Genomic DNA, 72,089 nt, shown 5'->3' on the forward strand with positions numbered 1-72,089 from the left:
GTTATTGTTATCCCTTCCTGTGTGTCATGGTCCCTTGACACACTTGTGTGCATGTTGTGCAAGTGCGACATGTTGTGTCATACCTTTGGTGTGGTAGTTGTTGTTATCTAGAATAGTTTCAAATTTATTTTTACATGTTTTCTTAGTGCGTTCAATGAGATGTGATTCCTAAATGGACCTGAATATCATTAAAACAACTCGAAAAACACAAAATAATGAAACACTCAAGATAGGACCAAAAGGAGGTCAAACCATAACGAAATTGAGTGCAAAGAAAATATGTTGATCTCCTCAATGCAACAATTTGATCAATGATGTTAGATTCAACGTGTGCTTATAATTTTGGTAGCATAAGGTTGCTCAAAGATTCAAGATGCATTTAGTTGTGATTATGTGTGAATGGGAGAAAAATGACTAAGTGTCATGTTTGAATGAGGGGAGATGAAATGGGGGGATAAGATTGAATGCACTAGATCAATGGTGGAGGATCACTTGGTCTTCACAATGTATGAGAGGTTGCCAAGTGACAATCTAGGAGAGGAGGTGAGGAAAGGTTGTTGGAAAATGGTAACCTTGGAGTATGACAAGATCTTGTCATAAAGGCATTTCTTGTCCTCGTACTCCAAGTACATGGGGAATGAGAACAAAGGAATTTTTAATTCTTTGAATGTGACATGTGGGGAAGGGACCCATATGGGTACGTTCCAAAAAGTGGGTAGCCTATAAGGCTAATTGGCCAACTTGGGAGGCCATTTATGACAGTTCGACCCCCTCCATAATCCAAGGGATTAGAAATGCACAACCGATTAGGGGGCTAATTGGGTAGATTAGAAAGGTACTAAAATGCAAGTGAGAGAGTAGGAGGATTTGACATTCATAGAGAGAAAGGGGGAGGAATTGAAAAACAATTTTAATTTAATGTGGAGGAAAAAGGTGATAAGTGAATTAAATTAAATAAATGTGAGGATTTATTTAATTTAATAGATGAAGGGCTAAAGAGGTATAGTCAAATAAGTAAATTAATCAAATTAATTACTTAAGAGGGTAGGCTAGAAAAATGGAAGAATAATTGATAATTTTTGTTTGGCAAGAATAATAAAAAAATAATTAAATAATTATGAGCTATTTAATTAATGAGAGCAGTTGGGATAGGTGAATAAGAGGGATACATTGACCAAATTTGAATGGTCAATTTTGGGTGTCTACACTTGGCTTGTTTCCTCTAGGGTTCCTTGACAGGGCATTACAACAAACATCTTTATAATTTTATCCACTTAAGACTAAATAAATTTGAATGCAATCTCCATGTATATAACATTATCATTTTGCCTTTATGGTCTCATGAAAGCTAAAGACAAACAAGAATAGATTTAATTTTACAACTTAAATCTAAATTTTTATCACTTAAAACCGACCTCAAACTCTTTCCACTCTCTTACTCCCAAAACCTAAAAAAACATTAATATAATTAACCTATCTAAATCTAATACATAGTGATATATTTACATTTTTTTAATATTAAATTCTTCATTATGAGCTAACACTTTGTGATATTTTCTAATAACATTCCTAGGGGTACCTAACTTTGCACCTTTCACCTTAATCAAACCCTTGGATCAATTCAATGTTTTTAATACGACTGAAGTGACTTTGAGCAACAATGTGAATGTCTAATCTATTTTAAGTGATGCTCATGTTAATACTATGCTCATGTAAGAATGATGAAGTTGAGTTCTTATTAATTGAATATTAGATTATTCAAATTAATTAAAGTTTATTTTTTATACAATACCTTAGCATACAATTTACACATTTTATGATCAAGTTAGAAAGTAATGGTTAGTATGAAGGGGTCAATTTGATCTTATTATTAAACTTGATTTAGAAGTTCAAAGATAAATCCATAGTTGAAAATCTAAACTTTCTTCAAATCCACATATGAAACTAAGATAAGATAAGAAAAGATAAAACTAGATTAAAACTAGATTAAGTTCAAAACTTCGTAACATGTAGAACTAATATTAATCAAAATTTCTATTATTTTATAACTTTTGATTTACAAATAAATCACTCATACACTAATTTTACATATAAGAAAAACAAATAAATTTAAATTCAAAACTTAAAAAAAAAAACCACGATTCCCCTTACAACAATTAATTTTTTTTTTTCTATAAAACACTATTTGCAAAAAATAAAATGAAAATAAAATTAAGATTTTTTAGGCCAGAGGAGGACACGCTGATATAAGGCAAAGCGATTGTTTTACATTCTTTAATTCACTTGAGAAGATCGAATCGAGCAGGAGGTGAGAAGATCGAATTGCAGGTGCAAAATGAGCGGAAAAGGGAAGAGTATTGCAGAGAAAGCCGCGAAGACGATCGACTGGGATGGCATGGCGAAGTTTCTCGTGACTGACGCCGCACGCAAGGAGTTCAAAAATCTTCGTAACACTTACGAAGAGGTTAAGCGCACTCTCGACACAAAGTTCAATCAGGTTTTGCATGTTACACCCCGCTTTAATGATTTTTGTGTGTTTGCCTCTGCTTAATTTTGCACCTTCTGGCATTTTCAACGAAACCCTAGTTTTTCCCCCTTTTTTCCGATTCCTTTATTCAAATGAATGCCAATGGGAACTTACATTTAAAAAAAGAAGTTATACAGGGTTTCACATTTTCTAACATGGTTATTAGATTTTCATTCAGCAGTCTGCAGGAGATCTTGTTTTTGTAAAACTAGTCCCTAAGTACATTGAGTGAAGATAGATAATAAATGCCTATCACTTTGGCATGTGAAAGCACACGAAACAAACTCAGGTTTGCCATTTTATGGTAATGGCACTTGACACTATAAACAAATAAGGTTGCCTACACCTTATATCAGACATTTGGTAAGGTTGCGATTTAGTAATTGTGATAAAAAATCAAGAATAAAAAGGGTTAGCCCAAATGCTAAGGCTAAATGGGTACATTCATTATTGACTCAGGCTTAACTGGGCACGTCCAAATGCAGCCCAAACATAAAAGAATGCGGCTCAAGCTCGTATGAAATAAAATCACATTCAAAAACTATGGATTTGGCTTAATCTTGTATTAAACAAATTACACTAAAATCATAAGAATGTGACCACAGATCCTAAGATCAGATCGAGATGTATAATAAATTCTAAATTGTTTTGAATTTAGGAGCACTTGAATCGGTCCAACAACTTATTTTGGCTTCCAATGACCCATAATCTTTTAACTGATTTGTGAAAAGTATTATTACTCATATAGTTGATTTCATTTACTTAGGTAAATACTAAATATAGTTTGTTTCTTTTTATTACTTAGATAGACTTGGGATAATTGATACATGCCATTCTCTTGTTTTTTGGGATTTTCCCTTACTCTCTTTGGATTGAGAAACTTGGAGTTTATATATTGTTATTCTTTCCTTTCATCCAACATACTGATCTAATTGAATACAAATATTGAAATCTTGTTATTCTTGTCTGTTAGCATTTGAATCAGTGTCATCCTTTTGTCATTATTCCTAGGGTGATTTAATTTTGCATAATATTTAGTAAATGTAACATGGTATCAGAGTAAGGCATATTAGTTGGCATTCAATTTTAGATTTGAGGTAGTTTCTTTTGTTAGGTTTATATTCTTGGATGCATGATTTTTTCACTGCCCAATGTAGGAGGTCTTCAGGGAAGAAACAGATTGTTCAATTGCATTTGAAAAGGTCAAATTGGTTAGGATAGACTTTAGTTTCATTCAAATCACACACTGTGAAATCAAGTAACAAAAAATGTTCTAGGGTTTGATCGAAGATTTTGCAGGTTGCATACTTTTTGTGGTGGTTTGGAGCCAATTGAACAGTATGATTACATCTAGAACTATTGAAAACCTAGAGTTCTATTGTCCATTCACTTAAATCTGAGAAATTGTAGTCAAGGGAATTTCCCTCTTCCCCAAGCATGTAGGTTGAGGCCACATGACTTACCATTCAGGCAGATCCAAGTTGAAAATAATATTAAAAAGTTTGTTGGGCACTTTATTAAAATTTGTTGGTTTTGAAAAGTTAAAATGATTTTTTTTCAAAGCTTTCATGTATGAGGTATCATAAAAACACATGGAAGCCTTTTTAAAGCATTTAAACAGGCTTGCATAGAATTGCATTAGCGTGCACCTCTGCCTGTGTCCCCTTTGCATGTATTACTATGATTTTATAGAAGACTCCTCCAGCATTAGTAAATTGGCTCTAAATTTGGTGGTTCACTACCCATTTTAAAGCATTTTACATGAAAATGGGTATAACCTTTGCCCACATTGTTGAAATTTCAACCTTTATAGTGGTCAAAAAGCTCTTTCCAAGCTCTATACTCTAATGTAATTCGTTCCATCTGATCTTGATTAGATTGATTGAGTTTCTCACTCGAGTCTCCTTCTTGCTTGCATTGTAAAAGCACACTAAAATAAACTACCACCTTTTGTGTTGGGCTGTTTTTGATTGAGCTCATTGTGGGGGTGCTGCTATGCTTGGTTCTATCTCCTAACTCCATATATTTATACAACTTTGAAAACGTTAGTATGGAATTACCCAAGGGGAAAAGGTTGCATTAGATATGTAAATGAATCAATTCCTTAACCTACTTGTGCTAAACAAAACAACTGGGAAAGATGTTGATGTATAGCTAGGTCAGAGCCTTCTAGGGGCCGACCTAGCACGTTTGATGGCTAAGTGGCTTGTCGGCCTTAGCCATAATGATGATTTAATTTAATATGTAATCATTGGCGGCAGCATGTAACTTGTGTAACTTGTAAAGCAATTAGGTCTGGCCCTAAATGGGTGAACCCCTTGTGCAATAATGTAACTTGTCAACATGTATTGGTCTGGCCCTAATTGGGCATCATATGTAACTTGTAATTAGGGCCGACCTATATGTAACTTGTAATTAAAGGTCTGATCCTATTCTTGGTGCCAAAATTATGCAAGGCCGACTAGAGACCTATAGAAGGCATTGACACCTATATATGCAAGGTGATTTGAGGTCAAATCACAATCAGATCAACGAATCATCTATCTCTCTAATGTGCGACTTACCTCTGCACCAGCGAGCTATCTACTATTAGCGAATCATCTTCAGCGAGTTATATCTGCTATTCAGGCTAGCAATCTGCCCTCTGCTGTCTAATCAGCAAACATTGCAAGCGAATTGATATCTCCAGTCAAGCAAATTCTGTCTAAGGCTGGCGATCCATCTTCCAGGCTGGGCAAAGATCATATATGACTACACAATCATCATTCAAAGACAGCGAACTCCATTCTGGGCTGTCAAAGTGATTCACAGTGATAGTGATCAGAACTTCAAGGCAGATTTGTGTATCTCATATAAGTAGTGTTTTATTTTGGATTGTGCCTTAACAAGGAACATTGTAAATCTGCTACTGTGGTTGATCTAATACAATTTGAGATGTTCTTTGCTGGGTTTTTCACCTCCACGAGGGAGGTTTTCCCAGGGTACTGCTGTGTTGTGTATTGCTTTTTATTGTTTTCTGTTCTTTGTTATCAGTCTTATCACAAAATTAACAAAAGAGACTGTTGAAAGCTTTTGGTTTCATATGCTTATAAGTGATTTTTGATCTCTAATTTCATCTTGACTAATGTTCAACACCTAAGGAGGCATGGGACACTTTTGCTAAATTGTATGGTAATATTGATAAAGTCAGAGGGCATCAAGTTGATATCGACTTGATGACTAACTAGATCTCCAACAGTTTTGATTGCATCGAGGATCACATCTCAAAGATAAAATGATTAGGAATGTAGCTAACAGTTTGTAAGATTGATAAAGAAGATCAACAATCAATTCTAAATATGTTTTTTTAGCTTGGTTCTAAGTATTCTTTTTTGTTTGTAGCTTTCATACGCTTCAGACATATATGGAATCTGCATATGCTTCACCTGCTTTTGATGCATTTTCTGATCTATTAATTCAACAACAAAAAAAAAATTCAAATAGGTGTGATGAAGTCTTCTTATGCTTCCATCACAGGACATATTTTCTTCATTTGGAACTTGTTCCATGCCATATATTTTGATGGGTGATAACACATCTATGAGTGTATGTGGAAGAGGGTCTATTGACATGGGTGAAGGTTCATTCAATGATGTTATTTGTGTACCTTACCTAAAACTGGGTGATTATAAACAGCAAAAGACTAACACTAAAATCAGTAACTAACTCCTAAAAGTCAGCAACTAAAAATAAGGAGCTAAAACTGGGTGATCATAAACAGCAAAAGACTAACACTAAAATCAGTAACTAACTTATAAAATTCAGCAACTAAACCATTAACAAAATCCTAAAAATATCTTTGTAAAAGAGTCTTCAACTGCTGTAAAAAATTGTGCTCCAAATCTGGAATAATATCTCCTAAAATTAGCTGTGCCCAAACTGCTAATTTCCTTTTAACTGTGGATTGCCTCAAGGCGACTTTAGCAGCAGTGCAACTTTGTTAGTATCACTTATCCAACATGTCTGAGCAATATTTGATGGTTTTTATTTGTTGTTAAACTAAATTAAGGTTGTTGAGTCATTTCTAAATTAATGATACCGATTTTGTTTAATGTTGTTATACACAATGGAAGATTGTTCTTCATTTGTCAAAAATGAAAGTCTTTTTACAGTGGTAATGCAAGCGGGCAAATGGTTTTCTAGCTGGGAACAAGCAATAGTCACACAGCTGTTCACTTTCTATTGCTTTAGAATGGGGAAACTTTAGCAAAGGAAGAGATTGGGTTCCATTCTTAAATTTAGAGGATGGATTTTGGAAGAAAGTTGTTTGATAGAATATGAAACCATCTCATGTAGGGTTATAATTAGAAAGTAAATGATGTAGGCAAGCAATCAGAAGTTCCATTATTTAAAAATATAGTTTTTGGCTCATTTACATATATTTTTTTGAATCTAAACCTTGTTCCATTCCCTTTAATTTGCAGGAACCACAACCAATTGATTGGGAATACTACAGGAAGGGGCTAGGTTCAAATATAGTTGACATGTACAAACAAGTTTATGACAGTAAGTTATATCTTTTGAAATAAAAATGAGATATTGACAGACATAAGCCATTGATGCCATTTATTGACTTGCAGGTCTGTTTATGTTGGTTCAAATGCCATGTACCAGTACAGATTTTAAAAACTATCATATGTATACTTATCAATTTTTGAAATAGCCGTGTAAAATTTGTAACTAGGTTCATATATTTTCCTCAAATGCAATTAGTTTGTATATTTTTTGAGTATCTTTTCAGACATTACATTGCATCCTTGTGTTTGTTTTCTTTTAAAATTGCATGTACAATTATGGACAATTACTAATTGTACAATTACTATACTGTTAAGGTTTTGGATTTTTAATTATTTCTGTTTGTTCTTAGATACATAGGAAAGTAAAATAATAGGAACAAAAGGGTGGGATGTGAGCTTGACAAGCAAAAGCAATGTAGGACAAACATCTCAAACATAGAAATTAAATGAATTGACTACTTAATACCTATGTTACTGGGTTCACCTCTTTTGGTCCACACACTCGAACTGGGTTTGCCTGCAGGTTCACCTTGGGTATGTACCTGTTGTGACCATTTCACACATCGCCCCATTAAAATGGGGACCCCCTCTTTTTGCTCGGTTTTGCCTTTTTCTCTCTCTGCTTTTAGGGTTTTGGGTTAGTGAGTCAGTCGTCTGGATTGGGGTTAAGCCTTAGGGTTTCCGTTTTGATGTTTTCAAGCCGGTGTCTAGTCCAAATTTTGAAGATTGTTGAGCTTCCTCTCGTAGGATGCAATTTTGAAATAAGGTGAATCTGTCAGGGGGTCAAATGAGTTTGTCTAGGTTCAGTCAGATTTTTGAATGCAAGTCCAAATTTTGCCTAAGTGTTAATGATGGAATTGTGAATTTTGTCCGGGTGATTTTTGGCTAATTTTTGAGAATTTTGATAATTGAGCCCGAGCATTGGAAATGGCCTAATTTTGCCTTGTGAAGTGACTGAAGTCTTAAAATCTTGGTATTTTGGCCTATGGAAGTAAAATCGCTCCTGTCCCTCAGTCAGGGACCAGGGTGAAAATGATATTTTATGCATCTTGGTTATTAATTTATTTCATTTGTCTTGCGCAGGGTCGCCAGGAGATGCAATAATTGAAGATTTTGAAAGATTTTTGAGACTCAAAATGGCAATTTTTTTGAAGTTTAAGGCCAAATCGCTCCTGTCCCTCAGTCAGGGACTAGGGCGAAATGACTTACTTAGACCATTTTGACCTCATTTTGATCAAATTGAAGCGTCAAGGACGCAATGGAAGGTGAAATCAACATGATGGAACGCCAGGATTGAGTCGTTTGCAATAAAAGTTGAACTTTTGCCCTCAAGGACAAAAATCGCTCCTGTCCCTCACTGAAGGACCGGAGCTTGTTTCTCAAAATTTCACTGTCCTTGCAGGACCAAGGCGATTTTTGGATTGGGAGAGGTAAAGGAGGACATCTTTTGTCCATTGAATATAATTTGAAGAAATTTGCAAACAAGGAAACATGCTATGAAGACAAATCGCTCCTGTCCCTCACTGAAGGACCGGAGCTTGAAATCCAAAATTGCCTTGTCCTTGAAAGATTTTAACGATTTCGCGATTTGAGAAGAACAAGGGAGGTACATTTTACTCGTTGAATTTAATTTGATTGTACCTCGAAAGAGAAAATTGGCCCTAGAAGCAAGTTCGCTCCTGTCCCTCTGCCAGGGACCAGGGCGAATTTTAACGATAGCTCCCGTCCCTCTCTCAGGGACCAGAGCGATTCCTCCACAAGACAAGTTTTTGGCGAGGTGAAATGAGTTTTTAAGTTTGAGGCAAGTAAAAGGAGGCATAACGAATCTATTGGAGATCATTTGAAGATTGCAAGATACCAAATGAAGCCCATATTTGCCTAGGCGCTCCTGTCCCTCTCCAAGGGACCAGAGCGATTTCTTCTTAAGACAAATTTCCTACCAAGTTGGAGCAAGTCTCATGTTAAAGATAAGTGAAGGGGAACATAATGAGTCCGTTGAAGACAAATTTGGAAGTTGGCAAAGCACGAATGAGCTTATAAGTGAAAGTTCGCTCTTGTCCTTCAGTCAAGGACCAGGGCGAAATCAAGGCTATCTAATATTCCCCTCCAAGTTTAAACCACTCCAGGCCAAGGTATAAGGGGGCAATGATGTTTGGAACGCCTCGAAGAGAAACAAAGTTGCAAGGACCGCGAAAAGTGATGGAAATGGTCAAGTTCGCTCCTGTCCCTCTCCCAGGGACCAGAGCGAAATGTCTCAGTATGCTTAATTTTGAGGTGCCACTTCCATTTCAAATGTTCAAAAAGGGAGTAAGGAACACCATTTTATACTTTGAAGGCAATTGCAAGTTGATGCGAACAAGGATTAAGCCCAATGAACAAAAGTTCGCTCCTGTCCTTCAGTCAAGGACCAGGGCGATATTCATAAAATCAATCCTTTTCTTCCTAGACCACGCCAAGGCAAAGTTGCACAAGGTCGAATATGTCCTTGGAAGGATGATGGACAAGGAACCAAATGTCAAAAAGTGATTAACTTGAGCAAGGATGCAAAATCGCTCCTGTCCTTCAGTCAAGGACCAGGGCGATATTCATAAAATTAGTCATTTCCTTCAAAAGCTTCGTCAAGCCTAGGCCACACAAGGTTGAAAATGTCATTAGAAGGGTGATGAATGAGGAGTTAATGTTAAAAGTTGACAATTTTAAGCTAAAGTACAAACTTCGCTCCTGTCCCTCAGTCAGGGACCAGAGCGAAAATGGTCTAGGAGGCATTCGTTTCAAAACATTGGATCAATCAAGCTCAAGATTCCTATTTAAAATGCTAGTTTCAACGTAGAGGAAGTGGCTTTGAACGTGAAAATCAAGATTAAAAAGCTAAGGCGCTCCTGTCCCTCTCCCAGGGACCAGAGCGATATGGTTTGTATCCCTTACATCTCTCATGTGTTTGGCGCCAATAAATTTTGAAATACATTAAATGCTTAATTTCGATAAACCTTGAAATATTTAATTAAAATTGGCATTTAATGGGTGTGCACAAGGTATTTAATTAATTAATTTTACCTTTTAAAATCGAAATAATTAATTATAAAGGCATTTTAATTAATCAATTAATTAAATAAATAAAATTGGAGCGCTTGGGTTTTATTTTCTATATTTTACAAAGTCGGCCTCTATTTTTATTTGAAATTTATTTATTATTTGCCTATTTTCAAAAGTCGGCCTATGGGGGATTGAAGAGGTAAGCGCTTATATAAAGGGGGTGTGATATCTCATTTCAAATCATCATTTAATCGTTCATTTGCATGCGATTTGGAGAAGACAAGGAGAAAGTGCGAAATCTCATCAAGGAAGGGTGCAAATTTGGTTAGAAGTGGAGCGAATACTCTATCATCACGTTGGAGACCCCAAAGGTGGTGAAATTAACTAAGAAAGGCGCCTTTGCTAGAGGAGGACCACGTTGAATACTTCAAACTTCGTTTTTGCCTAGGCGAATTTCCTTATTTTGCATCTTTTTAGAGTTAGCTCTCAAGTGAGGTATGGCGAAGTCTTCTTTTGTCTAAATTTTGAATTTTGATCGTCATAGTCTTAATCTAAATTTTGAATTTTGAAATTTTGAATTTCCAGTAGCTCAATCGTATTTAGGAAATGATAACTCAAGGACTTATCATGAAGTTTCCTAAATTCAATCTTTAATCTAATTTATGTTTATGCATTGCAAAATCTGTTTCTTATTATGAAATGTTGTGTAGGTGTTACGATGGCGACCCCGAAGGCAGGAGCATCCACCAGTCGTCCAGCTCTCATGAAGGAAGATCAGAAGAACGAAGAATTGGAGACCAAGATTGTGTCTAAGTGGAGCAACATTGGAGATACTAACTTGGGAAACTTCAGTGTGAAGAAGTTTCGAGAGGTCCCTTACATTGGCAAGCCATCACCTGTCGCAAGGAGGATAATTGAAAGTGGCATTATCAAGGCGGCCGACTTCCCTCCAGCAATCCAGTGCCATGAGTTAATGATCGAGTGTGCTCGCCATTATGATCCACAGTCCAGATCGATAGTGTCCAAGGAAGGAGACACTTTTGCTTATCTTTCAGAGGAAGCTATTAGTGAAGCTCTTCACTTGCCAGAACATAAAGATATGATTTATAAAAGCTTAGAAGGAGCCAGGTCCATGTATGAAGATGATCCAGACACTTGCCTAAGCATCATCAATAAGAATCGGTTACTCAAGAGTCGTCCTTGCCTAAGCAAGATTCCAAACACACCACATAGGATCGACTTCCAGGAGGAGTACAGAGATTTGATAACACTACTCAACCGAGTCACAGGAGCCCCTCAAGCCTTCTATTTTGAGAAGTGGATGTTCTACTTCATCCAAGTGATAGTTCAGGGAAAAGGAACAATCCATTGGGCTAGAATGATTAGCCATTGCTTGGACGTACAGTTAAGGAGATTGAAGGCTACCAAGTCTTTCCACATGAGTTCATACATCATATATGCCTTGATCAGGAGCTTTGAGTATGCAAGACTACCTCACAGAGGAGTGATTGGAAGAGGACCTGGCGAGGTCAGAGTTTGTGATTCCTATGTTCACTTGCATCATTCGCCAGGAAGTAACTACAAGTTAGTCAATGATACCTTCACGATGAACATCACCAGGACATTGCAAGGCGGATTCACAATCGGCTATCTCAAGATGCACAAGAGCTTGTAAAGAGGTATGGTGCATGGTTTATCCAATTCTAGAAATTTACATATATTAGAGTTCATGGATGTCCTTCACCTCCCTATATGTTGCCGAGATATCCGACAGACAGAATTGTGTTACTTGAGGTAACAAGACAGTTGGCAGCTTATGTGAAAGCATTCAGACACAGACATGGAAATGGAGTTCCTGTGCCTATCATATTAGGGAATTCAGTTGAGGTATGTCCTAATGCTCTAGCCATGGATGATGCAGAGAAAGAGTTAGCTTTATATTCATTTTCATTCTTTGCCTTGAGAGAGAGCTTTGATCCATATGGGTATATAGAGGAGACAGTCGGAAGAAAATATAAGCATGAGTTTCAGATAGAAGACTTTGTGATGAATCTCTTGGATGACCTTGAAGTGAAAAGAAAGATGCATTCTAGATTGCCTTTAGACTTTATCAGAAAATGCAAAATTTACAGAGTGGCCGACCAAGCTCAGGACAGTGGCAGACATCTCCAATCATCTTATGATCGAGAAAGCAAATAAGTGAGGCTAGATTGGAATGAACCCGAGGTTGTGGATCTAGATGCTTTGATGGCTCCAGTCTTGTCTTGTACTTGCAGATGGGTTGATGTGCAGCATCAGAAGTTGAGAGAGCAAGGCATATCTATGACTTTCACTTTGGAAGACAGACCAGTTGAAGGAGGAGCAAGTGTAAGTGAGGGTAATCCTTATCCCAGAAATGCAAGCGAAGGCAACCTTCGAAGCGTAAGTGAAGGCAACCCCCATCCAAGAGGCTCGAAGAGGAAAGAGAGACCTGAGAAAAGGGAATCTTCCAAGAAGAAGCAAGAGGCCAACCGAGATCGTTCATCCGGCACATCTTCTCGACCTGAGAAGAGGACACTTGAGATAGAGGAGTCTATGGAATCAATGGTACAGAACGATAAAGAAGGATAGGCACCTCGAAGGTCACCAAGTGGGTCTCTCCAAGCTAATGAGCTACATGAAGATAAGGAAGATAATGAAGTAACATCTCCTCTCAGAGAAGAAGAAACATTGCCTAAGGAGATACAGGTTAAAGAAACAAGATCTGCCATTCCAGATTGGTTAAAAGAGAGACTAACAAGGGTGATTGTGATCGAGGACGAAGATAATGTGATTGATTTAGAGAGCCTTATTGGAAATTCTCAGGAAGTGACAGAAAAGAGGAAAGCCACCAAGATGTCCAAGATGATCAGAGATGAGACGGGATCCAGGAAATTGCAGATAGCTACACCAGCAGTGGACAAGTATGAAGGTGAGATCCTCGCAGAGGAATATGATGTAGAGACATTTGAGCTTGGTCCACTCACAGCCGAATAGACGTTGGATGATGCCACTGATTCATTTGAGGCACTTAAGGACAAGCTTAGAGAAGAAATGGAAAAGAATAGGAAGCTTGAGCGAGAGGTCAGTGCTTGGAGAGGCTACTTTAGCCATCTCAATCAGCCTTTGAGACGTCAGGATCCAGCAGTATCTCCTGCACAGGCACTTCCCCTTGAATCAGTTGGCGAGGCAGAGAGAGTCAGGAGTTTGGTTCAGCTTATGAGCTCTTGGATTGACAAATCTCATACAGTTGCTATTGAATTTGCAACAAGGATGATGCAGACCATTCACCGAGCTATTCAAGTTCTTGAGGTCATCCACAACCTAATGATAACTGTAACTGCTTTTGCTCATATTAAGGATGTTATCATTCCTGTCCTGCAAGTAATCAGACAAACATCAAGGAAGGTCCTAGCACAAGAAAAGATAATGGATGGAGGACCTCATAGTTTACTCCAGTGGTCGACTTTACTCCAGATGAAGGAAGTTCTTTTTGAGGACATCAGTACTAGATGCAATCATGTTGAGGAGGTTATCCACCCGATCCAGGACAGAGTGTTTGAGGTACTACGTACTATTCTTGGCAGGAGGATCGAAGTTGAGACAGATGTGGATTTGCAAGAATTAGAAGATAGAGTCAAGGTCATCTTTTGCAAAGATGAGAATGTTATTACAAATGAGCAACGAGATCAGATGTTTGCCACCATGCTCCTGATTGAGAAGATCAAAGAACTTGAACCTGGATGGGACGCTGCTCTTCTCAAGGCTTTCGATCAGGTCATCCACTTGGAGGAACGAATGAGGAATCTTCCCGAGATTCCAATTGCTGAGATCGAAGGAATCGTGTCTAGATTCATTGCATATGCTAAGAAGGAGCATTGGAAAGGGAATAAGATTCTAGATGAGAGGTTGTTATAGATGATGTGGCACCTTAATTGTCATTGGTCTATGTCTCCTAGATTTTCGTGCCAAATTTAATATTTGGCTATGCATTTAATATTGTTCAGTAAAAAGGGGGCTATTTGTAATAAACCCTAATTAGGGTTTAGGTGTCATAATCTTGGCCATTGATCTTCTTTTTGATCTGGACCGTTCATTGTAATTGAGGATGCTATATATACCCTCATTTCTTTTCATTTTGTAACGAGAAAACTAGAGATTAAGGAGAAATTAGAGAGATATTAGAGATTAGCAATTTGATTTGTAGCAAGATTGAGCTTTGAGGAAGGAATTTCAAACAATTGTTGTTCATGATGGCTTTGAGATCAATAGAATATTGAAGTTATGGTGTTTTATTGCAATTCTTATGGTTATCTTCATGGTTGTTCACTCTCTTGAATCATTCTCAATCAAAGTAGTATTTTAGTTTGAAGGATAAAGTGTTGGACTTGATCGTCGGTGAGATTCACTCTCCAAACCACTAGCTTCTTGCTGATTGTAGGAATGCCTTGCGTGGTCAACTGGATAAACTTGAATCACTTAAACCTTCAATCATTGTTGTATCGTGGATATGTGCCTTTGTGGTAGTGTCTATGATCCTTGATGAATTGAAAAATCATTTGTTACCTTAGAAGATCGCATCAATTTCAATTGAGTTGTTATTTTATGGCAATATTGAAGTTGGTAGAAGCTTGCCAAGTCTCGTCCACATTGAGTCATTCTTAGGGTTAGATTAGACTAGATCTCTTGCAAGCCCTACTCTTTTGATCTTTTTTTGAGAATTCGTTTAGTTTAGGAAATTCTACTTCGGAAACGTAAGGCCCCTTGATGACACAGCAATCACAACGACCACTTGTGCTTATCCACACGTAGAGACCCTACTTAAAAGAACATTGAAGTCACCCTAACTGATCCTTCTTGCGATATCTTCAGCAGTTAGAGATTTTATTCAAGAGAGGATAAGGTACCCTTGGGTATTTTATTCTGTGTATGATTGTGTACAAAATACACGTCAACAATACCCAAGCATTTGGGTTCGCTAGGTTTGAACCCAATTATGAACTTGAGTGTATCCAAAGGCGCTAAGCGCCAAAACATAACAAAAACATACATTTTTGACCTTTTTTTGCATGCAAAAACCCTAAAATGTCCCTAAAAGCATCCCTTCTATTGTTGGGTTCTCCTCATGCATTGAGCAATGATGAAGTAGCATACTATTAAATGTATTTATGCAAAGTTCCTTGACTTGCTAGGACTCGCCAAGACTTGGCGAGTCTTGAGCCGGGTGACCTTGGACGAGTCCTAGGGGCCCAGACTCGCAGACTCGGCTCGGACCCGATGAGTTTTTATGCTTGGACTCGGCTAGACTCAAAAAATTGTTTTTTTTTTTAAATCTCAAAAAATGACAAAAATGGATTATCTTCTATTGTTGGGTTTTTCTCACATCTAACACCTTTTGTGGATCACTAAGGCTATGGATCTTGTCTTTAATGACGAGGACCTTGATTGGGTCAACCAAGCAAATAGAGAGCTTGAGGTTATAGCCATGGCAGAGGAGGTTGGAGCATGAACTGATGTTGGTGAGGGTGGCATGGAGTCACGGACAGAGACTATGGCTGCTGAATCATCTAGGACCTACCTTAGATGCCTTCGCAGGAGGGATGCAAGTTCCGTTGAGCCATGTACATGTAGTTATTGTTTTGATATTTGTGTGGAACATTTGATGTCATGGATTTTATATTCCATGAGTTTTGTATACATTTGACAATATTTATATATCGAAGTTTGCTATTTCCTTCAACTACAATTTGCGTTTATAGTTTATACTTAACGCATACTTGTGTATGTGATGAAATTAGCTTCTATCTGATGATTTTATTGTGTATTTAAGGTTTATTTAATAAAGGGTGCATGAAACAAGTTTTAAATCCTTAAAAATCTCTAAATTTCTTGGGTTTTTCACTTTTCTGAGTTTTTTTGCCAAGTCCAGAGTCTCGAGTCGAGTCACCCTTGCCGAGTCCAAGTCTTGTTTCTATGGTATTTAGTTTTATAATTCTGAATATTTCTTTAAATTTTTGCATATAATATGTTTTAATATATATATACATACATATTTGTATATGTATATATATATATATCTACACACACACACATACGGATGAACCTGACCCACAAACCCAAAGGGCAAATTTTGTTTACCCCAACCCACAAACCGGGTTCGTGTATCCGAACCCGAGCCTGAACTCGAACGGGTAATTTAGCACAATACATATAGTACTTGGAAAAATAGTTTTAAAAAGATAAAGATGTATAACATAATAACTAGAGTCTAGTATTCAAATGACAAATGTCAAAATATCAAATATAGACATTGGAACAAGAATTTTCAAAATTTTTCATTTCATAATCATCTTAATCACGATCCAATGTTCATCAAAATTACAATCAACTGATCAAGTATCAAACTTTAAAAACAAAATACTAAATAGTAAATACAGTATACTAGAAATATAAAATTTAGAACAAAATATTTAAATCTGTTATTTCTATTATGCTTGTGAACCCCCCATAATACTAGGGCTTGCTGTTATTTATTCAAATATAAGAGAAACTTCTGGCTTTGCTGAATCTGGGCAGAATGGATGAGGGTTATTATTAAGCATAACAATAAGTCATTATAGCTGCTGTGTAAACATTAATGTAATGCATGCTTTTTGGAGGTTTGGTTTAAATATTTAAGCCCAAAATTTAAATAACCGAAAATAGGTGTAAATAACTTGCTGGGCCGTTGCAGCTTCACCAGCTTTATAGGTGGTTACAGAATAGACATGACATCTTGTAATTGGATTTGTGGCCATTGTATTCATCAATCCTACAAGAATTAGGCTGAGTTGTAATATTTGATTTGTCAACCTGTTCTTACACCAGGTCCTTAGTTCTGTCATGTCGTTGAAATTTCCACCTTTAGTAACAGTTTAGAAAAGTTACCTAATGATTGAATTATTTTCTTTATCAGTCTTGGGAAAAAACTAGTGAGAAAAAATCACGATGTTGATGCCATCCAAAGTTTGTACATAAAATCTTAAGGTATTCTAAGGAATTCAACAAATGTAATGGATTTCTGTGTAATTCTGAGTGAGTCAATTCTTATATTAATTCCCAGATATAACCTATAAGAGGTTAATGGAACTGTAATTATGCAAACAAGAATAACAATTAGAGTGTGTAATGCATTTTTTTGCCAGAGAAAGCAACATAACCTGTAGAGCAGAAGTAAATCTAGAGAAACCCACTTCCACCAAAACATACAAAGAACTGTGTTATTGTGTTGAATTTTTGTATATGATCACTAGAAGGTATTGCCACAAAGAACAGATAATTCTATAGGTGAGAAACCATAGGTTTTTAGTAGGGGCATTGCAAAACTCTCAGCATTTAGAAAATAATAATTTAAGCAGTACAAAAGAGGATAAAAGATTCTCATGTAGGTTTGAGTGTGTACTCAGGCAGAGTAAGGGAGTATGGGCACTACACTTGGCCAATAACTAGTCTTCCACATTCTATCTATTATACCACTTTCCATTAACTCCCAAATTGTTTTACAGATTTTTTTTCTGTTTCGTAACTTGCTAAGTTCTCTTTTTTAACACCTAAGATCCTCTAGAACTTCCTCACTGTTCTTTGTAATTTTGTTCAACATTCTTTTTAACTACTCCATTAGAAATTCTATGACAAGATTCTATTTAAGTCTGATGTTATCATGACCTCTTTGCCCTACAACCTATATTTCAGTATACTTTTGTAGCACAAATTAACAAAAGTTCTGCTTTCTACCTTGCCGTTAAGGTCATAGCAATCATTTCTAGTTGGACAAATTAGCTTTGTTAAGCTTTTTGGATCAAAGCTGTCTCTTTTTTTGCTTGTTTTTGACAACTGATTATCTACAGAAAGATTTCTTTGTAAGTCTGACATTTTCACAACCCCCTTGTTCTATGACATATTTCAGTTCACTTTTTCGTACAAATAAGCAAAAAGCTTTACTTTTAACCCTAAATACAAGAGAGTTTATTTGATCATTTCTAGTTCGACACTAGTCTTCTATGAACTTTTTTGATTAAAACCGTAACTTTTCATGCCTGCTTTTCTGCAGTGACTTATGTTATCTATGTGATCATTGGAGCAGTTTGGTTTGTAGGTTTTTCTCTTTGGTTCTCGCTTCCTGAGTCTTTTCTATAAAAATTTAAGATGCAGAATTCTCCCACCCTGGGTTCTGCATGCAGTTTGAATGGGTCCAGGTCCCAGTCCAAGGACCGGTTTGCCCTGGTATGTCTAAGATGTACCCAGATTGTTTGTGCCATGCCCTTGGTGTACCTGGTCTAACTCGCCAAAAGAACTATAACATATATAAGGCAGATGGGACAGTCAGCGTGAAATGGATTCTAAGATAATAGGATGGTTATTGCGTAAATATTAAATAATTATCAATTACACATGGGGAAGCATTCCTGGGGTTTTTCTGGACATCCCTGTACCTGTAACATTTTCAGGATGCATCAGACATGCCCTTGAATATTTTTCTGCATCAGACATTTTCAGGATGGACAAATGTTCCTGGATGGAATATGCACTAAAAAAGCTTGTGGTTTAGAAAAAAGAAAACTTGTGGTCCCACTAAGCCCTTTCTAAACACTAAACCTAAACTTGCAGCCCTGTCTTTGAAAATAAGAAAAATACGGCTATACACATTGCATTATTAATTTATTTGTGAGTGTTTGCACTAGTTTTTTACTTAAACAATAACATAGACAGCAGTGAAAATGTTGGAATGGAACAAAGAGGAGTTGGGGAATCATTAGGGTGTGGGAGTGGTGGAGGTGAAGGTGGGACATCCACACAACCAGTTTGAATGCCCTTCCATCCTCTTAACAATTCATGCAAATAGCCCATTCAAAGCTTTTAAATATTTTGCGCTTTACAGGTCATGGGGTTAATATTTTCTTTAAAGGTAACCATATCTGAGAAGGCCAAGTTACATAGATTTTAATGGAAGGCAAACTGAAGGGTATGCCAGTAGAGTATATAGGATCTGCCATGCCATCCATGGCTGCTAGTTTTGAGTTTTGTACAAAAGGAGAGAAGAATAGTAGTGAGGGGCTAGGGATAGTTGTAGCAATGTCGAATGTGCAATATAGGGAAGGGGAGATGATTTAGTTGCCCATTTTTTTTATGTCCATACCATCCCATTTCATGTGACACATTCTCTTATTTTAAGAACATTTTGGAAAAAATAATCATCATTGATTGCTTTTGTTTCTGTGGAGATCGTAGGCTACATGCAACCCTCCTTGGGAGACAATATACAAAAGTGAGTTTGTCAATGGAGAATATGAGGTAAACTTGGCTAAGGATGGGTTGCATGATATTCATGGATGGGTAGATAGATATATAACATTGGCCACTCATAAAATATCATAGTTGCATGTGCAATTGTGTAAAGTCCCCCTTTGTAAATGCCCTAGTTTTGCCCTAAAATCACAAATTCCATTCAAATGAGAGATGTAGTTTATGTTCTTGTTTTATATTATTATGTTCCATATTTTAATATGCTCTCGAATTTGTTTCAATTAGTGTAACATTTAATTTTATTTGTGTTTCTTGTCAGGTATTGAAATCCCCAAATATGTTGATAAAGTCACTCCACAATACAAGCCAAAATTCGATGCCTTGGTGAGAACAAACATGGAACTAATACATTTTACATTTTTCTGTCTCAAAAGATGAACATTCTAGGTAGTTATTGGATTTTGTTTATGCATAGTTTTTAATAGTGAGGGACTGCAGCAAATGGACAGTTTCTTTCTTAACTAACAGTGGACTGGTCCAAGAGAGAAATGTTTTGAATTTCATTGCTTTCTCTCTAGTTTAAGACAAAGAAGATTAGTTAGTTGACTGCTTATTGTCTTTTGAAATGCATTGTTTTTACTTGCTTTATATTATTATTTTGGCTGTTCTAGAAGGTGGGCTATTTGTGTGGACTCTAAATCACATATTTTTTGTTTGATGCTTATATGGAGCGTTCCTTGGTGTTTGTACCACATTGCAATATAATTTTTTTGCTTTGTTTGATTAGTCATATCAGACTGATATCTTAAACATATTGTTGGTTTCCTTTTGGGCAATAACGTTTAGATATGTTAAGGATTCTTTATTGCCAATGGGCTGGTCCAGGAGAACAAATATTTGAATTTCAGGATTTTCCCTCTAGTTGACCACTTGTCTCTTAAAAGTTAAAAGTTTAAAACACATGTTGTTTATTTTTTGTTTGAACTTGCTTTATATTATTGTTTTAGTTGTTTTAGAATGTGGGGCTGTTTGTCTAGACTCTAAATCACATAATTTTTGTTTGATGTAATTGTCGGCGTTTGTTCTTTATGTTTGTATCACAATTGAATATAAGTTCTTCCTGGCTCACCCAGACATATCAGACTGATTTTCTTAACCATATTTTTGGTTTTCTTCTGGGTAATAATGTTCAGGTACTGAATGGCTGAAACAACTGGACAGTTTCTTTATTACTAATGGAATTGTCTACAAGAGCAAATTTTTGAATCTGTGTTTTCTCTCTAATTTAAGAGAAAGTGGGTTAGTTAGTTGACCTCTCATTTGTCTCGTAAAACACATGTTATAATTTCTTTTTGAACTCGCTTTTATTATATGATTTAAGGCTTTAAGCTGTTTTAGGTGGTGGGGGGATATATGCCTAGATTCTAAATCACATAATTTTTGTTTGATGTAATTGTGGGCATTTGTTCTTTATGTTTGTATCACATTTGAATATAAGTTCTTCCTAGCTCACCCAGACATATCAGACTGATTTTCTTAACTATATTTTTAAGTTTTCTTTTGGGTAATAATGTTCAGGTATTGAATGGCTGAAACAATTGGACAGTTTATTTATTACCAATCGAATTGTCTAGAAGAGTAAATTTTTGAATCTCACCGTTTTCTCTCTAATTTAAGAGAAAGTTTGTTAGTTAGTTGACATCTCATTTGTCTCTTAAAACACATGTTTTATAATTTCTTTTTGAACTTGCTTTTATTATATTATTTATACTGTTTTAGGTGGTGGGGATATTTGCCTAGATTCTAAATCATATAACTATTGTTTGATGTTTTTGTGGTGTGTGTTCCTTTGTGCTTGTATCACATCTGAATATAATGTCTCCCTTGTTCAACCAGACATATCAGACTTTTTATCTTAACCATATTTTTAGTTTACTTTCGGGCAATAATGTTCAGATATGTAAGGACTGAAACCATTAGACAGTTTCTTTGTGGATCAGTTAGTTGAACATTTATTTCACTGATATAACCTTAATAATATGAAGATAAAGATTGTTGCCTGCTTGATATTTGATTTCAAATTTGTAAGAGGTCATTGATTAACTTCCGTTTTCAATGCTAATCTTGAACTGGTATGTGTGCTTTGCAATTTATCTCTTACGTTGTAAACTTTTGGAATTGTGGCATTCTCTTTAGTGCTGCAATATAGCATTGTGTTGTACCCTTTTTGTGCCATAACAGATTGTTAAGGAAAAGCACCTTTAGCATAATTGATCGACATCACAAGTTTCAATATTGTCATTCCTCTGGTTTTAAATCATCACCTCAGAGTTTAAGATCAATTACTTGTTCTGCATATTAATCTTGCACTCAGGTATTGCTAGTTTTTATTTAAATCAGTTCTGTGAATTAACAAGATTATTGTATAGGGGACAGATGCAACATAAGCTGAGACCAAAAGAAGCAACTACAAGCAAGTAGGGCACACAATAATAAGAGACACAAGATATTGTGATGCTCATAGTCTAAAAGAATCATTTTGAATAATGGAATGGATTGAGATAAAAAATGATGAACTTAGTGTGTGTATATATGTACATCTAAGTCATTAGAATATGAAAGGGACTGACAAGACTAAAATGTATTACACAACACATGAAATGTGTGGAGTCACTTGGACCCAAATAAGAGCAAAGAGATAGGTATCCCTTGGGAGAGACTAACATGTTTTACACAACACACGAAATGTGTGGAGTCACTTGGATCTAAATAAAAGCAAAGAGATGGGTATCCATTAGGAGAGACCAAAGTCAATAAGTGCAAACTCAACATCCAGAGGCACTGAGACTTGAATTTGTGTTAATGTTGGTAAAGTGCTGTTGCTTTATTGGTGGGCAGCAGCACAGGGGCCATTATGTCTCTAATGTTATTTTTTTGGTTATATTATCAGGGTTCTATTAAGGGGCCCCAGCCCTGCTAAACAACAGAATATACTAACAAAAACAACTATTACTTAGCAGTTAAACTAGCCTGTGAACTGGCACATTAACTGTATCAAGCTATCACATCCTTAAGATACAACAAAAAAAAGAGCTTATAACAGAAACAAAAACCAGACAGCAATTTACAAGCTGCACTTTATGGGAGTTACTGCCCACCACAAACCCAGACCATATGGATGACAAACCAGCGTTCACCAGATTTATTATGAACATCATGCTAGAAATGTTAACCAATTCTACTGGGAAAAATGTGGCCCTTCTGCCTACTCCAAACCATGAAACTAAACCCTTTATTACCTCAGCTGTATGCTGTTCACAAATTACATTGCTATCTTCAAATACTGGCAGCATGTACCCACTAATTATCTCAAGCACACCATTACACTGGGAGACCACCATATTTTTCATTACTAGGTGGGTATTTTGGTAGAATACATCGAATGCTCCCACAAGCGCCAATAGTGCTAAACCCCTCAAATTCATAAGCATTACATCCACTTCCTGTGCACCTGTAATGCACCTCAGAGGATTCCATAGGAGAGCTTCAAGACTATATGAACCTCCACATCTACCACACTCCCTTCACTCACTTTAATTTCTTTAAAAAATCTCCTATTATTGAATCACAAGACTTGTGCTTGCCACTGTCACACAAACCATCGGCCTCATGGACAGCTTTTACCATTGTTAGCATGCCCATGTATGATCAACTGAAACACACTGTGTCATGTCCCAGGCATGATACTCGATCAACCCTTAATCATTTTGGGAAATTGTCTTAACTGACATAACAATTACACATAACAATTGATGCCTAATTGACAGCAATTTCCTTATAACAAAATATAAATTAAGACGGTGAAGGGAGGGATTAATCAAACAAGGATTAATTAAGAGGGGCATCGGTTAGCAAGGGACACTTCTTTACAATTCATTACATCCATAAGGAAGGGGGTGTGACTCATCGACTCCCAAAAGAGATATAAAAAAGATCAATCCAATACTCAGAAGAGGACACAGATTCAATTGATGAAAGAGACTTCAAGAAGGAATGCACTAGTATCACATGCGGGTTATTCAATAAGCAGCTACAGCAAGTGGTATGAATATGTAATGAAATTCTGTGCACATGTGAAATGAATACAACAGTTTTAATATCAGTCATCCATATATATTTTGACATTTATAATGATGCAATGAATATCGATACATAATAGAACAATATGCAGAATTTATATATCCATAATTTAATAAACACAAATACAGAATGAACAGGTTTATGTATCAATAATTATAGATATTCATGGTGATTGCGTAAGGAATGACTCTATATCTATATCCATGAATTGGTAATGGACAGACCTACAATAATTAAACATATTGGGATGTAGAGGGGAAGCAATAAGGGGGAATGATGAAGACTCACTAGGTACGCCACCCATGGGCAATCAAGGATGTATGGGCCAAGAGGGACAAGGGAATCCGCTCTTGGGCCCAGGCTTGAGCAAGGACACCCTATTGCAAGGTCTTCCCTACACACCCATGTGGGTTGATTATTGGGGGTCAAGGATACTCAAACGAGTCAAACATACGAAGGAGGGATAGCCTGACAGAGGGGAATGTCGTACAGGGTACCATATCATTACCTATCTCCATCTTTGCTACGTTTGGGCCCTTGAGATTAGTCTTAGACATAGAAGTATTATCCAGACTTATATGGCATAAGTGTGTTTCTTTAAATCTCTGATATGGATATATTATATGCATTGTTTATACATGTATTGCTACCTAACTTGATTACAGACCCTAAAACAGGTTTAATTTATCTTTTCTTTAGATAAGGACTGCATCTTTAAAATTTATTATGTTCTCTTCATATGAAATTTGTGAAAAATCAGGGCAAGTTACAGGACAGTCCAAAAAGGGGACATTACACTATGACAACAAAACTGATCTCTTCGTGTTCCCTTATGAGCCATTATCCTGTACCGCAACACCCTACAAGCAAAACAATACACCAGAGAGGAGCTATGCCAAGCCACCATATGCCATTCACACCAAAAATCACCGCCATATAAGATCTTGGAAAGCCTGACATAATTGCATCACCTTAGATAATATTATAGAAGTGTACAGAAGCATGCAAAGCAGGAATACACTGTCCTATGCTTATCTCCACATAAGGCAATTTCCAGACCAACTATTTAATCTCACATGCCACCTCATTTTTATCTATATAACAATGAGCTTATGAAATGTGATCAAAATTTTTATTCTGAAAAGCAACTTCTTCTGGAAACAAGCTCATATGCCAATTAGGGCATTTTTTTTTCTGTTTACTTGTTCTATAACTGATTTGGAGTCCTCTTCAACTTCTAATATGTGGTATCCTTCCACATATGGTGCTTTTAAATTTGCTAGCAAAACCTCACTCAGCCTCATTATATGTTTTCAAATCAAGATGTATAAAGACACCAAATATAAAAGTATTTCTAACGACAAAACCAGACCCAATCCTGGATTGTCTTCTGCTGTAACATCCAAGTTCAATTTCATCCATTCCCTAGGAGCCTGCCATTTCGATTTTCTGTAATTTGTTACCTTGCCCATTAACCCATGAACAAGAGTGTGTCTCTAATTCCTGTAAATATAGTGAGAAGACTGTTCTGTGCAGTGTAGGAAACTAGAAAAGTGGTTACAGGGACAGTTGGAGTGTGACAAAATATAACAAACTTAATATATACTTACAAAATCATTTTCACAAGTTAATTGAATAAGTCCAATGTCACGGTTAAATGTATGGCCTCTAGCACATGATACTAGCATTGCACACACCTTACTATCCATTCATAGAGCTTCTGTCTGCATGGATATCTTAAACCTTCTTAGTTTGTTCATGTCCTTATTAAAAACCTTATTGTAATGAACCTTTGCTGTACCTGCCTCGCCTTCCTGATAATTAGGGCCTGATCTATCCACCGAAGGTTGGATTTAGGGCCACAAAAGGAAATTACGGTTTCTTGCAACATTTAGATATTTTATTTTATATGTCAGCAGTAATATTAGATCAATGGCATAATTATTGCAGCACAAAATACATGCACAACCCATTCTAGAGGGCTGGAACTAGGTTGGATCTTCCTTATATTTGTGAGGGTGGCGATAAGGGGTAGTGATGACTGGTTTTGCCCCCTCTTCCAATTCTATAGTGTGTTCAAACCCCCGTTTGGGAGGCAAACCTTGGGGAATTTCCCCAAACACCCCTTTATATTTCTCCATGATGGGTTTGATGTCCATATGCATGGATTTCTCACGAGTATTGCTCTTATCTAGTATCATGCATTGGGCCACCCATTCTCTTCGTCCCTTTCTAAAAATTTGCTCCAATTTCTTACAAGAAACCACTTTAGGGCTACCATCAGGTAAACCCTTGAGAGTAACTTCCTTCCCTTCATACTGAAATCTGATTATTTGGTTTGGGAGATCAAACATGAAACATCCCAGTGAATAAATCCATGGAGTCCCCAATATGATATCTGTGTCCAATGGTACCACATAGAGATCTTCCCTTACCGGATGGCTACCTATTATGAACTCCAACTTAGGTACCAACTTAGTGCATTGGACCCTTGCCCCTGTGGCTGTTGCTGCTTCAAACCCCTTAAAAGTTTGTGTGGGTAATTTATGCTGCTTGACAACCCTTTCATCGATGAAGTTATGGGAGGCTCCGCTGTCCACAAGTGTGACTACTTTCTTCCCTTTAAGTGAACTCTTGATTCTAAATAGGTTGTGTTTAGCAACATGGGTGATAGTGGCAACTATGGCTTGATCTTCCTCCCCCAGTCTCATCCTTTTGCTAGGTGGCTCTTCCTCATCCTCATATGGTGAGGCTTCTATTCTGTGAGCCCGACCTTGACATTTATGGCTCCTTCCTTCATAGGGTTTTAGGCATGTGAAACAAAGTAATTCTTTTTAAAGTCCTCCAAGGCTGAACACATATGTCCCTTTGCTCTCTTTCCCTTGCAATAGGTGTAAGACCTTACAATCCCTTCTTGATTGTGTTTATTGTCCTTGGGTGGAGGTTTGGAGGAGTTGCCAAAGGGCTTGGTCTTGTCCTCGGGTGAGCTTTCTTCAAATTTCATAGCTTTTTGTATAGCCTCATCTAATGTTTGGGGTTCATGGGCACTTACTATGCTTTTGATTGATCCCCTCAGGCCTTCTATGAATAAGTAAGTAAGCCTTTCTTGTGTTAGACCCGGTACCATCATTGCTAATTTTTGGAATTTTGTGACAGTTTTCAATAGTCCCCTGCTCCCTTAGTTGGGTGAGCTCTCGAAAGTACCACTCAGGATGCTTTTGGTCAAATATTTTTATGAGCTTTTGGGTGAACTCATATGTGTTTATAAGTTGATGTCCTTGAGTGATGAGGCCATAGTGCCACCACTCATGGGCAACTCCTGATAGATGAAGTATAGCAAATGTAATGGCATTGGATTGAGTCATGGGGTTGAGGGATAAATAGGTATCCAATTTTTGGACCCATGACCTAGCCGATACCTTTCCTTCCCGTTGATGTGTATTTTGTACACGACCAAACACAAAATAAAATACCTAAAGGTACCTTATCCTCTCTTGAGCAAAGTTTCCCGACTGCTAAAGATTTCGCCGAAGGATCAGTCGAGGCAACTCCAAGGTTCTTATATGTAGGTTCTCTACTCGTGGATAAGCTCTTTGTGGAATGATGTGATTTTGCTGGAATCACAAGGGGACTTACACTTGATGACTAAACGTCTGATTTGCTTTGAATATTGCTGGAACACAGGATTTCACTAGCCTAGATTTTTTGAAAAAAAGGAAAAAGGATGAGGGCAAGGGAAGGATCTAATTCTGACACTAAGAATGTAGGAGCAATGATTGATCTTTGATGAAATTCTAAGTAAGTCTTGTTTTGACATCCCAAGACCATCTCCACAAGATTAGTGCGATCTTCAGAGGAAAGCTTTATGATGTTCAGATCATCGCTACAGGCATAGACACCATCAGGCTGATGCATATCAGTGAAGAAGCGACAATTGAAGTTAAGCTTAAGCTGAATGATTCCAGTTGACTACACAAGGCAAGTCTGCAATCAACAAACTGTTAGTAGTATGGATATACAAATTTCACCATCAATCAAACACATTTCTTCCACTCATCAAATAACATGAAATCAAATCTGACAAGTATAGAGACCATGCAAATTGTTGAATTGACCCATAGATTTCACCATTTCTTCAATGAAGTTTTACAAGCCTTTTACAACAACATCTTGGCAACAATCTTTGCCTTCTCTTTCTATTCTACTCTAACTGCTATACTATTAACTGACTTATTCACTATTTCTAACTATTCACCTTCTAACTCCTGACTAACTATTCACTAACTATTAGCCTTTACAAAATGAGGAGCCAGGGCTTATATAGCGCTCTCAATACAATTCAATGACTCAGATCAATTTGAGATCAATGACCGAGATTTTACAATGAAAACCCTAATTAGGGTTTGTTACAACCAACTCAATTCTGGCCAATGAAATAATTGCATTATTTGGACACATGTCTTCTTTGGAATATTCGACCAATGGATAACCGAGGTAGGTACATCGAAGTTAGTGCCATCTTTGATGAGTCAGGTACATTGAATCTGGACATGCTGAGGTGGACCAATCCGATTGGAGGAGTGATGACTGGGATGCCACCTTGTTTGACACTTGCAACTTGGTAGATATTCAATTTGATGATGCTGAGAAGCTAACTTTAGTTAACTCTTCTGAAACTGTCTGCTTCTCCAACGGACCCTTGCTCTAACCTCCTTTGTCTTTGATGTGCAGGATGGATGGTGTACCTTTCCTTGGAATGCTGGATTGGAAGATGTCGTCCCTGATGATGCTAGACTGGAGAAGGTCGTCCTTGTTGATGTTGGACTGGAGAAGGTCGTCCTTGTCTTGGCTTGGTCTTGTGGAGGTTGTCCTTGATCTGGCCTGGTCTTCTTTCATCTGCAATACAAACCATAAGATGATTAAGGACACATAATATATTTATTCTAACATAGCATTTTATACCTTAAATCATCAACAAGAAGACATAAAAATGAAGCTTGCTCAAGATTTTCCCCAGGGACAGGCCCTATAAGAATTTCGCCCTGGACCCTCTGGAAGGGTCAGGAGCGAAATTTGCATTCCTGGCCAACTTGGACCTCTTTTCAACGTTACCTCACAACCAGCTCCTCGCTTGGGCCAAACAAGGTGAAAAATAGTAGTTTCAAAAGATTTTGCCGTGGACCCTTCGGAAGGGTCAGGAGCGAATTTTCTTGGTTAGGCCTCAATTATTCCATTTTTTGAATTCAAAATCCTCTTGAAGGTGAGCATATGCTTGTTTTAGTCCAACAAAGTCTAGGGATCCATCCTTTTAGTTTCTCACATGGGCAAATTAGGTGATAATGGGAATTTCGCCTTGGACCCTCTGGAAGGGTTAGGAGCGAAATTCCTTCTTTAGGCTTCATTCTACACTTCCTTTACCTCAATTCATCTTGCAATTCTTAAGTAACCTCCCTCCAGTCTTTTCATGCCTTAGGAATCAAAATCTTGTCTTGACACAAAGGGGAAATAGTGATTTAGATGAATTTCGCTCTGGACCCTTTGGGAGGGTCAAGAGCGAAATTCACTTTTTGCTTGCCTATTCACACCCAATTTCATTTTCTTCACCTCACTTCATCTGGACTCCCTCACATTGAATCCACTTCCCAACTTGGCAACATTGGTTTGATCTTCACAAGGCCTAAAAAGTCAAATTCGCTCAAAAACCTAGCCAGGGACATGACCTATCCAGAATTTCGCTCTGGACCCTTTGGAAGGGTCAGGAGTGAAATTCCAATTTTAGCTCAAAATTTGCATCTTTGGTGATCAAACATCTTTCCAAGGCATTCCAAATAGCTTCTCTCACCCTAGTCCAGGCTTGACTTAGCACAAAATTTGGAGAAAAGGATGGTTTTAGAGAAAATTCGCTCTGGACCCTTTGGAAGGGTCAGGAGCGAATTCTTAATTTAGGCTTATTCCTCCATCATTTCAAGTTGAATTCACCTCAAAAGGCTAGAAAACACTTCTCCTCTCACATCCAACCCAAGTTTGACATGATTTTGCAAGGGGAAATAGGTGGTTGAAGAATTTTCTCCCTGGACCCTTTGGAAGGGTCAGGAGTGATTTTCATCATTTAGCTCAATTCCTTCAACCTTGATAATTATTGACCATCAAGGACATGCCTAAAGACACCTCTAATCTTGACATGCACTAGACTTGGCATAAATTTGAGAGAAAAGATAGGTTTTGAGAAAATTTCGCCCTGGACCCTTTGGAAGGGTTAGGAGCGATTTTCAAGTTTTCTAGCATGTTCATCCATCATTTCATCTTGAATTCACCTCACAAGGCAAGGAAACACCTCTCTTCTCCCATCCAACTCAAGTTTGTCTTGATTTTGCAAGGAGAAAAGGTGATTAAAGAATTTTCGCCCTGGACCCTTTGGAAGGTGGACATCTCCTTCTTGATTTTACCTTAGCCCTCACTCATCTAGCACAAAATTGATAGCAAAGAGAGGTTTTGAGAAAATTTGCTTTGGACCCTTTGGAAGGGTCAGGAGCGAAAATCTCATTCTTGACCAAAAATCATCATTCTTTTAACTTGAAACTTCATTGCAAGGTAGAATCTCACCTTTCTTCGCCCTAGGAACAAGGTTTTAAGCCTAAGAAAGGTCAACAGGTAGGCTTGTAAGGAATTTCGCTCTGGACCCTTTGGAAGGGTCAAGAGCGAAATTTCCTTTCTTGGCTAAAATCCTTCAGTTTCATAGCTACCAAACACTCTTAAAGGCAAGATCATGTTCATTCTCCTTCTCATCATGCCTTGGACATCAAATTTTAGTCAAATAAGGAAGGAAATGCATCTTAGAGAGATTTTCGCTCTGGACCCTTTGGAAGGGTTAGGAGCGAAAATCAAGATTTTGGGCTAAATTCTTCATTTCTCCAATTCAAAACAACCTCAAGAGGCAAAGACATGCTATCTCACTTCCATCCACGCCATAAAAAACCAAGGACTAAACCTCCTTCGATGGAAAAATATGCGTTTTTAGGAATTTCGCTCTAGACCCTTTGGAAGGGTCAGGAGCGAAATTCATCTTTTGGTCCAAAATCCTTTACATTTCAACGCTTTCAAACATTTCCAAAGGCCACAAGATGTCCATCCTTCCCTTCAAGATGCCCTGCAAATCAAAATTTGGTCAAACTTAGGAGGAAATGAGCTTTAAGAGGATTTTCGCTCTAGAAACTTAGGAGGAAATGAGCTTTAAGAGGATTTTCGCTCTGGACCCTTTGGAAGGGTTAGGAGCGAAAATCTCATTCTAGGCTAGATTACTCACTTTTCAATCTTCAAACCACTTCAAGAAGCAAACTTAGATCATTTTCCACTTGAGGAAGAAGGTTTCAAGGTCAAACAAGGTAGCAAATGAAGTTTATGATGAATTTCGCTCTGGACCCTTTGGAAGGGTCAGGAGCGAAATTCATTTTTTAGGCTAAAATCTTGCTCTTCAAAATCATCCAACTCCATCTCAAGGCAAGAACATACCAATTCATTCCCCAACATGCCCTAGAAACCAACACTTAGTCAAAATTTGAAAGGAAATGAGAGCTACCAAGATTTTCGCTCTGAACCCTTTGGAAGGGTCAGGAGGGAAAATCATGTTTTGGGCTTGATTCTTGACCTTTTCAACTCCAATTCTTTTTGAGAGGCAAACATAGATCCTTCTTCACGCATCTCCATCAAGATCCTGACTTTAGCCAAGGGAAAAATGAGAGTTTTCAAGAATTTCGCTCTGAACCCTTTGGAAGGGTCAGGAGCGAAATTCCTAATCTTGGCCAAAATCCTTCACATTTCAATCTTGACAAGGCTAGAACATTCAAAAATACCTTCAAACATGCCTTAGGAACTAGAAATTTGGCCTTGATAAGTGAGAATTTGAGGTCTTCAAGGATTTTCGCTCTGGACCCTTTGGAAGGGTCAGGAGCGAAATCCCTATGCTTGGCCAAGATCCTGACTTCATTTTCACATTTCTTCATTCAAACAAGCGTTTTTACCTTCATTCAAGCTTGGGAATGCGTTAGTTCTAGGTTTTGGTCAAAGTAGAATGTCTTATGGAGAATTTCGCTCTGGACCCTTTGGAAGGGTTAGGAGCGAAATTTGCTTTGGACCCTTTGGAAGGGATAGGAGCGAAATTTGACATTTTGGTCTCTTCGTTAGGATCATTTTATGGAATATAACATTTAAGTATAAGTGACATTTCCTTATACTTTAAGTTATATTCCATATATACTTCCAGGATGTTTGAGAGTGGTTTTGGACCTCCAGGAGTTATATTGCAAACTCTAGTTTTTGGAGGATTCTTCAGTTTTCCAGACTTAGCCAAATTTCAGGATCAGGACATTCCAAACTTAGCCAAATTTGAGGGCATTTGAAGATTAGGATGATATTCCAGACTTCATCACTCACCAACTTGACCTAGCTCGGACCTTCAAGAATGATACTCACTCACCAAGCAAGACACAATTAGCAACAAGAGCAAAACCAGGCCCTAAGGAAGACTTTCAAAGAAACCCTAATTCTGGGGCCCCAAAGACTCACCTCGGCTCAAGCAGAGCCTGCCATCCTAGTGATCCCCCTGGCGACACTCGAAAAGCAAAGGCTAACAGACAAAACTTTAGAAACCCAGAAAAACAAACCCTAGAAAGCAAAAAGCAGGGGTCCCCATTTGCAATGGGGTGATGTGTGAATACGTCACAACACTTCCCCTTCATAGTTGGGGATAGTCACCTTACTGAGCTTGTTTTGAAGCTCTTTGTGGGCCGGAGAATGTCTTTCGTTACGACCAAGTGTCTTTAGTTTGGCATCACAATAGTCTTTGAAGGTTACAAGATCTCGTAGTTCGGGATCCAACCCGCGGTAGTCTGCAAGGATTTGGTCTACATTTCCCATGGGTCTGTCATAGTTATCATCACTTATTGGCGCTTCCTTAGGTAGGAATGAAGGTCGAGTGGGCCTTGAGTTGGTTTCCTCTGAGGGGGTGGGGTGGTGGTTTTTAGAATGATTGGATTGGGCTTCTTTGGTGTTATGGTTGCTTATGTTTTGGAGGGCCTGAAGGACTAGTTGGTTATTCCTCTCATTCTGTTCAACGAAGGCCTGCATGGTTCTCTCAGTTTGTTCCCTCAGTGCTTGAGCGGTTTGCTCCATGAAGGCCCTAAGTTCATTACTAGCTTGTTCACTCATGTTGTTGGCTCCTTTTTTTTCTCTCTTTCTAAGGCCCTACGGGATCTTTGGCTTTGTTGCATCAACTATTTCCACAAGGTGGCAGGAAGGAGGCTCTGATACCACTGTAATGAACCTTTTCTGTACCTGCCTCGCCTTCCTGATAATTAGGGCCTGATCTATCCATCGAAGGTTGGATTTAGGGCCACAAAAGGAAATTACGGTTTCCTGCAACATTTAGATATTTTATTTTATATGTCAGCAGTAATATTAGATCAATGGCATAATTATTGCAGCACAAAATACATACACAACCCATTCTAGATTTTAAGGATTTTTCAGGTTGGCTGGGCTACCCATCCAGACCCATCCCGTCTCTTAGGGCTAATAGGGCCACCTGAGGATGGGCCCAGCATACCCCTGGCTTGCACTCATTATCTTGAATGTACTAACAAACAGAGGATATCAAGAAGATAACAAATGCATACAGAAAACATAGATTCATGACTATATTACTTGGTTAACATTTATCCATTATATATAAATTTGTAGGGATTAATTCATTATATTTGTGCCTAGTTGCAGAAACATGACTCTCATTAATTAGCATTCCTTTTCTTTACTTATTAGTTGTGTTTGAGAATGAATGAATTATTTTTATTCTTCTATCTGTCACTAAAGTGTATTATAATGCAGCATGCTAAACCTGATATTGCAGGTTACCTATCTGGCGTGAAGATTAAGTTCATTTTACGCTTTTGTACATTTCAAATGTGCTTAGTTCATTTCGCAAGACATTTTTTAGGCATGGAACTGATTTAGCAATTAATCTAGGCCACTAGTTAAATTATATCCATTACTGTTATATGAGGAATGAAATCAGATTTAATACAACTTGCACAAAGACATACTTCATCATTTCGACATTTAAGCGGATAGGCCTGGGGACATACCAGCCTGCTGGCGATGGGGAGGGATGCTTACTAGGCGCTGGTCCTTCATCGCTAGGAAGAACCAGCACCTAGCCCTTTCACATCGTCTGCTGACTGATGTGTTCCCAGGGCAGTCCTCATGGTTGTCTAGGCATCATAAATTATGAAAACTGGAATAAATATTATTACTGAGTAATGAAGTTACCTGTTGGATGCTTCTCCTTGGCCTTCTCTCCTTGTCACCTCTTCCATGTTTCCTTGGGGTATGGGTTTATACCTCTTTGAAACCACGTGATTCCCCTTTAAACATGGCGTCTATTCCGGAAGTGGCTTGGGAATGGACGCGTCCTTTCATTACTCCCACTAGTTAAAATAAAACGTATTTTAAGCGGTAAAAATAATTTATGTATTGAAAATATATATATTTATGTACATGTATTGTTTAATGTTTCTAATCATTGCCTGCTGTCTACACGGGAATATTACACTTATCTAACTTGATAAGAAACTTGTCTACTATTGAGAAAGTCTTCTTTTTTAATGCAAATTTTAAAAAGTACACAGTACACACTGATTGGTATTTTTCTTTGGTTCTTTGGACTCTCTTTGACCGATTATTAGCACTTGAGAAAAAAAATGTAATTTATAGGAAATTTAATAAATTTAAATAGGAATTTCCAAGGAATGGTCCATGGAGATCTACAGAAACAGTTTATGAAGTTTCTTGGTGTGTAAAGATTCCCCATATGTGTCTCTGAGACAGGGAAACATCTTAGATACAAGAATAGTTACCAAGGGCTTGTGGTATGAGTTTCCTGGTTATGATGTTTTTCATTAATGGTCCTCTTATTATTTTGGGAACTCGTAAATTTTATGCCATTTTGTTGAGGCTAAACATTGCATCATTTGGATATAGTCATCTTTAACAGAGTCTTTTTGTTCAAATCAAATGTTCTGTTGATTAAAATGGTTGATTGCATGGGCATTCTTGTTTCAATCTATGCTGCTGACAGATATTTCTGATCATGATTGCTTGATTATCATTTTTGACATGTTTCTTCTTGGGCAGTCTTTGATGATTGCTGTGTTATTCTTTTTAATTAAACTGCACCTATACGAATGGATTCTATCTCTATATTGTGAGTGATTCTGTAATCCTTGGCCAAGTGCTTGGGATCCATGCCTATCCAATAAGGTGCCATGCGCGCTTGCCATAATTCATTTCGTGATAAGACATTAATCACTCTATTTCTGTTTATACTTGTCTATCACAGCTAGCACATGAACTTTTATATCAATATAACAAAACAAAGCTTTAGAGAATTTATTTAGAAGTGTACAGTCCTGCCAATAATCTTTGAAACTTGTAAACACACTTTGATAGGACATACAAATAACGTTTGGTCTAAAGGATGTGATTTATAACTTTTCTCATGTACAATTCAGTGTGCTGAATTTTTCTTTTTTTAGTGTAGCTTAAAGAGGCTAAAGAAGCAGAACAAAAATCATTGCAAGAGTCAGAAAGGCTGGACAAAGAAATTGCCAAGATTCGGGAACTGAAGGTCTGCTTGTTCTCAGCTTTGAATATTATTCTTCTCTTGGTTTGGATTTTCTCTTCTATGTGAATTTTGTTATAATTTGGCTACTCAATCTGTGTCTACAGAACAAAATTACGACCATGACTGCTGATGAGTACTTTGCAGAGTACCCGGAACTCAAGAAACAGTTTGATGAAGAAATTAAAAATGATTACTGGGGATATTGAGGAGAAGCAAAATTCTGTCGCTGCAAATGCAATAAATGATGTTATGCTGGTAACATTGTGACTGATGAAAAATTCCAGCAGACAATTGCCAGATATTGGAGAGCATTTTTCCTTTTAATTAGTTTAATTCTGAAATATGTGTTTCCTCAAGAGCATGCTGGTCTAGCATATTTTCTAATGCAAACATTCTTTCATGTAAAACTGCTTCTATTCATGACTACGTAATGTTTTTTGCAAATTTGCAAGTGATAAAAGCCCTAACAATTTGTCCTCAAGTCAATTTTTTTTTTCCTTGTTTCTTTGCCTCCAAGTGCCAATATCATGTTCCAACACCACATGTAGTGAAATAACTTGCACAATAGAAGAATATGATATGAAATACAGGACAAATGCTTAATAATAAGACCCTTTGAAGATTGAGGATGTGGATGTGGAGATGTCATGACTTGCAAAATGTTTCGACGTTATTTTCTTTCCATTGCATGTTGTCTTGATCGAGTAAATTCTACTTTATTTGGGAGAAACTTCTTTATTAGATTCAACTACCAAGGGGTATGAGCTACATGTAGAATTCCGCACCCATTGAATTTCTGCACCAACTTAATTAAGACCCATGGGCTGCCATGCTAGCTAAAATCCTAACAAACAACTATAAGTGGGCGAGGTTTGATTGTGGTCTGATTTTTCTAGTGAAGTCTAGTTTTTAATTTGAGTGGAGGCTCGCTAAATGTGAAAGCTTGATTGCAGTGGTGATACTAGGGTTTCAAGAGTTGGAACGAATATATATGGGGTAAGAGCATTCGATAATCTGGATGAACTTATGAAGCTTTCTACACTTGCAAAGCTAGGAATCCATAAGGTGTCATTCCGTTCTTAGCTTGTTAATTGTGGTGTTTTATTTTTTGATTTGAAGTATTTATTTCATGTGTTGTCCATTCAGACAAGCTTTAAACTTATTTGATAAGATTGCTCAATAGATTATGCTGAAACGTACAGGAGTGGAAGTTAAGAAAATTGGTATAAAAGATGAATAATAAAAACTGTACAGAGTAATAAGGTTGTCTCCCCTGTTCTAAAGGTAAACTTCTCCATCAACTCCGAAGCTTAAGGGAATGATAATTTTCATTAATAGAAAAGATTAGAGGGCCTCATGAAAGTATACGCATATAGTGAAACAAACAAGGGTTGACGACAAAGTGGCATTGATTAAAAAAAAGGTGTCAGGGAAAAAATAGACAATTATTATGTAGTGGCGAAAGTTCTCTACGGAAAAAGGGCAGGGCTCTTGACTAACTTTGCTTGTAGGTGATATAGATACGATTTTTTGTTTTGATTAGGGAAATTGAAAGGGTGTAGATTCTTGAACAATTGAAAATTAGTCTCGAAGGAACCATAAACAACAAACAGCCAAAAAAGCAAGCATAACAAAGGCCTCAAAAGAGGGGCATGATGAGAATGAAAAGTCCTTCCAAAGTTAGAAGGAGAAAATTCAGACATAGGACTAAATCACCACATCTAGTTTTCTTTTAATCTTACTAGACTCATCAGCCTTAGCAATGCGGTATCTCAATTGATTCATCACCTTCCCATTAGAGGTTGGAGCACAATCAAATATCGAACCAACTTCAATACAAAACCAAAATCTAGCAAACAAAAGACTTGTTCTAGCTTTTGTGACATCATCAATGTTAAAAAATTGACCAATAGCATCAACAATACCATGAATGATACTTTCATTCTAGAACTACAAAGAGAGCTTTGGGAGATGAACCCAGAAAGGAATTGAGTTAAGCTTGGTGGCATCGAACCAATAGGCCATCTTTTTTAATGAAGAAAAGCCTTACCAGCAAACCAAGGACCTTCTTGGAGAGCTAGGGGTCATCCCTCAATGGATTTGAAGGAGAATAAGAGGAATCTATTCATCAAAGCTTTTGCACTCAGTAGACCTGAATCAATTTAACAATTAGATGCCCAATTGTGAATAATATCAATGTTTGGTTTATGACCAAAAAATCAAACATATAAAATGGGAGACTTCCACAACACTACGCTCCAACTTCACACTACGTGGAGGAGAAGACCCTTCTTGAGCAAGAAAAAGAGGAACATTGCCAGGACAAGGAGGCGCTAGCAAAAGCAACCCATGCAAGAGAGGTGCAGGAACATGGGGCTCCAAAGAAGCAATGCCAATCTTATTATTGCAATTTTGAAATGTACTCAAGGGTGGAGAAGGCATCTGGAGCAAGGCTCTTTCTTGAAGGACCTGAGCAACCATAGTGGTAATGTGGGGGACTTCTTTGGGAGTGAATCCTAAACACATGCCATCCCTAGCACAAGGAGAAGACACATCATCTATTGCACGTGAACAATCAAGAAGGTGATAAGGCAAGGTCAAGTCCAACACAACACACAAAGGAGGGCATAGTCCATGTTGCACAAAAGTAGAAGAATAGAGTGCCTCAAAAATTGTGGGAGATGGTAGAATGAATTCCCTCTTGATTGAGAGAGTGACTCCAATCCCCAATCGAGACTTAGGGATACTAGGCTTAGCAAGAGAAAGCATCATATTTTTTTTGTTAGGATCCAAGCACACTTGTTGAATATGTTGTTGAATCTCCAACCACAACTTCGAGAGACACCTCTTCATCCTCGTCCTAACAATTCCACCAATTAGAAAACTCTTCCATCTTGTCATACAAACATTTTTGACCTTCCAGGTGTGTTTCCGATAGAATGCCAATGAGTTTATCATCCTCTTCGAAACATTTCAACAAGAGCACACAACCACCTTACCATTCAATTGGCATGTTTTTGTAGACTCAACCACCTTACCATTATTGTCCTCTAAATCTCACTTGCCATCCCTTCAAGAAGAATCACCATTGTCGCTACAGGAGGCCACCTCTAGGGTTCGCAACTTCACCATCTCCATCTTTAGTTTTTCAAGAGAATTTTTGTTACAAAACATTGGAGCATATGGAGAGTTGACAACCATTATAGCTAACTTCATACACCCATAGCTTTTATGCACGCACACAAAGTGTCCCCTGATACGTGCTTAAAGATGCCCCAATAATCGTGCACTTAAAATTGCCAATACTTATACACAAATGCCCGATAAGGTGTACATACCCTACACCCTTGTGGGATTTGAACTTGTGACCTCTCTTTCAAGAGCACAAGTTCACCACCACTAAGCCAACTTAGGTTGTATTGTAACAACATCACATTTTATAAAACTAGAATATATATTCTTATTCTTTCCCAATCTTAGAATATGAAAAAATCAAATATAATTTTTTTTTTTTTTTTCTATATAACTACAATGTTTTGATGTTCAAATAGTGTAGTATTTTTGAAGGTGATAATGAGTTCAAACCTATTAAGGCTTGCTAAAGAGTTAAATCGATAATATGTAAAAGTTTTTGAAACACTAAGAACAATTTTTGTTGATAAACCAGTTGGATTGTAGTCCTAAGTTGCTTGTTTACATGTTGAGTCTATAATAGGAGGATCTGTATATGGATAAATTCATCCCGCTACCATTGGATGATATAGTGAGACTGAAGCTATGGATATAGATTTGTTGCTGGTTCAACTTGGTTAGCTACGAGTGCCTTTGTTGGTGGTTATGGATCAACGAGTGTGGATGCAACCTCAAATGCTATGGATAGGGATGGTTCTTCGACTAGATTGAATGAGAAAGAGAAAAGGTGGGGTAAACTATTGGGTCAACAACAACTGGATTTGTTGGAACTACTATTGACTCCGCCCTTGCTATAGTCTCTACCATCTCGACTGCCCCATAGAATTGTAGGGCTTATTGTGCTTATGCTTGTTTTGATGTTGGCGGTGGTGCAATTGAAGCTACTAGTTCGAAATCAACTGAAGGGATTGGAACTACAACTGATGAATCAATTGCACTCTCACACCTCATGTCTATAAAGCCTCTGGCAATTGAAATTGTCACCCTCACACCAACGTCTATAAAGCCTCCCACCCACTCCGCTGCCTAGATAAACTACAAGCCCTTGGGGGATATGATTTATCAATTATATCACCCACATTTGAATTGTAGGGCAAGAAGCCTACTAGCTCCCCTCCCATCATAGAATTGTATGGGAGCCCATAGAGTAGTAGAGGGCTAGAGTAACCAAAATAGTGGTTAGAATTGACATCAATGATGCATACTAGAGTAAGACATTTGAGTAGTATATTAATGTGTTCATTAATGCACCCCAACCACTTCCTCCCACCCATCCCTAGGGAATTTAATAAGTGTTCATCTGTTATCAATTTTCTTAAATTTGTGGATATGGTTTATTATAATGTCCTTCCTAATTTTTTTAATAAACAAATTTAGAACTTCATTACTAGGAAATTGTGTTACTCCAAAGGAATTGTGTTTGTTTGGTCATTCTCTACACAAGCAAGGACCATTTGAATACATATGGAGTTGTTGAATTGTGTTATGGTGTGGTGTGTACCAATGAACCTTTGGAGAGCGGTGGTGATGGTAATCCTAGTACGGACGTTTGTATTGTTTGGTTGTATTGCAATAAGTTTTTGCCACATGTTATTTAAAGAAAAGTATTTGTGACACCTCTTATCTTGAATAACTCTTCTAGGAGAGTTAGTTCTAAAGCTCATTGCCTTTTTCTTTCTTCTTGGATCTATTGTAGGAAATGAGATAGCTCTTGCAAAGATGCCGAGATCATGGTATTTCTCTTAATCCAAAGAAATCAGTTTTCTGTGTTACTGAAGGAAAGCTTTTAGGACATATAGTTTCACAAGATGGTATCAAGATTGATCCTGACCGTGTTAGAGCTATCCAACAACTAAGTTTGCCGTCGGACAAGAGTGGTGTCAAATCGTTCTTTGGTCAGGTAAGCTTTCTCAGGAGATTTGTGCCAGATTTTGCTGAAATCACTAAACATATTGTAGGAATGATGAGTGAAAAACAGATCTTTAAATGGAAGGAGGAAGCAAAGAAAGCTTTTGAAGAGGTTAAAAAGGCCATTGCTCATGCTCCAACATTAATTAATCCTGATTTCAAGAAAAACTTTATCATTTACTGTTACGCCTCAGAGCATACAGTGTCTGGTATTCTCCTACAGAAGAATGAACTCGGTGAAGAGTTTCCTATTGCATTTATGAGCATCTCGCTTAAAAAGCATGAATTAAACTATTCACTGAATGAGAAGTAGGCTTTCACAGTTGTTAAAGCTGTTAAGCATTTCAAGTATTATATATTGCATTCTCATTCAATTGTTTTTGTACCAAATTCTATTGTTAAAAGTATCTCGACTCAGCAAGAAGTGGGAATGAATAATAGAGCAACTTGGGTTTCAAAGGTTCGAGAATTTGACTTGGATATCAGGCCGACAAAGTTAGTTCATGGACAAGGATTATGTCGCCTAATGACAAAAAATAAAGAAGAAGAAGAAAGTTTGCCATTAGCTCTATTTGTTAGCCTACAGGATGAATGGTTCACCAATGTATCCTTTTATTTAACATATGGAGAATGCCCTGCGCATTTGTCTCCCAGAGAGAAAATAAACTTAAAGTTAAAAGCAACTAAGTATGTTATTTTTGATGACATATTATATAAGAAAGGTTTAGATGGAACTTTCTTGAGGTGTGTAGATAAAGCATAGAGTGAGGCCTTGTTGAAATCATTTCATGATGATGCTTGCGGTGGACATTTCTTTTCTACAGTCACCGCTTACAAGATATTAAGGAATTGCTATTATTGGCCTGGCATGTTTAAAGATGCATATACCTGGGTTGCTAAGTGTGACAAATGTAGATTCTTTATAGGAAAACTGTAATTAGCTGCTTTACCCCTCAGACCAGTAGTCGTGGAAGAACCTTTCAAGCAGTGGGGATTAGATTTCATTGGTCCATTGACACCCCCCTCTAGCGCCAGACATACACATATTCTCACGGCCACAAACTATTTTACTAAGTGGGTAGAAGCAGTACCTGTTAGGAGAACAACCTCAGAAGTAGTATGCGAGTTCATAAAGGAAAATATTGTGGTTCGCTTTGGGGTACCATTGAAGATAGTGACTGATAATGCTGCAAATTTTTCCTCCGATGAAATATCCATGTTTTGTTATGATCATGGCATTTCTTTGGTGCATTCCTCTAACTATTATCCGCAGGGTAATGGTCATGCAGAATCCAGCAACAAAAATTTGATAAATATCATGAGGAAATTGGTTAGTGAAAATGCTAAAGATTGGCACAAAAGGCTATATGAAGCTTTGTGGGCAGATAGGACTTCACCAAAATGAGCAATTGGTATGCCACCTTTTGAACTTGTGTATGGAGTTGGGGCTCAACTCTCACTTCCTCTTGAATTGGCAACTTCTAAATTGCAAACAGTCATTGAAGATACGTATTTTCAAAATGCATTGGAAAAGAGAATTATGTATTTAGTCAGAATAGAAGAAGAAAGGGAGAAGCTGGTCGATCACATTACAGAGCATCAATAGCGGGTTAGAAAGATTTTTGATCGCAAAGCCAGGCCGAGGAAATTTATGCAGGGAGACCAAGTCCTACTTTGGGACAAACGGAGGGAGCCGAAGGGAGCACATGGAAAATTTGAGTCATTGTGGAAGGGTCCATTTTTGATTCATGAAGTAAAGGGACCAAATTCCTTCAAGTTGGCCTATGTGGATGGTACTGTTCTTCCCCTGTCCTATAATGGACAGGATCTCAAGCTTTACAAATTGTAAGCAGGTATTCCCTGCGTTTCTGTACATAACTCAATTTTGTTGTGTCAGGTTTTTGTTGTTTTTAGCTGTGTCTGTTTTGGACCCTCATCTTTGTTTTAATGCGTAACTAGAGATTCTAAGTTCCTTCCTAGTCCTTCACAGTCCTGGTCCCCAGTCAGAGCCATTGTTACCCCTTATTTATCCGCTTATAGCTTATCAATTAGGGGGTATTATTTTATTAAGTATTGCAAAGCTTAAGTCTTCATCAATTTGAGTTTTGTACTCGTCCTTTGAACCATAATTTTTTTTTGATAAATTAATGTTTAAACTCACATTTTCAACACCAAAGAGGCTTCATGGTACCATATGTGTCATCCCTTCTTTCTTTAAGGCTATTTACTAGGCTCAATTCATACAAGCTAAGACATCATATAAAATGTATGTAGCCTCATAAGCTATGAATCCTTTAAAAAAGCATCTTTTTTTGGGTAGAAATAATATATTAATTAGATAAATAATTACATGGAAATCATAAACTTCCAAATAAAACTTGTCAAAGTGGCAAGAATCAGAAAAGGAGTCCACAAAGGGTACTCATAGAACTAGCCAATAAAATTTATGATCAACTAGAAAGTCCCATCTGACTTGGTGTGTTGAATAATGCATCACCTTGGTTTAAATTATTACATATTTTTTTTGAATTTAGAGACTCTATTGCCCTATTGGACAAAGGAACTAATCTTCTGTAGGCGCTCTCTCCATCATCCTCAACACACTCAAAATACAATGTAAACATTTATTAGTTTTATAAGTTGTGTGTTCTACTACCAGGTTTTAAGGTATATAAAAACACAAGGGGTTATTATAAAACACATTCTTAGATGTTTATGTGCATATCACATTTTAATAAGGTGCCAAGCCGTGCATATCCAAATTAGCACATAGGTATATTGTGAAACTAGTATTAAGATACATGGTGCAATGCGTATAGTTTGCCATTAGGAAGTGTTCACTCACAATTTCATTGAGTAATCCAATACCTTGAGGAAACCTCCCTTGGTATTGCATAGTCAATAGCACAAAAGGTCTTACCTAGCTAAATAATTGGTTCTAATTTTCCCAACTTGAAGATACGTTTGTAGCAATCTTCTCAAGTTTGACATTCTTGATGCTTGGGAGGTTATTATACCTTAGAGATTTGGGGTCTATAGCTCTTATCACCAAAAATATTGTCATCATTTTTGTGGATAATCTAAACCAAGAATCAACTTGAAGACCCAAGTTAATTAGTAACCTTGGTGTAACCAAGAAAATGTTGGTCCTTGGTTTGTATAGCAAAAAAATTAATCTTGATTATATTCTCCTTTTAAGGAGTGGTGACTTTGTCAAGAAAGATCCAAATGTGTACTTTATAATATAAAATAATGGAAAAGGACTAGTACTCCAAAGGTCAATAAATGCCCAAGGTTACTTCTTTTGATGTGAGGAGACGGGAACAACGGAAGGATACAGATCCACGCATATCACCTTTACATAACCAAAAAATGTTGAAGTAGGTACTTCAAGTAGAAGATTTGCATCAAAATATTATGATCAATTTACCTCATATGATTCATCATATAATAAGATCAAATCTACTAGGAGAACCTCTAGGTTTGATTATATTAGGCCTGAAAAGAAAACAGACCCCAATATAAGAAATCTAGATACATCCCAAGGTCCAAATACAAAAAAAATTGACATGAGTGTATTATTCTTTAACCTTTGATAAATCAAAAGGGAAATAAAACTAATAATTCTCCTACTTAATCTCAAGGAATTGAATAAGAAGTAGAAACTCCATTCCAAGATGATCCAACTATCTTAGAGAAAAGCGTCATGAAATAGAAGCATAAATTGCATTAGGTAGATATCAACTTGCTCAAGAGACACAATAGTTGAATCAACAAGCTTTTTTTCAATGTTAAAATGTGGCACAAGATAGTCCAAATCAACACATGCTTAAGTTGTAGCAACGTCAGAAAACCCCCAACACTAACATGTGAATAGATCACTTCTCAAAATTACCTTGGGTTTTTGATATAGGAGCATCTAGTGGTGTAAGGGAAATCTTACATCACCCAAAAATATTGTGTTTCCTTTTGTTTAGTAGTTTTGTTTAGTTTTTTCAAAGCCCATGATGACACTTTCAAGTTGAAAGGTAGTTGAAAGTTTCAAACTAACAAAAACAACCAGTTGCTATTTTTAGTAAGTCAACCTATACATGCATATATGGACATTGAAATTGACACCAAGGAGCATAAAGGGAAAATATAATGACTGGTGAAAGATTATCTCAATATCCTGTATCATTTGAGAGATATTAAAGTTTGAAGGTTCAAATATCCCATAAAAAATATTCAACTTGAATTTTGGACCTTTAAATGATTGAATGGGAACTTGATGAATGTCTTATCAATTGATGATGGTGTAAATTTCGAATATCTAATTTCATGGTGTAAATTTCGAATATCTAATTTCATATTATTAAAGAACTAAAAGTGGGTTATTTATCTTCTTGCAATTTTTGTGTATTTTCTTATGCTATGTGTGAGTGTTGATTGGAGTTGCCCTTTATCAAAGCGAGTTCTTGAGTGGGTAAACAAATCGTTGAACATGAAGTTGTGTGTACCAAGATTTGTAATTCTATGTTTGTGAGAAAAGTGATTAGAATGACCCCACAAAGAAATGATGGTGGTGGGAGGAATACTGTAACAAATTATATTGCTATAGAGGCAAGTTCAAGCACTACAAGAGGTGTTGCATAGAGGGTTTGAGCCAAGAGGAAGACATTGAAGTGAGGATGAAGCTGAAGGATGATAGTTTGAAGAAGAACAATATGCAGTAGGAGATCATGAAGAAGTTATATTGTTAAAAGTCATCTCCAAGATTGGAAAAAGGCCAAAGATTAAAGTTTTCACATTTTTTCAAAATCTTTATTCAGATAGCTGATCGACTATTTTAATATTATGGAGGAATAATTTGAATATGAGGAGTGGAAGATATTGTGCAGGTCAAATTTGTGAAGAACAAGTTGAAAGGTCATGCTAATAACTGGTGGAAGGAAGTGTACAACTAGAAAGAAATAAAAGACGAAAAGAAAAGATAAGAAGATGGGATCAGATGGTGGAAAAGTTCAAGAGACACTTCATTCCTATTGATTATGAATTAGAGTTGTTGAAGAAGTTGCAAGGTTTGAAGTAGATAGCCAAGTTTGTCAAACAATACACAAAAGAGTTCTACAAGTCATTGATCACAACATGCCATTCTAGGGCCAACAAAGAGAAGGTATCTCATTATATAAATGGTTTGAAGCCAAGTAATCAAGATGAGATAAGTTTGGTTAGGATGACAACTATTGATGATGCTTATCAGTTTTTTGTAAAAGTAGAAGAGAAGATAAATAGAATATTTGAAAGAAAGCAACGAGGAAGAGATTCTGATGGAAATACTGGTAGAAGATCATATGGAGGACAAAATGAAGATCAAAAGAAGTATGAGAAATCTATAAGTAGTTTGAACCATAAAGGAGATAATGATTACCTCCCTTCGATAAAAATAATGGTGACGGAAGAGGAAGAGGTATGTCTATATGAGGGCTTGGAAGAGAAGGCTTTCACGGAACATATTTTCAATGTGAAGAAGAAGGACATCAAGCATATGAGTGTTTGTAAAATCAAGGAAGGATAGATAGAAGACCTAAAGGCAATGCATGAGTTGCCCATGTAGATGAATACGTTGAATCTAAAAATTCTTAAGATGTAGAAAGGGAAGTTATTGTCACAAGGAAAGCCTTGCTAAGTGAGGAGAACGATCTTGGTCAAAGAAAGAGTTTATTTCAGAGAAGGCTCAAATGCGAAGGTAAAGTTTTTAATGTTATCATTGATAGTGGCAACACTGATAATATTGTTTTAGAGGAGATGGTTAATAAAATGCAATTGGATAGAAGGCAACATCAACATCCATATCAAATTGCATGGTTGCAGAAGGACATAAAACCTTGTTCAATGAGAAATGTTTAGTGAAGTTAAAGATTGGGAGTTACCATGATGAGGTAGTATGTGATATCATGCCTATGGATGCTTGTCATATATTATTGGGGAGGCCATGGCAATTTGATCGGCATAGTACATGATGACATGCCAACACTTATTCCTTGATAAATGATGGAGTTAACCACAACTTGACGCCCCTTAAGGATGTGAAAGAAAATGTATGTAGTAATGCAATAATTTGTTTAGTTGATGATATCATTTTTTTGGAAGGTATAAAATATGAGCATAGATGTTATGCATTGATTACTAGAGTTGATGAAGAAGAAGATAAAGAAATATCCATATAAATTTTAGATATGTCAGAGGAGTTTCCTAATATTGTATTGGATAATGTACTTGAGGGGTTTTCACCTATGAGGAAGATTAGTCACTAGATGGATTTGATACCAAGAGAAAGCTTGCCAAATAAGGAAACCCATAGAATGACTCATGTAGAGAATGAGGATTGAATAGACAAGTTTGAGAGCTATTGAAGAAAGGATTGATATGATAAATTTTGATCCCATGTGTGGTACCTATAGTACTAGCACCAATGGAAAATGAAGAATGGAGAATGTGTACAAACTCTTGAGTCATTAATACAATTACCATCAAATATAGTTTTCCATTTACAAGGATGGATTGTTTGAGTGGAGTCAAGTACTTCATGAATATTGACCTAAAGAGTGGGTATCATTAGATCTGTATCAGAGAAGTAGATGAGTGGATGACAAACTTCAAGACTAAAAAGGGCTTGTACGAGTGGTTAGTCATGCATGCACCAAGCACAATTATGTGGCTTATGAATGAGGTATTGAATTTTATTTTGTTAAAATATGTTATTGCTTATTTAGATGAAATCTTGATTTTCAACAAGACATTGGAGGAGCACCTCATGCATTTTCCAAGACTATGAAGAAGTACAGTTTTGTGAAGGAATTGGTGTATCTGGGATTTGTTATCTCAGGTAAGGGTATTAAGATAGAGCCAAATAAAGTAAAGGATATCATTGAATGACCTACACCAAGGAGTGTTATAGAGGTGAGTCCATTTCACGGTCTAGCAAGTTTTTATAGAAAATTCATTAAGGATTTTACAAGTATTTGTGCACCATTAATGAAGACAATGGAACAAGATAGAAAGGAGTTTAACTGGACTAAAGAGGCAACAAAGAGTTTTGATATGTTGAAGAAGAATGTCATAGATAAATTTGTTTTGGTACTTCGAGATTTCAATAAGGCATTATTTGTGGATTGTGATGCTAATGGTAGTGTCATTGGAGCCATTTTGAGTCAAGAAGGTAAGACTATTGCCTATTTTAGTGAGAAGTTTAATAATGCAAATAAAATGTATTCTTTCTATGATCAAGAGTTTTATGCTATAATTCAAGCTTTGAAGAAATGCAAACATTATTTGTTGCCAAAACAATTATGTTTTGTCCAATGATCATCAGGCTTTGTAGTATCTTAATAGTCAAAAGAAATTAAATTAGAGGAACTTAAAATGGGTTGAGTTTTTGCATAGATACTTTTGTTTTGAAGCATAGGAGTGGAGGGTCAAACAAATTTGTAGATGCCTTAAGTAGAAGGAAAAAATTGTTAATAGAGATGGAGTTAGAGGTTGCTGGGTTTGATGAACTTAAGGGTTCGTATCTTGAAGATACAAACTTTGTAGAGGCTTGGAGAGCTTGCTTGGAACCTATTACTTTAGATAGGAGAAAATGGTTGGATTTCTTAATCCAAGATGAGATGTTGTCTAAAGGAATTCAATTGTGCATTTTGAGTTAAATATGAGAGAACCTAATCAAGAGGAAGCATAGTGGATAATTGGTTGGACGCTTTGGTCGAGATAAGATTGTTTCTCTTGTTAATGAGAATTATTACTAGCCATAGGTACAACAGATGTGAAGAAGTTTGTATAGAGTTACAGAGTATGTCATATGGCCAAAGGATTAAGTCAAAACATTAGATTATATTAGACATTATTTGTACCAAAGATACCATGAGAAGACATTAGTATGGATCATGTTCTTAGTTTACCAAAGACATATAGGGGACATGACTCAATATTTGTTGTGGTTGATAGATTTTCTAAGATGACACATTTCATTTCGTGTTAGAAGACTAATGATATTATTCATATCGTAAGGCTTTTTTTTGGGAGGTGGTGAGAGTACATGGTCTACCAAAGAGTATAGTTTCACATAGGGATACCAAATTTGTTGGGTACTTCTAGGAGACCTTATGGAAGAAATTGAAGATAAATTTGAAGTTTAGCTCCACAAATTGATGGAAAGATAGAGGTAGTAAATAGAGGTTTGAGAAACTTGATGAGATGCTTAGTAGGAGATAGGCCAAAGGGGTAGGATATAATTTTACGATAGGAATAATTTGCTCACAATAGTTCTATAGATAAGAGTAATGGTAAATACCCATTCTAAATTGTACATGGAAGTAGTCCACGGAATGCTTTTGAGTTGAGGAAGATAGAGAAAGGAGAAAGAGAGTTGTCATGATGAGGATTTTGTTGAACATATGAAGAAATTGCATGAAGAAGTAACAAATCACATTAGTAAGATGAACTTTCGATACAAGGAAAAGGTAGGTCAAAGCAAAAGTTCAAATAATTCAACGTTGGTGATGAAGATATGATTCATTTGAGGAAAGAAATGTTCCCAATGGGAACATATAATAAGTTAAAAGTAAATAAGTTTGGACCATGTAGAATTATAAAGAAACATGATTTAGGAAATGCATATGAGATGGAGTTACCAGGTGGAATTAACATATCACATCTCTTAATTTATTATAAGAGATCTTGGATAGATATGTGAGAAGTACAAGAAATAAGTAGTATGGAGAATATCTAGTTAAGTGGTAAGGAAGGCTTATTGAAGATTGTATTCATGGTTGTCAAGGCAGAGTTTGACCATCTTGGTTTCCCTCTAGATCAAAGATGTGACTTGGTCACTTCTCAAATTACCTTGGGTGTCTAATGCAAGAGCATCCAGTGGTGTAAGGGAAAACTTGCGTCACCCAAAAATATTATATTTCCTTCCATTTAGTATTTTTTGCAACCCATCATGACACTTTTGAGGTGTAGGATAGTCAAAAGTTTGAAGCAACAAAAAATACTCACCTTTTATTTTTAGTAATTCAGCTTATGGTGCAATCACCGGTTAGGAGGGACCTCATAGAGATCAGTTCAGACCGGTCAACAAGAGTAAACATAACAGAAACACAAGGATACGATGGAGGCAGTGCAGAACAAAATGAATTATATTGAATGAAAAATGATTACAATCAACCGGTAACATCTGAGTTACAAAAACCGGCTCATTGGCCTACTAAAACATGCTCAATTATAGAACAGGTCACAATCGAGACCTCAAATCTTAAGATCTAGCTTCTATGTTTTGTCTACCACCTTCGATCTACATTCTAATGCTTAATTACAATGATTTATATTATCCAAGGGATCCGATCGGCCCAAAAAAAGATCAAATGCCAAAGAGCAATACCTAATGTGTAAAAAAACAAGGTTGATTAGCCAAAGAAATTCCTCTGAAAAATCCAAAGGATGAAATGTAGATCAAAGGGAAGGTCGACCACATGCCAATGAACATTAGAATTAATGCTCAGGGATCCGCAAGCTACGAAAGGGATCCGGTAGATCACTAATGCAAATAGGTCTAGGCATCCGGTACCAGAAAACTATCTTGGAAACCGGTAGCGATAACTTGCCAGGAAATGATCCAAATACTCGACGGTTTGGGAATAAGGTAGATGATCAAGCCTCAAGCAAAATCCAACTCCTCAAGATCCGGTGAGACAATTCCAAAAAATGTAGATTGAAATGCTGAAACTGCAAAATAGAAAGGAAATATTTTTGGTTGATGTAAGATTGCCAAGAACCAGGGATGCTCTTGCATCAGATCACTGGTTAGGAGGGAACTCAAAGAGATCAATCCAGACTAGTAAACAAGAGTAAATACAACATAAACACAAGGATATGATGGAGGCAATGTAGAACATAATGAATTATATCATGAAAACTGATTACAATCAATCGATAACATCCACGTTACGGAAACCGGCTCACTGGCCTACTAAAACATGCTCAATTACAGAAAGGGTCACAATCAGGACCTCAAATATTAAGATCTATCTTCTATGTTCTATCTACCACCTTCGATATGCATTCTAATGCTTAATTACAATGATTTATACGATCCAAGGGATCCGGTCGGCTTAAAAAGGGATGAAATGCCAAAGAACAAGACCTAACGTGTAAAAACAACAAGGCTGACCTTCGCCAAAGAAATTCCTCCGAAAAATCCACAGGATGAAGTGTAGATCAAAGGGAAGGTCAGCTACACGCCAAGGAACATTAGAATCAATGCACAGGGCTCCACAAGATAAGAAAGGGATCCGATAGATCACTAATGCAAATAGGTCCACACAACCGGTACCAAAAAACTGTCTCGGAAACCGGTAGCGATAAGTTGCCCAAAAATGATCCAAATGCTCCACGGTTTTGGAATAAGGTAGATGATCAACTCCTCAAGATCTGGTGAGCCAATGCAAGAAATTATAGAATGAAATGCTGAAATTGCAAAAGAGGAAGCAAAATGGAAAGGAAATATTTTTGCATGCTCTTGTATCAGACATCCGGGGTTGTTGAAAAAGGTGTGTCTCTCACTTTGCTAGGGTCAGAGGAAAACCAAGGCGGTCTACCTTTTCCTAAGAAATCCAAGATGAATATTCAACTTTCCTGCCTTTCCACTTCACAAGATACTCTTTATACTGACTGCTTCGGGTACTACGCCCAATCATACTATCCAAAATATCTTCAATCTGGTCTGGTACCTTCTGGGGCAACTGTTTCTCCAAGTCTACAATACTGTCCTCATAGAATTCTAGTTCATGATATTGATGTAGATCTGAAATGTTGAATATAGGTTTCTGCCAAATCGGCAAAGTTCCTAAGTTAAGGAAAATCTTGTAGAATACTATCATTGAACTGACGAAGACCACTTGTGACAGTCCTGCCATGTCTGCTACAACATTAAAGATGAAGTTGTTAGATATGGTACAATGATTATTGGTTACTAGATATTTCATTCCAGCCGGATGAACAGTGTGCCATCAGGTGTGGTACACGCTGCCTACCAGATGATAAAGGAAAATGAAGATTATGATTTGTGTGAGGCTATGCGAAGTCAGGTAATGTTGAACCTGGAATCGATCAAGAAAGACAACAATCAAAAGTTCAAGTATGGACAACTTTTGATCGACTTGTTTTTTATATTTCTAGAATTTTATTCCTGATATTGGAGATATTCAATAGTCTAATGATACACCTGTTTTAGCCTAAATTAAGAATAGTATAAAGGCTGTAAAGAACACATTTGCAATTGCTATGAATAGGTATTTCAATGAATTCCAAAAGAAGATGAGCATGAGACTAAGGTTATCTGATGAAGTGGTGAAACACTTTGAAAAAGATAGCTATTTCATTGTGACCACCGATTTCTATCTTATGGAGGCTGTTGAACCGAGAGAAGAAGAAATGGATCAAATGAGATATGAAGTCACTTATGACTTTTTCATTGGTTATGCCAACAACCTTCTAGCATCTCCTAAGGATACAAAGAAGAAGAGTCTGGGTAGTTATTAGGAAAGAATTGCACCGGAACAACCCAGTAGTGTAAAGGAGAAAAAAAATAAAGATGATCAAGCAACTTCTGTGTCAACCGGTACTAGAGTAATAAGAAGTGTTCAAACCAAGAAGGAACCAATACCTAGGGTGTACACTAAGAAGAAGAATACCACTAGGAAAAGAGGTAGGCATCTCATCCTTCAAGAAGAATTTGAGGAAACTGAATCTGAGGAAGAGAAGAAGAAGTTGAAGGAAACCGATAAGAAATCTAAATCAATAAGGGAAATCCCTAAGAAAAATATTTCTATTGATATTGCAACTTTCAAACCAATGAGTCATTTTGAGAGGACTCTGAAATCATTAAAGAGAAAGCAATTTAATAATGTAAAAGAATATTTTGATTCTTTTGATGAAGATAAAAAACAAGAAGTGGTACAAGAGGAAATCAATTAATTGTGTCAATATAACCGGTTACCACATGAGATTTATAAAGAAATTTCTGATTCTTTAAATTCAATTTTGGAAAATAAATGGAAGTTGATTATTGATCAGGGACAAGAAATTATTGATAGAATTTTCGCTCAATATTTTTCTGAATTATCTCATAAAGAGTTGTTAGAAATTCTTTCTAAGCATAAAGGACAATTTCATACAAAATCAAGGAGAATGAAACTATTGGAAGGAAAAGTTAAGGAAGTTGAAGATGATACTCACTGGGTAGCTAAAGCTATTTAGGGAATGAATTATCAATTAAAGAATTATCACAATAAGCCTGATCAAACTGATACTGGAGCTCCACCGGAACTGGACACTGAAAAAATCATTACACCGGATGTAGTCTATCCTGTCAAGAATAAGGATGACACAAGTTCTCCACCTTTCATATTCTTTGTGGATGAAACTGAAGAGATTCAGGATATTGTTGATACAACCGACACCTATATTGAATTGGTTAAGGAAACAAAACAAGAACCGAATATTGTTGATGAACAAATAGCAGAGGAAGCACCAATTATTTAACAAAGTGTGGACATGCAACCACCACTGGTCATTACACCTGCACAAAAGGAACAAACAAAAACATGGAAAGAGAAAAAAGAGAAGAAGGCAGAAGAGAAAAAGGATGAAGAGAAGAAAACAAAGGAGAAGAAGAAAATATTGATTGATGATGATGATGAGGGGTCCAATGATTTTTAAAGGTCCTATTGATATGGATAATTTGAGTGCTTCTGAATTAATGGAGATTGCTACTGTTATGCAATCCAGAGAACAAAAGAAGAGGTTAAAAGAGCAAAAATGAGAAACAAAGACTATTCAAACTATTGTTAACATTTTGTCAAGTCTCCTACCAGAGACTGATACAGGTAATCTATCTACACCTATTGCTAAGATTGGACAGTTAGTTGTTGATGCCAGTGAACAACTAAAATCTCTTGAAGAGGCAGCTCATGCCTTAGCAGAAAAAGATTACAGGAAGAAAAAGGGAGAGCAATTGATTTCAGAAATTGACAAAGGCAAGATTTCTTTATTAACAAAAAAAGATCTGTTGAAAACCAGAATTGAGACTGGAGGTAAACTTTTGGCCACTATATCTAAAGTATCCCTAGTTTGTTCCGATTTGAAGAAAAAGAGAGAAGGTACAGAGAAGGAACTTGAGAGGATAAGTGATGCATATATACCGGTACATGATTCTGCTTTGAATTTTGGTAAATCTGTTGATGCCTTACAACACCTATTAGAAGTTTATTATTTTGAACAGGTAAAGCGGATCAGATCCTTGAAGGAACTGAAGAATCAACTAATTCCAAAAGTGGAAATTTTATAGAGGGTATACAAGGATTTTGAAGCAATTTTGGCTACCTCGGAGATGAGCACCGTTGATGCTATGGAAGAATTCACTGCACAAATTTTGACACATGTTGAAATCAATGAGACACTGTTAGAAACATGGGATAATGACCTTAAGAAGTTAAAGTTTCATTTCAGTGGTATTTTCTTGAGAATTGCATTGTAAAGACTTCAAAAGTCTTATATTTATCTTTATACATGCAGTTTTTGATGACAAATTTTGATGTAATGTATGTATTTTACTTTTCTGATTGGCATTGTTGTCAAAGGGGGAGTAGAATTAGTTTATGAATCAAAATTTTGAATGTATTGTTAAGGGGGAGTAATGAATTGCTAAAGGGGACTCTTTTGAGTTTGTACATTTTTGTAAGCACACTTAGTTTTTAAAATTTTCCTAAGTGTTGCCATCAATGCCAAAGGGGGAGAATGTTGGCCCATGATGATGATTTTTGTATTTGATGACTTCATGTGTTGTCATTGATGGAACACATATGTTTTGATTGTCATAGTCATCTTTGTATACCAATTAGGTTAAATCGGTACTACTATTAAGTCATTGTATTGCAAACCGGTATCATATGTATGGAGAAGTCTAATTGGTATGAAGATGTCTAAACCGGTATATGTAGACAACCGATATATGCAGTTAAGACAATCGCTTTTGGTCAGTTCCACTGTTACCAGTTTTGAGATGCAATAGAGAGAGACAAGGAGGCACATGGAGACAATCATCCAGTATGAATTTGAAGTGAATCGGTCTGTGAGTTTGAAGTGGTCAACACTCAACCAGTATTGGTGTTCCAACCGATTTCCCAGTTTGTGTGATGAGTTATCACCAGTTGTGATGTGTTACCACCAACCAACACTATGACGCTGATTTTTGTCATGTTAAGGAAAATTATCTAGATTCATTGAACCTAGATAATTATGTCAAGATTCAAGAGCTGACATGAGATCTGATATTTATAAAGAGATGATGTGATGAGTTATTTTCACATTAGAAGATGCTAGTTGTGTTATGAGTTGAAGTTGATGCGATTTGTTGAAGGATTTGCAGAGTATGTCGGTGATGCAGTAATGAGTGAGCATAAAAGGATCTAAACAAGCATAATGTGCTATTCTTAGATCATACCATCTGTTATTTTTTAACCACTACAACAATTAAATCCCCTAACCGGGCAAGCTCTAACAAGATTCATTGTATAAATCCTCTAACAAGGTGATTCATTAACTTGGATCTAAATCATCCACTGAGGTTAACTTTAACCAGGTATAGCTCCTAACGGGGCTTGGGACATTTAACAGGATCTTCTCCCAACAAAGCATTTTTGTAGACCTTAACCGACCAGTTACCTATTCTGAAGATAGATAACTTGTGAGTTCCATATCACCATGGTTTTTCCCAATTGGGTTTTCTATGTATTAATATTTATGTTATGGTGAATGTTTTACTTTTGGTGAATGCTTTTATAACACTTTGGATTATATGCAGTGTCATTTGTAAACTGGTTAAATGTTTTTACTAGTCTGGAATTAAAGTGTTATTATTTTTTCTATCATTGATTCATCCCCCCTCTTAGTGCTTTATAAGTTTATGAATTGGTATCAGAGCCTGACTTCCTGGAGGCTTAACCACTTGGAAGGGAACCCTAAAGACATCATGGGGGAAATGAGTTACAAAGAACTCTCACACCATCTTGAAAAGACTGAACAAGCCTTTGATGAGCTCAAGGTGCAGTACAAGGCTTCACAAGCAAAGATGAGAGAATTGGCAGAATAACTGTTGGAGATCTCTGAAAATAGTTCATCGGATGAAGCAAATACAGACACACTGGTTGAGGAAGTAGAAAAACTGAATGATGAGAAACTTAACCTAAGGAGAGAACTTGAAGCCCTTACAATCTGTATGAGTCAAGAACTTGAAGCTAGGAGGGCAGCTGAAGACCTGATCAAAGAGAAAGATCATGAGATCTCTAAGATCAAGTAGGAGAATGCAACCTTGCATGAAGAGAAAGAAGAGAAAGAAGCATTACAATCAGATCTTGAAATGACAATCTCTCTTAGGGAGACTCTTATGAAGCAAAATGAAGATCTCACTAAAGAACTTGACGAGGCAAATGAGAAGTTTGACAAATTCAATAAGAGCTCCTCTATGCTGGATGGCCAGATCCAATTTCAAAGGATGAAAGGTGACACATCTGGGTTAGGATTCAATACATTTGAGGATGGTGAGTCTTCTAAAACAAAGGATACTTCACCAAAAGATAAACCGGTATCTAAAAGCATGAAATCAGGTAAGAAGAAGTTTAAACCAGTTTGTTTTAACTGTCACAAACTAGGACATATTGCTAATGTCTATAGAAGCAGATCTAATGATAATATTGGCTTTAACCCTAACACTAGATATGTGTCTAGAAGATTTGAAGGTCACTATTACACATGCAATATGTATGCACATAGATCAATTGAATACAGATTTGGAGAAAATAACCCAACACCACACATGAATCCAAGACCTATTGGTGACTAGAGAAGGACTTATGACAACCAGAGTAACATGAACTCGCAAAAACCTTATGTCAACCGGTTTAGTCCCTATGAGATGGAGAAAGGAACAAATGTGATTTGCACAATTTGCAACAACTATGGACGTGTGGCTATGAATTGCAAAAGAAGATCTGGAAGATGTAATGCAGTTCCTTGGAGAGTATTTGGGATGGCCTTTGCTAAGTTTTGTAGAAAGCAAAATAACCAACTGGCAAGTCACTCTGAAGATGGGAAAGGAAAGAAGACAGTAGATGTTGAAGAAACTAGAGCGAAGATCAATAGGATTTGGAAGAAGAAAAGTGAGGAAAAGCCATCAGAAGAATCAAATCCTTCACCTAGTGTGGAGAATCCTACAATGGTAAACTGAGCTTTTCAATAAGCCTAGGGGGAGCATATCGGTAAATCTATTTCTGGACCCCTTGAAGAAAGTATGGTAAATAAATTTTGGATTTTGAGTAGAAAAGAATTTTTGATATTTTTATCTATCAGTTTTCTAAAAGTATTATCAATCGGTTAGTATACCTATTGGTATAGGCGAGTTTTGTCAAGTGGTAATTAGGGTTTTTCACCGTATCGGTATGTAATTAATGCAGTTGGTAAAGTAAATAAAAAGAAGCTTCATTAAATCATTTCTTACCTTATTGCATTTGAAGAGCATTTTGTGAGCATTTGTAGAAAAAAACAAAGCATTCTTAGCAGATTGTGAACGGATTTGTGCTACGGACTAAGAAGTTGAATCGGATTTGAAGCTAAGGAAAGGCGAATCGGGTTCGCAAGTGAGAGAATAGTTGAAAACCCTAACAACATAGAGGAAACAAGGTATTTGGTCGATCTCTCTCTCGAATCAAAGTTATTTGAAATGGCATCATCATCTTCTGCATCATCAAAGAGTCTTTTTATCACTTCTGAAGCTACTGAGTCAATGGAGTCGAATAAAATAGAGTCATACAATGCATTATCACAAGTACCCCAAGGATTTTTGGTCAAGCATGATTTGTCCAGTTACATAGATTGTAAGATTGAAGATTTAGGATATTTGGCAATCTATTCCTAGTTGAAATCCTTGTGCAACAAGAACATGAAGATCAAACCTGAGTATATTAAGGTTTATGAGAAAGGTTTTCATATTGTGGTCTATTTTCTTGAAGATTTTGAGGAAGAGCATGTCAGGATTATCCTCAATTGCGTCCATGGAGGGAACATGTACTTAGATAGGTCACACACTATCATAAATGAGGCTATCCATGCTGTGACCGGTTTCTGCCAAATCGACGAAGTTCCTAAGTTGGGTAAAATCTCACAGAATATCGTCATTGAACCGACGAAGACCACTTGTGACAGCCGTGCCATGTCTGTTAGCAACATTAAAGATGAAGCAGTCAGATATGCTACAATGATTATTGGTTACCGTATATTTCATTCCAGCCGGATGAACAATGTGCCATCGACTGCAGTACACACTGCCTACTGGATAATAAAGGAAAATACATATTATGATATGTGTGAGGCTATGCAAAGTCAGCTAATGTTGAACTTGGAATCGATCAAGAAAGGCAACAATCAAAAGTTCAATTTTGGACAACTTTTGATTGATTTGTTTTTCTATTTCTAAAATTTTATTCCTGGTATTGGAGATATTCAATGGTCTAATGATACACCTGTTTCAATCCAAATTAAGAATAGTATAAAGGCTATAAAGAACACATTTCCAATTGCTATGAATAGGTATTTCAATGAATTCCAAAATAAAATGAGCATGAGACCAAGGTTATCAGATGAAGTGGTGAAACACTTTGAAAAAGATATCTTTTTCACTATGACCACCGTTTTTTGTCTTATGGAGGCTGTTGAACTGAGAGAAGAAGAAATAGAGCAAATGGGATATGAAGTCAGTTATGACTTATTCATCGGTTATGCCAACAACCTTTTGGCATCTCCTAAGGATATAAAGAAGAAGAGACTGGGTACTTATCAGGAAAGAATTGCACCGACACAACCCAGTAGTGTAAAGGAGAAAAAGAAGAAAGATGATCAAGCAGCTTCTGTGTCAACCGGTACTAGAGTAACAAGAAGTGTTCAAACCAAGAAGGAACCAGTACCTAGGGTGTACACTAAGAAGCATACTACCACTAGGAAAAGAGGCAAAATTCTCATCCTTCAAGAAGAATATGAGGAAACTGAATCTGAGGAAGAGAAGAAGAAGCTGAAGTCAACCGGTAAGAAATCTAAATCAATAGGGGAAATCCCTAAGAAAAATATTTCTATTGATACTGCAACTTTCAAACCAATGAGTCATTTTGAGAGGACTCTAAAATCATTAAAGAGAAAGAAATTTCATAATGTAAAAGAATATTTTGATTCTTTTGATGAAGATCAGAAACAAGAAGTGGTACACGAGGTAACCAATTATCTGTGTCAATATAACCGGTTACCACATGAGATTCATAAATAAATTTTTGATTCTTTAAATTCAATTTTGAAAAATAAATGGAAGTTGATTATTGATTAGGAACAAGAAATTATTGATAGAATTTTTGCTCAATATTTTTCTGAATTATCTCATAAAGAGTTGTTACAAATGCTTTCTAAGCATAAAGGACAATTTCATATAAAATCAAGGAGAATGAAACTATTGGAAGGAAAAGTTCAGGAAGTTGAAGATGATACTCATCAGGCAGCTAAAGCTATTCAGGGAATGAATGATCAATTAAAGAATTATCACAATAAGCCTGATCAAACTGATACTGGAGCTCCACGAGAGCTTGACACTGAAGAAATCATTACATCGGATGTAGTCTACCCTATCAAGAATAAGGATGACACAATTTCTCCACCTATCATATTCTTTGTGAATGGATCTGAAGAGATTCAAGATACTGTTGATACAACCGACACCTATATTGAACCAGTTAAGGAAACAGAATAGGAACTAGATATTGTTGATGAACAAATAGTAGAGGAAGCACCAGTTACTGAACAAAGTATGGACATGCAACCACCAATGGTAGAGGTACATATGTTGAAATTCAACTACCACCGGTCATTACACCTGCAGAAAAGGAACAAACAAAATCAAGGAAAGAGAAAACAAAGAAGAAGCCATAAGAGAAAAAGGATGAAGAGAAGAAAACAAAGGAGAAGAAGAAAATCTTGATTGATGATGATGATGAGGGCTCACTGAGTTTTAAAGGTCCTATTGATATGGATAATTTGAGTGCCTCTGAATTAATGGAGATTGCTACTGTTATGCAATCCAGAGCAACAAAAGAAGAGGTTAAAAGAGAAGAAATGAGAAGCAAAGACTATTCAAACTGTTGTTAACATTTTGTCAAGTCTCCTACCAGAGACTGATACAGGTAATCTATCTACCCCTATTGCTAAGATTGGTCAGTTAGTTGTTGATGCCAGTGAACAACTAAAATCTCTTGAAGAGGCAGCTCATGCCTTAGCAGAAAAAGATTACAAGAAGAAAAGGGGAGAGCAATTGATTTCAGAAATTGACAAAGGCAAGATTACTTTATTAGTGAACAAAGATCTGTTGAAAATCGGAATAGAGACTGGAGGTAAAATTTTGGCCACTATATCTAAAGTATCACTATTTTTTTCCAATTTGAAGAAAAAGAGAGAAGATACAGAGAAGGAACTTGAGAGGATAAGTGATGCATATCTACCGGTACAGGATTCTGCTTTGAATTTTGGTAAATCTATTGATGCCTTACAACACCTATTAGAAGTTTATGATTTTTAACAAGTGAAGTGAATCATATCATTGAAGGAACTGAAGAATCAAATAATTCCAAAAGTAGAAATTTTAGAGAGGGCATACAAGGATTTTGAAGCATTTTTGGCTACCTCGGAGATGAGCACCGTTGATGCTATTGAAGAATTTGCTGCACAAATTTTGGCACATGTTGAAATCACTGAGACATTGTTAGAAACATGGGATAATGACCTTAAGCAGTTGAATTTTCATTTTAGTGATATTTTCTTGAGATTTGCATTGTAAAGACTTCAGAAGTCTTATATTTATCTATGTATATATATGCAGTTTTTGATGACAAATTTTGATGTAATGTATGTATTTTACTTTTTTGATTAGCATTGTTGTCAAAGAGGGAGTAGAATTAGTTGATGGTTCAAAATTTTAAATTTATTGTTAAGGGGGAGTAATGAATTACTAAAGGGGAGCCTTTTGAGTCTGTACATTTTTGTAAGCACACTTAGTTGTCAAAATGTTCCTAAGTGTTGCCATGAATGCCAAAGGGGGAGGATGTTGGCATGATGATGAATTTTGTATTTGATGACTTCATATGTTGTCATTGATGGCACACATATGTTTTGATTGTCATAGTCATCTTTGTATACCAGTTAGGTTAAACTGGTACTACTATTAAGTCATTGTATTGGAAACCCGTATCATATGTATGGAGAAGTCTAACCGGTATGAAGATTTCTAAACCGGTATATGCAGACAATCGATATAAGCAGTTAAGACAATTGGTTTTGGTCAGTTCCATTGTTACCAGTTTCGAGATGTAGCAGAGAGAGACAAGGAGGTGCATGGAGACAATCCTCCAGTATGAATTTGAAGTGAATCAGTTTGTGAGTTTGAAGTGGTCAATACTCAACTGGTATTAGTGTTCCAACTGGTTTCCCAGTTTGTGTGATGAGTTATCACTAGTTGTGATGCGTTACCACCAAGCGACACTATGGTGGTGATTTGTATCATGTTAAGGAAGATTGTCTAGATTCATTGAACCTAGGTAATTGTGTCAAGGTTCAAGAGCCTACATGAGATATGATATCTATAAAAATATATTGTGATGAGTTATTTTTACATTAGAAGATGCTAGTTGTGTTATGAGTTGAAGTTGATATGATTTGGTGAAGGAGTTGTAGAGTATGTCGGTGATGCAGTAATGAGTGAGCATAAAGTATCTAAACAAGCATGATGTGCTATTCTTAGATCATACCACTTGTTGTTTTCTAATCACTACAATAGTTAAATCGCTTAATCGGGTAAGCTCTAACAAGATTCATTGTATAATTATTCTAACAAGGTGATTAAGTAACTTGGATCTAAATCGTCCACTGAGGTTACCTTTAACCAGGTATAGCTCCTAACAGGTCTTGGGATCTTTAACAGGATCTACTCCCAACAGAGCATTTTCGTAGTCCTTAACCGGTTAGTTACGTATTCTGCAAATAGTTAACTTGTGAGTTCCATTGCACTGTGGTTTTTCCCTATTGGGTTTTCCACGTATACATATTTGTGTTATGGTAAATGTTTTACTTCTGGTGAATGCTTTTATCACTTTGGATTATATGCAAAGTCATTAGTAAACTGGTTAAATATTTTTACCGGTCGGGAATTAAAGTGTTATTGTTTTTTCTATCATTGATTCAACCCCCCTCTTAGTGCTTTATAAGTTTATCAATCTCACCACTTACTTGAAAAATAGGTCAACTATATGCACTGCATCTGATGTCTTCTTACAAGGTATTAAATGAACAATCTTTGAGAATCTATCCACCACCACAAATATAGAATCAATCCCTCTCTGTGTTTTAGGCAATCCAAGTATGAAATCCATGCTAATATCTTCCCAAGGTCTTTCCGGTACTATCAAAGGTTTATACAATCCTACATTCTGACTACTACCTTTTGCAACTTGACAAACTCTACAACTTTGCACATATTTCCTAACATTCTTATGAATATAGGGCCAAAAGTAATGCTCACTCACGAATGCTACTATTTTATCAATACCAATGTGTCCAGCTAATCCTCCACTATGCTTCTCCTTTGTCAGATTGTCCCTCAAAGAACTCTTAGGTATGCACAACTGAACTTGTCTGAATAACATCCCATCTAGAATGAAGTAATCCAACCACTTGCTTCTGTCTACTGTAACCGGTTCTCTACATGCTTTCTAAGGTTTCCGCAAAATCCGGGTCATCATCATACAAGGTATTCAACTCTTAAAATCCTAATACTGTCACTCTCATCTTTGTCAGTAAATTCCTTCTTTTACTCAATGCATCAACAACATTTTTATATTTACTACTTCTATGCTTCAACACAAAGGTGCAACTCTACAAAAATTCTACCCATCTCATATATCTCTGATTCAACTTACTTTGGCTGTTCAAATATTGCAAAGCTTGATGATCTGTATACAACACAAACTCCTAGGTAACAAGTAATGTCTCCATTTCTTCAAGGCTTTAGTTATGGCATAAAATTCTTGATCATACACTGAATATCTTCTCTGGGCATCATTCAATTTCTCACTGAAAAATCTATTGCTCTCCCTTCCTAACTCAAGATTGCTCCTATTGCTGTTCCACTTGCATCACAATCCACTTGAAATACTTTGTTGAAATCTCGTAAAGCTAACACAAGCTGCTCGGTCACTTTCTGCTTCAACAATTCAAAAATTTTGTTCGCTCTGGTGGTCCACTTGAATTCCTTCCTATCTCCCCTCATTGTCTCAGTCATAGGGTTACAAATTGAACTGAAATTTTTGATGATCTTTCGGTAGAAACTAGCCAATCCATGAAATGATCTTACCTCTTCAATTCTTTCTGGTGTAGGCCATTCAACAATTACTTTTACTTTCTCAAGGTCCATCTTCAAACCATCCTTAGATATCACAAATCGTAAATAGACTAACTCTTCCTTCATGAAAGTACACTTATTAAGGTTTATCAACAACTTTTCTTCTCTCAACCTTTGCAAAACTTATCTTAATGCAACCAATGGTCCTCTTTTATCTTATTGAAAAATCAAAATATCATCCAAATATACAATAACAAACTTACCCAATAATTTCTTCAATACCTCACTCATCAGCCTCATGAAAGTACTTAGTGCATTAGTCAATCCAAAATGAACACCAACCATTCATATAGTCCTTCATTTGTCTTGAATGTTGTTTTCCACTCATTTTTTTCTCTCATCTTGATCTGATGATATCCACTCTTCAATTCTATCTTTGTGAAGTATTTGGCTCCACTCAAACAGTCAATTATGTCATCCATCCTAGGCAAAGGAAACTGATATTTCATTGTGATCTTGTTTATTGCTCCAGAATCGGTACACATCCTCCATTGTCCATTCTTCTTAGGTGCTAATACTGCTAGTACTACACAAGGACTCAAACTTTCTCTGATCAAACCTCTCTTCAATAATTCCCGCACTTGTCTATTCAGCTCTTCATTCTCTAGTGGTTTCATTCGGTGTGCAACTTTGTTAGGCAAACTAGCCTCGAGAACTAGATCCATGCAATGACAGATACTTCTCACAAGTGGTAATCCATTAGGCACATTATTTGAAATGATGTCTTCATACTCTATCAGCAACTCTTTTATTTCTTCTGGTTCTTCTTCTTCATGCTCTAGATTCTCAGTCTTCTTAGGAACTAAGGCAAAACATATATTCTCATGTCTCATTCCATCCACCAAAAAGATTCTAGCATTCATACAGACTTCACTCTTCAAAGGCTCCTCCAAGGGCAACAAGGTTTGCTTCATCCCATTGGCCACAATAGTGTATATATTCTTTCTTCCATCATGTGTTGCCTATCTATCAAACTGCCAAGGTCTATCTAAGAAATGGTGACAAATATACATAGGCATAATATCACACAAGACTTCATCATGATAATTCCCAATTTTTAATTTCACCAAACATTGCTCACTTAATAATAGCTTATGATCATCCTGAATCCTTGCTATCTCATAAGGCTTAGGGTGTTTCAATCTTTCCAAATTCAACTTATTCACCATCTCTTTTGAAATAAGATTATTTGAACTACCACCATCATTAACAACCTTACAACACTTACTAGATACCTTACATGTGGTTGTATATGGTGAAAATGGATAACAATAATAACAATATTGAAAGGCTAAAATGAATCCAACCACTAAACCCTAGCCTAACAATGAACAAAGATCCACCATAACATATGAAGATTACCTAAGACAATGCAAAATAACTCAAAATCACAAAGATTATACCATCACATGTCCAATAGGGTTTTGATCTCCATTCTTCCTATCTCCATTGATCTTGCTTGATATATTTGCTCTCAGATTTTTATATGCACAAGAGCTCAACAAAGAACGGAATGTGGTTGCAAGTAAGATCTTAGTGTAGCCAAGTTGCATGAAAGATCATTAGCCTGTCTTATTAGGGTTTGACAATGAAGAAAGCATCTCCTTAAATAGAAGACACAATAAGAAATGGAGGGTTAAGATTGAGAGGTGTAAAAAGAGAGGTCGGCTAGGATTAGAGGGTAGGTATAAGAAATACCAAAATAATGAAAGGGGTAGGTAGTGTAGGAATTAAGAGATGAATGACATGTGTCATGTGTAGAAAAAGCTAATGAATTAATTAAATAAATAAATATTTATTTAATTAATAGACGAAGTAGGACAATTAAATAAATAAAATATTTATTTAATTTAGGAAAAGGATAATTTAAATAAATAAATGTATTTATTTAAATAAGAAATAAGGCTAGAAGAGGATAAATGAATTAATTAAATAAATAAAAATTTATTTAATTAATAGAAGAATTAGGCTTAGATAATTAAATAAATAAAATATTTATTTAATTAGACATGACAATTTTGGGTGTCTACATTTTGCCCCTCTTTGAGACAATGCGGCTTGTCGCGTTGTTTCAAAGAAGATAAGATAAACTGATACAGAGTTGCCCCAGAATGGGAATGATATGCCCCCTCGAGAGATTGGATGAAAATGTCTGAAAAGATTGCAGACAATCTCTCGATAAGAAAGAAAGGCTAGAATGGATTGACCGGATAAAGTGACAGAGTCACGGGATGAGAAAGACTGACTCGGGAAAGGAAGACGAGGGCTAAGCTAGGCTATAAGATAGACCACGGGCAAAAGACATCCTCATTGTCATCCACACCCTTACGAGATCACAGTGCAGAGCGAGAAAAGAGCAGCAGCAGTCAGCAGCGATGGCTTTCATTCATAGATTCGATCGCGTTTGCCGATTCCAGCGACCAACAGATGTAGGAGAGCCAGTAAGTACCCGAAAACCTCCTCGTACTTTCACGCATTTCAAGTTTTGTCATTAATGCATGCTAAGTAGCAATAAATGCGCTAGGAATAGGGTAGTTAAAAAGTGCAAAAACGCGCAACCGCGTCTGTGTCAGTGCCAGGCGCGTCTGTGTCGGACAGGCGCGTCTATGTCGGGTCCAGGCGCGTCTGTGCCTGGAACCGCGTTTGTGCTGAATACGGATGCGTTTGTGAAATGTAGAGGCGTCTGTGCCCTGTAGGGGCGTTTATGTCGTGTAGGGACGTCTGTGTTCCCTGGTCGCGTTTGTGCATGGTATAGGCACGTTTGTGTTCAGAAAACGTGCCTGTGTTGCATAAGCGTGTTTGTGCAGTCTATAAGCGCGTTTGTGTGTCAAAATGCATAAGTTGAGTCTTTTAGGTCAAATCGGCAGTTCTGTGATGAACATACGCTGTCGATTGGATAAGCTGCTGAGAGGATACACTCAAGCAGGTCCTCTAGGAAGACTAGGATAGATCAAGGCACTTTGTGACGAACAGGGAGCACCAAGATAGGCAGCACTTTGTGATGAACAGGGAGTGCGAATGTGAGTAACACTTTGTGATGAACAGGGAATGTCACACACGTAGTACTTTGTGATGAACAAGGAGCACTACTAGGATAGATAGCAACACTTTGTGATGAACAGTGAGTGTCACTAGGATAGGTAAGCGTATGCATTTAGTTAGCAAGTAGCATTTTGTGATAAACAGTGAATGCCACGATAACTGACATGATTGATTGGTTGACTGCAGGAGTATTTGCCTATGTTGGAGTCACGGGAGAGATTCCCATCGACTCAGAAGTTGCGACCAGAGTTGTCGATTCAGGACATGATTTCCATTGTGGAGATGGGTCTCACACATGTGCTATATGTGCCTGAGTTTCGGGCAAACATGGGTTTGCTGACTGCGTTGGCTGAGAGATGGCACTCTGAGACGTGCATGTTTCATCTACCGATGGGTGAGATGACAGTGACGCTTGAGGACGTCTACAGGATTCTGCATATTCCGATCGATGGAGAGTTGATTCCATACGATCGAGATGGTGACAGGGAGGCACTGAGACGGGTATTCCAGGATCCCGGGTTGGAGATGCGAGCAGGTCACGTAGCCTGGGATACCATGACCGCCACAGGTTTAGCTTTGCCAGCGGTTATTGGAGGAGCCATCAGTGGTTATTTGTGTCTGGACAGAGCCACACGGGGATTGGCAGTTGGCTGGGGAGGGGCATTAGAGACGCTGATGATAGAGCACACCAGATATGCATGGGGGCCATGTGTCCTGGCACATTTGTACTATGAGCTGCATCAGTTTGTGTACCACAGATCAGTGGGCTTGGGCTGCAGAGTGACTCTCCTTCAGGTGTGGGCATATGAGCACCTGCCGATCACACGGCCGATCCACTTCAGGAGCAGAGGGCATGGACGGAGTTTCGTGCATTTGTATGATATGATTACATCACAGCCTCGGATTGGTCGACTGGAGCATTGGAGACGCGTCATAGATGACATTGACATGGTTATCTGGAGGCCATACCTGGGGTGAGAGGAGTGGGATGACGACGCATTGGAGCTACCCTATACATTTAGGAGCAGGTATTTGATTGGGCGGACGCCCTATATTCTGGAGAGGCAGCTTGTTGACAGGGTATGCAGGCAGTTTGGCCGTATTCAGCGGATGCCACGAGGCTCAGGCATGTATGCCCGTATAGTCAGAGATCAGGTACAGTTCGGGCCGCTTCTATCATATGATCAGGCCGTGACACAGCTGGCGGAGATGATGCCATTACCATGGGATATGTGGCCAGAGGTAGAGGATGCAGGGATGGACGCAGAGTACTCTGCGTATTGGGCAGAGCATCCCTTTTCGAGATTGATAGATCTGGGAGAGCTGCTGGAGGGAGAGGTGGGAGGGGATGATGATGATGATGGTGGAGGAGATGGAGGCAGGGGCCGACGGAGGCAGAGGGGAGTGGTGGGAGAGAGGCGAGTAGCACCTCGGAGGGAGGGAGGATAGGAGAGACCAGCCCAGGTGGTGGTGAGGGGTCGGGGTGGATTGCCCCTACATGTACCAGCAGCACAGGGTCCTAGACAGGGACCTAGACAGGTGCAGGGACAGGGACAGATATAGGCACAGGTACCTATTCAGGCACCTAGACAGGTGCAGGCAGAGGCACAGGGACAGGCACCTGTAGAGGAGGAGCCACAGGCAGAGGCTGAGGGCGGAGATCCTGAGGAGGATGAGCTATTGGAGCTGCGAGAGATCTGCCAGGGCCAGGCAGATGAGATTGAGGATTTGGTGCGGGAGAGGGATCACCTCAGGATCAGGCTCAGGGACACAGAGCGGGAGAGGGACCAGGCCATCCAGAGATATACTGAGGCCGAGACAGCTCTGAGGGCAGGGAGGTGGGCAGCAGAGGATGCAGGGGCAGGCTACGCATATGTGCTGCGAGCCGGAGAGGAGATCGCCTATTGGAGGGATCTGTACTATGGTGCCGTGCCAGCGGATCAGCGGGCGAGGAGCTTCCATAGATCGTCGTGCACAGCGACGGCTACGGGAGGGAGTCGTAGGAGGCAGGCATCCAGCGGTGGGGTCATGGGTCCTCCACCACCACCAGACAGGCAGGGGATCCTGGAGCGGGACCATCTAGAGCTCAGACTCCGTCGAGGCCAAGCGGCTCCGAGGGAGGGAGTTCATCATAGCCATAGAGGGCTCCCCTTTGTATTAGTATATGTACCATTTTTTTTTGTATTGTAGACACCTGCGGGTGATTTTGTAGCCATATGATTCTTTTGACATCATTGTATCATGACACTTTTGATTATATATATGAGATGAGCCATTTTTGCAGCAACTATATGCATGTGTACCTTATGTGATGAGATGTTCTTATGTAATACATGTTTTATGATATGGATGTTTATATGATGCAATGCAATATATTTTTGTTCTTTTATGTTGTATATGTGATGCATGATGCAAATGTGAATGTGTGTAATGCAAATGAATATGATAATGCAAATGATTATTTACATAATGAGAATGTGGGATGTGTTAACATGTGTTGTATGCAGGATGTGATGCAATTGTGATATCTATATGTATGTATGAAATGCTTATATGTGGTGATGCAGGTGTAAACTATATGAAATGCAAATGTTTTTGGTGTGTCATTATACTCAGTCATGTGATAGCGGGCTGCATGGACTCGAGAAGGACGATGGAAGTCAATCAAGAAAGGGGGATGAAAGACAGAAGATATGAAAGTGAAAGAGCTTCTTGTGCGTTATCATCATTGAGCTTTATTATGGCAAAATAGGTTATGACAATCGAGGCATATGTTCGGCCCAGAAAGTCATTGTACCTGTTTGCGTGGAGATAAGACAGTCACAAACAAGGAATGCCCCAGTTCGTACTAGACTCACATCGTCCTCATATCCTTGGACAAGTCATAGCATTACTAAAAGACAATCCACAGACAGCAAATGCAAATAGGTGACGATACTCCATCCTCGCCTTTCTAGTCAAAGACATCCTGGAGATAGAATCTCTAGTCAGAGACATCCTGGAAAAGCTAAAAGACATGTCACCAAAATAAAGATGAAATCAAAAGAAAACCAAGACTCGACACCAACATCCACTGTAGTCCTCAAGTTTAGTGTCTCTTGTCACTTGTATAAGTCTTATTTGATTGTGGTCACAATGTTTACTTTCACAAAAAGGATAGATAGCACTGAACCATAATGTTGTCTGAGTCTGTTGAAAGATTTGATTTGTTGAAGCCCATTGTTACTGTTGTGTCTCATCTGAAACTGACTGAATCCATGAAACTGATACTTTATTGTGGAGAAGACGAAACTTTATTGCGGATCTGTGATGCAAATGTCGCTTTATTGCGGATTGTGCGCAAATAGACTGAAGGAAGCTGGAAGAAACTGTACTCCTCAAAACATGTGATGTTCTCAGTTCCACACCCATCACTAGACGTAGGATTTTGCCTTAGCCACAGATAGGATCGGATTTATTATGGATGGAAAGGGATGAAAAGGAATGTTTATTATAAATGGCTAACCAATCTTGGGTAGATCAACAACAAGCCATGATGGGAATGGGTAAGTTTATTATGAACGAATAGGTTGTGAGTGTGTGCAAAGTGAAAGGATGAAAGAGAATCCTGAAGGATGGAGGAGCAAAGTCTCTACGCATGGCGCTGGTGACCCAGTTTTCACCATGGTACTTGCCCAGGGCGCCACCGAAGTGGTTTTCACCGTTGGACGAAATTATTTCTCTTTACTTTTTTGATTTTTCAATTTTTTTGTTGTTGTCACAAGGCGCCTGTTTGCCAGGTTTTCACCAAGTAACGATTTTTTTGTTTTATAATTTTTTTTGTATTTTTTTTGTATTTTTGATTTTTTTTTGGTATTTTTGAATTAGGATACTCTGAAAAGCTATGTGTAGAACCTGCGAAGGTGCATGCTGTTGATAGGATCCTCTAAGGGTTCACCTTCTGTAGTTGAGAGCTGATATGCCCCAGATCCATATACCGCTGTAATGATGTAAGGACCAAGCCAGTTTGGTTCAAACTTGCCCTTCTTATCTCTGTCTTGCTGATTCTTGGGGTTCTCTTTGAGTACTAAGTCACTTACCTCAAATGTGCGAGGCTTAACTTTGTGATTGTAACTGTGAATTATTCGTTGTTGGTAAGCCTTGAGATGATTAAAAGCAGTGTGCCTTCGTTCCTCCAGCAGTTCTAGTTCTTGTAAGCGAGAGACCCTGTAGTCTTCATCGTTGATTATGTTTCTCAAGGAGACCCGTAGAGAAGGTAGCTCGACCTCAATAGGCAAGATGGATTCAGCGCCGTAGACAAGTGAGTAGGGTGTAGCTCCTGTAGGTGTGCGGACACTTGTGCGGTAGGCCCAGAGTGCAGGATTGAGTTGGATATGCCAGTTACGGCCAGCGTCGTCGACTGTCTTTTTAAGGATTTTGAGAATTGTTTTATTAGACGCCTCAGCTTGGCCATTACCTTGGGGGTAATATGGTTTGGAGAAACGATGGGAGATATGGAAGCGCTCACAAAGTTCACGAACATCCTGATTTTTGAAGGGACGCCCGTTATCAGTAATAATGGAAGTAGGAATCCCGTATCGGCAAATGATGTAGTTCAAGATGAAGGTAGCGATTTGTTTCCCAGTAACTTGTGTGAGAGGCACGGCTTCAATCCACTTTGTAAAATACTCTGTGGCTGTAATAATGAATTTATGTCCATTGGAAGAAGGAGGGTGAATCTTGCCTATGAGATCGAGTCCCCACTGACAAAAGGGCCAAGGAGACGCAAGTGTTTGTAGTTCCTGTGCTGGTGCATGTATGAGGTCTCCATGAATTTGACACTGCTTACACTTCTTGACAAACTGATATGCATCTTTTTCCATAGTAGGCCATTAGTATCCAATCCTGATGAGTTTCTTGGCCAAGATAGGACCACTAGTATGCGGACCACATATCCCTTCATGCACTTCTCGTAACGCAATCTGAGCTTCGTCATTCTCTAAACATCTAAGAAGGGTGCCATCTAGACCTCGTCGGTATAGGATATCAGCTAAAATGACGTATCGAGAGGATTGGCAAATGAAAGTGCGACGTTGATTATTTGATAGATCGAGAGGTAAGATATTGTCGCGAAGGTATGTGAATATGGGACCATATAACTGGGATTCAGGACCAACAACACATATCATTTCCATAGGAGTGATCTCATATGACGGAATCAGCAGATTGTCTACCAGAAATTCATAGCAGGTCTCATTTTGTGGTAGATCAATGAGCGAAGCAATTGTAGCCATGGCATCAGCAGTGCGATTCTGTTCTCTTGGTATCTGCTCAAACTCTATCTTTGCAAAGTGTTGTTTTAGATCATCTACCAGCTGTTTGTAAGGCATTAGCTTTTCATCTTTTGTTTGATAATCATCAGTTGCTTGACGGAAGACAAGTTGAGAATCCCCAAAAACACGAAGTTCTTGGATCTTCCATTGAACTGCAATTCTTAACCCAGTTGTTAATGCCTCGTATTCCGCTATATTGTTGGTGCAAGGAAATGACAAGCGGTATGACTTTGGTATAGAATCGCCTTGGGGAGTTATAAAGAGTATACCCGCTCCTGCCCCGTGTTGTGTGTATGAGCCGTCAAAATATAATTGCCATGACTTTGACGGTGATATTGTTAGAATGGACTCATCTGGAAATTCTGACTGTAGAGGAGCATCATCTATCATGGGAGCATCTGCCAGTTGATCTGCAATTGCTTGTCCTTTTATAGCTTTTCTGTCCACGTATTCAATGTCGAATTCACTCAAAATCATTACCCACTTGGCCAGCCGCCCAGTAAGTGTAGCTTTGTTGAGAAGATATTTTAGTGGATCGATTCTGGCAATCAACTTAGTCTTGTGAGTGAGCATGTAATGTCATAACTTCCGCGAAGCAAAGACCACAGCGAGACATGCACGCTCGATTGGTGTGTAGTTTAGTTCATATCCCACCAATGTGCGACTGATATAGTAGACTGCTTTTTCCTTGCCGTCAGGTATTTGCTGTGCTAGGAGTGCCCCCAGTGCTGTCGGAGTAGCTGATATGTAAAGTAGCAATGGTTGATCTGGAATTGGTGGCATCAAAACTGGCGGGTTCAAAAGATAGTCTTTGAGCGCCTGAAAA

General features: G+C 37.5%; 1 protein-coding gene across 1 annotated transcript; it reads left to right on the top strand.

The window, feature by feature from the left end:
* The first annotated feature begins 2,234 nt into the window (after positions 1–2,234).
* Positions 2,235–35,716, top strand: LOC131036322 (ATP synthase subunit d, mitochondrial). The gene is made up of 5 exons (XM_057968170.2): positions 2,235–2,497; positions 6,991–7,072; positions 19,736–19,800; positions 35,147–35,233; positions 35,335–35,716. The coding sequence occupies exons 1-5, from the start codon at positions 2,336–2,338 to the stop codon at positions 35,434–35,436; spliced, it is 498 nt and encodes a 165-aa protein (XP_057824153.1). The 5' UTR covers positions 2,235–2,335; the 3' UTR covers positions 35,437–35,716.
* Positions 35,717–72,089: the final 36,373 nt, after the last annotated feature.

This window comes from Cryptomeria japonica, chromosome 7 (genome assembly GCF_030272615.1).
Source record: "Cryptomeria japonica chromosome 7, Sugi_1.0, whole genome shotgun sequence".
In the NCBI taxonomy this organism is placed as follows: Eukaryota; Viridiplantae; Streptophyta; class Pinopsida; order Cupressales; family Cupressaceae; genus Cryptomeria; species Cryptomeria japonica.

Excerpts from the sequence above, each read along its gene's own strand:
- LOC131036322 (XM_057968170.2), top strand. The coding sequence starts at position 2,336 with ATGAGCGGAAAAGGGAAGAGTATTGCAGAGAAAGCCGCGAAGACGATC. Across the intron at positions 7,073-19,735 it reads GTACAAACAAGTTTATGACA|GTATTGAAATCCCCAAATAT; the intron begins GTAAGTTATATC and ends GTTTCTTGTCAG. Across the intron at positions 19,801-35,146 it reads AGCCAAAATTCGATGCCTTG|CTTAAAGAGGCTAAAGAAGC; the intron begins GTGAGAACAAAC and ends TTTTTAGTGTAG.